At 35.3% G+C, this 72,089-nt stretch overlaps 3 protein-coding genes across 3 annotated transcripts in view; 1 reads left to right on the plus strand and 2 right to left on the minus strand.

Moving 5' to 3' along the window:
- The first annotated feature begins 2,554 nt into the window (after window positions 1-2,554).
- LOC120771577 lies at window positions 2,555-9,402 on the plus strand. Its single transcript, XM_040099646.1, has 2 exons — window positions 2,555-3,744; window positions 9,053-9,402. Exons 1-2 carry the CDS (start codon window positions 2,899-2,901, stop codon window positions 9,260-9,262), a joined length of 1,056 nt encoding a protein of 351 aa, XP_039955580.1. The 5' UTR covers window positions 2,555-2,898; the 3' UTR covers window positions 9,263-9,402.
- A 6,034-nt stretch (window positions 9,403-15,436) lies between these two features.
- LOC120772801 (lysosome membrane protein 2) lies at window positions 15,437-49,082 on the minus strand. The gene is made up of 8 exons (XM_040101584.1): window positions 48,832-49,082; window positions 43,538-43,776; window positions 43,358-43,449; window positions 43,075-43,302; window positions 37,540-37,809; window positions 32,120-32,711; window positions 19,713-19,959; window positions 15,437-15,604 (listed from the first exon to the last, which is right to left on the minus strand). Coding segments are annotated over exons 1-8 (1,674 nt in total). The 5' UTR covers window positions 48,834-49,082; the 3' UTR covers window positions 15,437-15,600.
- Window positions 49,083-63,310: 14,228 nt separating this feature from the next.
- Window positions 63,311-72,089, minus strand: part of LOC120772802 (lysosome membrane protein 2) — an 11,798-nt gene continuing 3,019 nt past the window's right edge. Inside the window, exons 2-8 of the mRNA XM_040101585.1 lie at window positions 72,062-72,089; window positions 68,550-68,802; window positions 67,423-67,596; window positions 67,160-67,352; window positions 66,717-67,095; window positions 66,525-66,646; window positions 63,311-63,682 (exon numbers count right to left, since the gene is read on the minus strand). The exon at window positions 72,062-72,089 is cut by the window's right edge and continues 42 nt beyond it. Coding sequence (XP_039957519.1) covers window positions 63,314-63,682; window positions 66,525-66,646; window positions 66,717-67,095; window positions 67,160-67,352; window positions 67,423-67,596; window positions 68,550-68,802; window positions 72,062-72,089 — 1,518 coding nt within the window. The 3' untranslated portion in view covers window positions 63,311-63,313. The remainder of the gene's footprint in view (window positions 63,683-66,524; window positions 66,647-66,716; window positions 67,096-67,159; window positions 67,353-67,422; window positions 67,597-68,549; window positions 68,803-72,061) is intronic.

Genomic DNA, 72,089 nt, shown 5'->3' on the forward strand with positions numbered 1-72,089 from the left:
TTCGGATAGATTAAAGTTTATTTTATTTTTATAAATTTATTATCGTTACAATTAAAATGATTGTATATATAAAACGGTTCCGAGGGTAACGAAATGATGTGTCAATTGGCATTCCGCCAATGTCTTATTCTCCTTCGGTTTATAAGGTAATTACAGCGAGCGAGATCGGTGACGAAAAAAAAACATATGTTGATATGCGCACAGGATCGGTGTTGATCCTATCGAAATAAATTAGTGTACAGTGCTAACGCGGCGCAGTGCACAAGCGAATGTGTTGTTCGAATTGTGTGTAACGAAGTGTATCTGCTTTTCCCTTGTCCATCATTTTTGTTGAGTGGGTAGGTTTACAGATGTGGTGAGTTGTGTTTTAGTGTCATCAGCTGTGGTGAATTGAGCTGTTTTATTAGGATGCGGCAGTTTTACCGGGTAGAAGTGAATGCTTAACTCATTTAAACATTATTAGTGTTGATACTGGTTCCAAGATAGACGAAATTATCTACAACTTTGAAGTTATAACTGTTAGCAATGATGTGGAAGCCTAGTCTCGAGTGCCACGACTGTTTGTTTGATGACATGAAATATTTCGTCTTGCAGTGTCCCATTTGCTTCGCTAACTTATAAATTCTAGAGAAAGCAGAACTAACGGTGCGGTTATTGAGGCCAATGATATCGATATCATCGGCTTACGCCAGAAGCTGTACACTTTTATAGAAGATTGTACCTTCCTTGTTTAGTACTACATCTTAAATTATTTTCGCCAGCAGTATATTGAAGAAGTCGCACGATAGGGAGTCGCCTTTGCTAAAACCTCGTTTGGAACATAGAAAGAAAGCTAACAACTAATGTTCCTTCAATATTGTTATAGACAGCTAGTGGAAGTCCGAGGATGGAGAGAAGTTAACGCGAATAGCTGCTCCGCAACATGAAAGCTCGCGCGTTGTTTGGGTCAGCGATTTTCCGTTCTTACGCTGACTGACGCAACGGAACGGCGAATGACTTTGATTAAGACACCTAACAAGTGCAGCTCACCCTTAATAAATAAAACAAAGAAGCAAATTAAGAACTAAAACATATTAAGGGTATTCGCTTACTCTTGCAAGATTACAGATTGCAAAAATACTATACCGAAATATACAAGGGCACGAGAGCACCTATTGCAGAATCTAGTGATATATCAACGGCTGATTCGGTCAATTTATTGTGAATGACTATTATGCATGGCTATTGTGAATTGGCGCACCTTCTGCATGAATTTTTAGCAAAAGAAACTGTAACAAATCTTTATAATTTAAATAGGAATTATAAAATCTATTTAAAACTTATCCTCGTCAACAATTTAACGGCGTAATATGTCTTTATGTAAAATGAGAGCTAAAGCAGGGTTGCAATTATATTTTTACGTGTCATTGCACGAAATTAAACGTGGGTTTTGGTCTGACATATTTCACACCCATTGCAAGTAATTTTTTGGGTGTGTTTGTTGGTGTGCCGTTGCACCAAAAGGAAAACTCTGCAATTCGTGCACCGTGCGAGGGTTTTGCAGGAGCAAGAGAATCCCCCTATTGTCTTAAATTTGTCACCTGATAGCAAGCAGATATGATTAATATATAAAAACAACGAGCGACAAAAGAACCCCATCTGAGCTCCGTCTGTGGATGGATGGTTTTTACAGTTGACAGCTCTCAACATGTTTCCGGTTAAGCTCAACCTTGTATTGAGAAAATGGGTCGGCTTTGGAATACCGTCCAGGATTTTGGGAATATATCGGGTTTGGTCGGATATTCAGATCAAGAATATATATTGTTGTAGCTGCAGGAAACTAAGAGTTTTCGAGATACTGATTGAAAATTACCACTCTTTGAAGTACGTATTTTTTCGATTTGTAATTAATTTCACACTTATATTTTCCTTTTTAATGCTCACTTACAATTCACTAATTCGATTTTACACATTAGGGGTATCGTCTTGCTCTTGCAAAACCCTTGCACGGGGCAAGAATTGCATATATTTACCCTTGGTGCACCGGCACAACAAAAAACACACACAAAAAATTATTTGCAATGGCTGTAAAATATGTCAGACCAAAACCCATGTATATTGGAGTGCAATGTCACGCAAAGTATAATTGCAACCCTGTTTTAGCTGTCATTTCACTTAAAGACATATTTCGCCGTTATATTGTTAAGGATGGTAAGTTTTAAGTAGATTTTATATTTTCTACATAAATTATAAGGCTTAGTTACAGTTTTTTGTTAAGAATAATGCAGAAGATGCTCCAATTCACAATAGTCATGTACAATAGTCATTCTCAATAAATTGACAGAATCTTGTCCTTGCATATTTCGGCATATGATTTTTGCATTTTGTGTCATCGTGCAATCTTACAAGAGCAAGAGAATCTCCCTACTGTATATTTTTTTGTTTGGATGCAACTATTGCTATTTGCAATTGTGTAGAAATAGCAGTAGTAGCAGCAACTATGAGTGACATCGTTTGAACACGGCACACGGTAAAAGGTATCGATATATGTGTCTGCTAGGTAAAAAGTTATCGACTGCGAGTCCAAATTGAAAAAGTCTATTATAAAGAATAGCTTCATTTTAAAATGTATACAAATTCTTTGTGTTGCAGTGGATTTGGAATTGTAAACATAATTGACATTCAACTATTTGAATACCGTGTACTTATAACAAATAATATTGGTGAACATCAAGTAATAATATCACGTCAATTGCCAAAATTGGTGACTTTCGAAAAGTGGTGACATAAAAAGGCTGATGAAATTTATAAGAAACTCTGTCCTTGAAGTGCGATATTTAACAATTTTTATGTGGAAATTGAATTACTTGATTTTGCTCAGAATAATAATGTATTGGTTAATTTGGAAGAATTGTTTAAATGATTATTCGTCACATGCTTGAATCAAATAATATATTTTCAGCACACCTATCTTGGGTATATAAAGCTTTTGAGTTTGTGCACCTGAAAAATAAGTCTTCTGTAATTTTTAATACAGTTATTTGCGTGTTTAATGACGTGAAAGCAAACTTATGTGTTAATAATGTGTTAGCATTAAACATTTCAGGAGTAAACTTTTGTAAAAATGTTAATTTAAGCCATAATTTAGATAGAAAAAGTCTTTGCATTTGGTCAAATTGTAATGTATGCAGTTTAAGTACTGTATCTAAGTTAAATTTCATAAAAATGTCGCTAAAATCATTTTCGTTTACCTGTGACACCGTTGCGAATTGTGAAGTGCCTGCACAGAGTGCTATTCGAGTAAATATAAAATCACCGTTCAAACAGCCTGCGGCACAAAACTTGCTTGCCCAACTAATATCCGGCTTTAGCATGCCGATTTGTAAGGATATGAATAAAATTCCTAATAATAAGCCAATGGAAACCGCAACAAGAGAAAATGAAAGAATACCTGAAGACGGTAGCGATAAAGTAAAAGATAGTGCTTTTAATACTCATCCGATAAACCTAGGATGCAGTTACTGGAAACAGCGACAGCGAACTCTGTCTGAACATAGCGATGATGTATACTTTTTAGAAGATGACGCAAGTGACACCCAAAACCCTGAACAATATTCTACCTACTATGACGATGATGATGAAGAGGACTCCGAAGATGATGAATGTTCTTCAAACATCAGTTTTGGATGTAATGCTGAAAAATTAAATGACAGCGTTGAAAGTCTTGGTAGTGACGCACCCAAACCGGCAGAAAGTAGTAAAAGGGTAAGTCGGACAAAAGTTGTACATATACATATATACCAAATCATGTATTGTCTGATTTTACTAAACTTTTCCATCTAAAGTAAGTAACTACCTTAGAAAATTCTACATGAATCTCAAAAAGGCTCTGACAGAATTCTGATTTTTTAGCTACGCGTTGGAAAGAAGAAGTCCTCTTGATTAAAAATTAGTTTACGAGATAATCGACTTTAAAGTTCAAAAACTTGCAACAAGCTATTTCACTACTTTAACACACTTTAAGCACATTTTTCACTTCAAATAATTTAAAATAACTTGTAAACATTTAAACAAATTCACTTTTTACACTTTTTCCAGGTTTTTTAAAAAATAAATCTATATATACTTACATATATGTGACCTGGTCTACGAAAAGGGAGCTAACGTGCGAAAACTAGTTTTTAAAACTAACTAGTTGTTAAAAATAAACAACTCGTTTCATCAGTTTCTCTTTATCTCATTAATTTTGACACCTAAGCCCCCTTTCCGTAGACCAGGTCACATATATATAATAACTGTTTACACTTGTAGTGGATATCATTTATGTGTTGCCATATGATAATAAGCAAATAAGAGCAATTTGCTGAAAATCCTCTTTTTCGTTAAAATTTCTCTTTTTTTAACAATATTAGTTCAGAAAGATGGGCAAAATTCCGATTTCATTGACGCCGCGATCTGAAGGTACCTTTGGAAAGAGGAAGTACTCCTGATTAAAAATTATATCGGGTTATATGTACCGCATATCTTTTGTTTATGGGATATTCGACTTTAAAGATCAATTACAAATCAATTACAAACACGCTATTTCACTACATTTAACACACATTTTAAAAAAATTCACATTTAACACTTTTTGCAGGGTTTTTTGTAAGAAATTGTATGTTCTAACAGTTATGAAGAAATTGGGCGCTGCCATATGATAATAAGCAAATCAGTGCAATTCGCTGAAATTCCTCTTTCAGCTAAAATTCTTCTTTCTTTATTCAGCAATTTTAGTTCTAAAAAAGCAAGTGCTTAAAAAATATATTCCAAATTAAAAGAGTATAAACAACCTTCCCACACATATGAATATTTTCTACTTCTTCTTTATTGGCGTAGACACCGCTTACGCGATTATAGCCGAGTTAACAACAGCGCGCCAGTCGTTTCTTCTTTTCACTTGGTCCTTCCAACGGAGTGGAGGTCTTCCTCTTCCTCTGCTTTCCCCGCCGGGTACTGCGTCGAATACTTTCAGAGCTGGAGTGTTTTCGTCTACCCGGACAAGATGACCTAGCCAGCGTAGCCGCTGTCTTTTAATTCGGTGTACTATGTCAATGCCGTCGTATATCTCGTACAGCTCATCGTTCCATCGAATGCGGTATTCGCCGTGGCCAACGCGCAAACGACCATAAATCTTTCGCAGAACTTTTCTCTCGAAAACTCGCAACGTTGACTCAATGATATCAATATCATCGGAATACGCCAGCAGCTGTACACTCTTGTAAAAGATTGTACTTGTTCGTTTAAGTTCTGCAGCTCGAATTATTTTCTCCAGCAGCAGGTTGAAGAAGTCGCTCGGTAGGGAGTTGCCTTGTCTGAAACCTTGTTTGGTATCTAACACCTCGGAGAGGTCCTTCCCGATCCTGACGGAGCTTTTCGTGTTGCTCAACGTCAGTTTACACAGCCGTATTAGGTTTGCGGGGATACCAAATTCAGACATCGCGGCATAAAGACAGCTCCTTTTCGTTCTGTCAAAAGGAGCTTTGAAATCGACGAAGAGGTGGTGCGTGTCGATTCTCCTTTTTACGGGTGTATTCCAAGATTTGGCGCGTGGTGAATATCTGGTCGGTTGTTGATTTTCCAGGCCTGAAGCTACACTGATAAGGTCCAATCAGTTTGTTGACGGTGGACTTTAATCTTTCAGACAAAATGCTCGATTGAACCTTATATGGGATGTTGAGGAGGATTATCCCACGACAGTTGGCACAGATTGTGGGGTCTCTCTTTTTATGGATTGGGCAGAGCACACTTAAGTCATTGGACAAGCTTTCGTCTGACCATATTTTACAAAGAGGCTAATGCATGCTCCTTATCAGTTTTCTGCCGCTGTGTTTGAATAGCTCGGCCGGCAATCCATCGATCGTTTGGATCGGTAAGAGTTAATCTTTGTTTGTCGTCATTGGAGCAATGCCTTGCAGCAGGGTTGCTCCGTATCCTCATAACTCGTGCTGGCATTGAGTCCAACCCGGGCCCGGAGGAACTTTCTGCTGCGTTTGCGCTAAAAACCTCAATCCAAACACCATTTCGGTCAGGTGTAACACATGTACTGGATGTAGCCATCTTAAGACGTGCTCAAGCCTTAAGACTTATAGGGAGTGGACCTCGAGTTACGTGGCCCCACTCATCCCAAATGGCGAACAGAGGACATCCACGGCCCGCCCCTGCGGGTTCTACAGCTGTAACAAACACCACCTACACGCCACTCCCTCACACCCAGGATCACCCACGGACACCCGCGACAATCCCGCATTCTTCAATTCAACTGCAACGGACTCCAGAGCAAGATCAAGGAGATAGTTGCACTTATAAACCGGGAACGCATATCGATAGAAGTTAAACAGCCGAAGCAGCCGTTTTAGCTAATGAGCGCGACACCTTACGCCAAGCCGATGCCGGGGATGCCCGAATAAAGGATCTCAATTTGGAGATTCGGCGATTTGTAAACCATCATAAGCGGACGAAGTGGATAAAGCACCCGAAGTCCTGCAACCTCTTCACCGGTGTGAGTAAGCTTTGGGCTACTCTCAAGGCTTTGCTTCACCCGAAGAGACATGACGACCGGGTTGAAGTTCAATTCAATGGTCATGCCTCTTCTGACCCGAAGTGCGCGAGCTATTTTAGGCGGTAGTTTACACTGCACCCTTCTGTAGACAAAGTCAAGAGATGTGTTAACCGACGTCTGCGCAAAATGCCAAACGACTGCGCGCCACTTACTTTCACCGATGAGGAGGTTCAGAGTGTCATCAACAAAGCAAAATCCTCAAAATCCATTGGCCCTGATCGAATTAACATGCTAATGCTAAAACATCTAGGCTCGACGAGAGTAAGTTATCTCCCCAAGGTCCTCAACATGTCGCTGACCACTCTTCAACTACCCGATGTGTAGAAAGTCGGCAGAGTGGTCCCACTACTGAAACCTGAGGAAACCCGCCAACAAAGGAGAATCTTATCGTCCGATAACTCTTTTCTCCCCAGTAGTGAAGACACTTGAGGTCTTGCTTCTCCCGATCTTAACTTACCACCTGAGCCTAGGCAGCCACCAGCATGGATTCCGAAAAGTGCACATCACCACCACAACACTTAGCGTCATAAACGCTCAGATTGTTCGTGGTCTCAAACAGAAACCACCCTGTGAGAGAACGATCCCCGTAGTCGAAAGCCTTTGACAAGGTCAACCCCACAACATCAAGAAAACTACGCTTCCTCCAGGACTGAAGAGGTGGACCATAAACTATCTGAGGGGTCGACAATCATCCCTACTATTTCGAGGTGAAACATCTAAACTGAGAACAATTAAACAGGGGGTTCCACAGGGTTGTATCCTCTCTGCGCTATTGTTTAACTTCTACATCTCGAAACTCCCACAGCCATCAGAGGGATTTTGCATAACCTCGTACGCTGGTGATTGCACGATATTGACGTCGAGCAATGAAATCCATGGCACGTGTTCAAAAGTAAACGGCTATCTCACCGACCTTTCTCGTTTCCTCACTGCACGGAACCTAACACTTTCCCCTATCAATTCCACAGCGACCATGTTTACGAACTGGACGAAGGAGTATAGACTTGAGCTTAATATTGCAGTCGATGGCGTCAAAATTCCGACTGTCAATAATCCTAAGATTTTAGGTGTAACTTTTGATAGTCTATGCTCCCTCACTGCTCATACGACCGCGATTATCGTCAAGGTATAGAGCCGCAACAAAATCCTCAAGTCGCTTGCCGGCAGCACATGGGGAAAAGACAAAGTGACGTTTTTGGTAACATACAAGGCAATTGGCCGGCCGGTCCTCAATTACGCCGCACCAGTATGGTCCCTTGGATGCAGTGGTACGCAGATGAGGAAACTTCAAACCTGCCAGAACACTGCACTCGGGACCACGACAGGATGCCTTTTGATGTCTCCCATCGAACCCCACTCTTTTATCTTTGGTCTGACCCCGTCGAAACAGCACGTTTTCTGGGCCTCCCATTAGATGACGTCGACGACAACCTGGATAACCCTTACCATCCTAACGGGGGTTGATAACCGTCAAAACAACAACAACAACATTAAATTCTGTGTTAGAATCGGTAAATCTGCGACAAAGACGTTTGATATGATCAAGCAGGCTTACCCAGATATTGCTTTAGCAAGAAGTGGTGTGTTTCGGTGGCACCATGACTTTTTGGCCGGCCGGGAAGACGTCGCTGATGAAGACCGGAAGAATGAGCAAATCCAAAGTGAAAACGATGCTCATTGTCTTTTTGGACATCAAAGCCATCGTCCACCTTGAATGTTTTCCTGGACAAACCGTCAACGCCAAGTTTTAGGTGGAAGTCCTCAAGAGACACAAACGAAGGTTCAATAGGGTCCGACAAGATATCGCAGTCGATTTGAAGTTCCACCACGACTACGTCACGGCTCACACCGCCTTTTTTGTGAACAGCTACCTAACCAAGGCCGGCATCTCAACCCTTCCGCAGCCGCCCTACATCCCAGATGTGGTCCCCGTATTTTTTTTGTTTCTTGCCTGAAAAGTCCAATGAAAGGCAAGCAAGGGGATCCAAGAAGCATGCACCTCGGGTCTCAAGGCTATTCCGGAGAATGCCTTCCCTGACGTTTTCAATGCTTGGATATCGCGCTGGTAGCGCTGCATCAACGCAGAGGGAGACTATTTTAATATTTTTTAAAGAATTGTAACGATAGGTTCAATATTATTTTTTAAATCGACTCAGGCTTATTACTTTCTGGACAAACCCTGTATGATTGTTTTGACAAAATCTGAATACATTTCTTTATTAAATTATTTAATGTGCTCCGGATCAGCCGCACTTCCCGCAGCGGCTGACAGCGTATATGTACCAAAACTTTGAGGTTCGTTTCCTCGAAACTAACTTTTTTTATCCGGCCGTTAAAATTACAAGCGAATTATTTAACCGATTTATTTGAACTAATGTGTATTTTATAAAGTACATAATTTTTGTAACCAAGTGGTTTACATCATACAAATTTTAAATACTGTTAATAAGAAATCATTTTCTTTTTTCTCAGGTCCGCTTTAATTTAAATCCCGAAATTCATGTGATGTATGCTTGGAGCTACGCTTATAGGTCTGCAAGGAAGGGGCATTGGGAGAGTCTTGCCCGTGATAGAGATCGTTTTCGTAAACGTATTGAAAACACATCTAAATACATAAATCCCATTTTAACTCCTGAACATCGTAGTTTTATCTATAATACGAGGTTTGACAAGAACATGTAGTAAGAAGTTTAAGTAGAATGTATACTATTTGTAACTGTAATAAAAAATAAAGAATAATATGTAGAACTAGAGTGACTAGAAATTATGAATTAAGACTTTTTTCAAAAATAAAAATAATGAGCGCTTTGATGTAAAAAATATATATATATATAGAAAAAGTATTTAAATATATTCAAAATGGTACAAAAATAGATCTCAAAAAATATTCAAACAGCTTTTATGTGCTCGTACATCTGAGAGTTTGCAGCGGATTATTAAGAATGAAAAGTCAAACATTTAATGCCTTTTTGTTATTTTTAAAAGACTTAAGGTATTTTTGTTTTTTTTTTTTGCATTTTTTTATTTTATATTAATGTACAATATCTTAAGATCATTCTGTGAACATTTGAGAGCAATTAAAGCAAAATTGACGGAGATATACATTTGTAAGTCTTCGCCCTCCGATTTGATTGTGAGCGTCTGTGAAACTTTAAAGCGTTTTTCCCACAACTCACGTTTTCAAAGTCAGTGCCCCTCATAACTTCAAAACTACTGCACCGATCCTTTTGAAATTTTAAACACTATTTCTGTACATATTTTACGAGGCAACGCTGGAGAGTTTTTTTTTTAAGTTCATAATTTTGATTTCGCAATAACAAATTAGCCGATTTTTTCCCAAAAAATTGTGTTTTTCACTTCAAAGTCTTCGAAAAAATTCAATAATTGGAATTTCAAAAAAACCCTAACAACGTTACCTGGGGAAAACTATTATCTAACGAATGAACTTTCATTTCTTGATTTCAAATGATCCAGCAATGAGTTATGAGGGGCACCGCAATTCAACTTTTTTTCGAGACCCGTCCGGACAATTGCTGCCATTGCCGTATTTTTTAATATTTCTTTGTAAAAAATTGATAAGACATTTTTCGAATGTCATACTTCAATGTGCTATTGGTTGGATAAATAAATTTTAACTGTGTCGTCAGGAAAAAATCACAAAAACATGGCTTTTTTCGTATGATTTGACCTTACTCCCCCTTAAAAAAGGTCAATGACTTACCAACAACGTGATGAGTAATAGTCAGATAGGCGGAAACAAGCTGGCTGTTGAGCGATTGTTAGAAAATTTAATATTCAATAATTTGAGGACAGGTCGGAACACTTGTCACTTCACTTCAGATGTTTTGAAAGAAAAAACACTAAGTAAGGAAGATTCAAGTTCGAGCATAACCGAAAATTTTATACTCACGAAAGGTAAAGTGATTAACGGGATATTTTAATTACAACAGGAAGTATTACATCCATTATTTACAGTCAGCTGCAAGAAAATTCATTATTACTATAAAGAGATTATTTTGGAATTTCATTAAGATTTCTTACATATTGACCGAAAGATGCCTTAAACTGCATCAACCGGAAGATCTTATATTAAGTATGGGGGGTTCAGGTAAGTATCCACCCGATTTTACCCATTTTTGGCAGAAGGGCATTTGTTATAACAAAAAATATCTATCTGCATTTCAATACTAGAACTCACAGATTGACCAATATGTTCGGTAAAAAGTCAGACATTTTTGGGAGTGGCTAGAAGCGATTCTTTTATATATGGCACAAGCGGCTCACGAGTGACATTCACACCGGTGGATTAACGTCTAGCGACAATTCTCATCAAAGCGAAGTTTTTCGAGAAGGACGTGCTTGGCGACTTTAACGGCAATGTGGGCAATGAAGGTATCTTTGGCACAACGGTCTGTAAATTCAGAAATTTAGCCTCCACGAAGAAGCATCCCCAAATGGGTTGAGGCTGATTGACTTCGCCGGGGTCCAAAATACGGTTATCTGTAGTTCTAGATATCAGCATAAGAAAATTCATTAAGCTACCTGGCTGCCCACGTCAACAAACACAAGGAAGGTTCGACGTGGAGAAGCTGCAATCACAACAGACAGCCGAACGATTTTCTACTCGGCTTGCACTCCTGCTCTCTGAGAGCACTCGTCAGGAACTCGGTATAAGGGAACTGTGGGACGGCATTTCAAATTCCTTACGTACAGTTGCAACCGAAACCATTGGTTTTCGAAAAAAGCAAAGGAAGAGCTGGTTCGACGAGTGGTGTGTCGCAGCGGAGAGAAAACAGACTGCTTACCTCGCAACGTTATGATCGATCACAACACGTGCGGGATGGGATAGATATAGAGAGTTGAAGAGGGAAGCGAGACGCATTTGCAGACAGAAAAACAGAGAGGCTGAAAGGCGTGAGTATGAAGAGCTTGACAAACTCTAACAGAAGGTTTCACAACCGGAGCATACTCTTGTAGAACCACCAAAGGTGATCTAGGAACCGATGCCCAGAGCATACTAAAATTATAGAGCGAGAACTTCTCCAGCCTGCTGATGGGCCGTGAAAGCATAACACCAGGAGTTGGTGAACCTAATTCCTCAATCGGTGTCGATGGAGCGGACGTACCGGTACTGGATCATGAAGTAGTTCGAATAGCAATTACCTGTCTGAAGAACAGCAAAGCGGCGGGGGCCGATGGATTACCGTCCGAGCTATTCAAATACGGTGCCGAAGAACTGATAAGGAGCATGCATTAGTTTCTTTGTAGAATTCATGGTCGGATGGTTGGAATTTAAGTATGCTCTGTCCACTCTACAAAAAGGGAGACCCCACAACCACGTTCAAATGAAGTGACTGGGCCGTTAATTTCATCGAATGCGAAAAATTCCATATCAGCAAGATCTGCACAACCACCAAGTTATGTTTTGAGCCGTTATCGCCGTTTTTACATATTTTAAGTACCTCGGAGTACATTGGAGTAGGTTGTTTCTTAACATGTTGAGTAGATAGTTTTACTTATGTATACTACGCTCTGAAACACGGGGGTGGTCCAGAGAACGTATATCATAGAGAAGGTTCACGATTTAGATATCGTAACTTTTCGCAGGGGTACTCGGCAGAGATGAGGGAGTTTCACCACAGACAAATTACACAGTACAACAGCTAATCTGAGGGGTGAGAAATTCCAAGTCAGGGTGATGGTGCTAGGTCAGTATAGTAAAACCCTTAAAGGGTCTGGCGTTCGTATGTGTCAGTTTTTTTTTATGGCCTTTTAAATTTTTTCCTTATCTTGATGTTTTTTCGCTTAGTTGTAACATTTTGGCAAAAACGTAGTTTAACATAAAAAAAATAATAGTGATAATTCCAATGTTAAGGAATGTACGCTTACAGATTTGCTTATTTACTATTCGCAAACGACTCTGCATATAATTTATAGATCTGTATACATGTATTTGTTATGAAAGCACATATGTAAGTATTTTTTTTAATTGACTTATTTTATGATGTATTCCCTTAAACCTTCGCAAATACACCCAACTCTTTGTTTACACGGTAGATACGTTCCTCAGAAAACCGTGTAAAAAAGAGGCGTTTCCTATAGTAAACTGGGGGATACGTTCCATGTCATCTGAAAACCGTGTAAGACAAAATAAAGAATTATATATACTTCGAAAAACCGTGTAAAAAAATATGAAAACTATAAAATTTAGATATGCATACAAATTGTATGTTCATATGGCTTTTTATTGAGCATTAAAACTTAAAATGCATAATTCATACTGGTGAAAAATTGGTAGATTAAGCAAAAAACAAAAGAAATCCGTTAATCCGGAATTAAGAACAGAAAAATTTGAAAAGAAATAAAGAAAATTATTTACATAGCTACATAATTGTTCGTCGCTACTTGATAACAAGCGCAATTGTTTGCGACGAACTGGACTAAAGTCGGTATCATCACTGGAAATATCCATTTCAGCAATGTAAATATCATGGGAACAAAATGTATAGGTAAGAGTTATCGAAAAGGGGGATTTCCCAGTTACTACTATGTACATATGTTCATTCCAGCAATGGTGCTAAGTGTGGTAAAAACAAACATTGTAACTTCAAATCTACGTAAAAAACGAGTTGGGTGTATATAATAGAGTAAGATTTCTATTACTACCTAAATATACATTTTATATACATACATACATAGGTTTGATAAGTCATATATTTAAATACATAAATACATTTGTTTTGGTCATTAAAAGTCATGTTACAAGACCAAGCGGTCGCACATTTGCCCATATGTATATAATTATGTGTGCATGTTAAAAAATATAAAAGAATTATACGCAAATTTTTTGTTAATTTGTCTATGTGCAACATACATACAAATGTATGTAAATATGTATACTCAATACTTCAAGCGAAATCTCCGTTGACCCGGACAACCAATGGGGAAGCCCACATTTTGTCAAAAAGTCAATGTGTGGAAGGACCGACGCGACGTCAAAGCGCCACAACATTGTGTTGTTGGCAGAAAATCCGAGCTGAGCCGAAAAAATAAGTGAACGACCCAAAAAAATCGATTTTTTCAGTGAAATGAATACCAGTTGCGTAAAAAGGTTTATTTCGCCAAATCTTTCGTTCAATTATGGCGTTATGATATAAACTAAAGAAATTTTTATTTTATTTGATTGCAGATGAACCATCACTTATAGATATGTGATCATAAGATGATTATAAGAGCCGTTAAAGGTCGACTTGAAGAAGCGTGTCTTGACCCACATGGTTGAAATTTCTCAAGCGAACATCAACATTTATAAATCAAATATGAAAATATGGAGACAGGAATTCGCAATCTTGGTGATACATTCGTTAATTTAATTTTACTTGTTAGCTATAATAATTTTGTTTTTATAGGCGACTTTGGATGCCCGCTTAAACCTTGGCTCCATATAGAATTCTTTCCGAAAACTCTGTTGAAAGTTATTTCAACATATAATTTTCAAAAGGCAGATCCATTATCAAATGTGTATTTTGAGTATTAAAAGCGTTGTTACAATTGCTATTAGGTGATAAAGAACTGATATAAACATTTATTTGAAACTTTAAGATTATTGTACTAAATATAGTGGTCTTTATACAGTTTAATGTCAAGGTGAAAAAAAATAGACCTTCTAATATCAAATCCTTCTAAATTGAAAAAACACATTATAAATCGTAGAAGTGCGGGTGACACACTTTATTCCAAAGTTTGAGAATCTTTCGAGAATTTCCTTTGCAGTAATTTCAATATCATGGAGAGTGTGCCGGAACGCCAGGCCGATCAATCTATCTTGAAGCATGTTCATCCTCAACCACGTTTTCATGCGGCGAAGTGTCGAAAAAGAGCGTTCAGAGCTCGCATTCGTCACCGGAAGTGTACATAATATGCGAAGAAAACTATGAATTATGGGGTATAGTATTTATCGCAGTTCTTAAACGTTTCCAATGCAGTAGTCGGTAACTTGTTATCTTTTGACTTTTGCTTCTACCCCCAACGGCACTGCCAGTGATCAAGTCCACCTTTGAGCTTCAAACGACACATGCCATTATTCAAAAGAAATTTATATATGTATCTAACAAGCAGTCATAAGATTTTCCATTTCTTTGGTTTTCAAAGCACATAATTTTTCTGGAAGCAGCAAACTCAGTTGAAATCCATCCAAAACTTCTCCAGAAAAGCGCGTCTTTAAATCTTCCCCGATTGTCTCTAACAGAGGAATGTACTTTAAACCCTGTAGTATTCCTCGCAAGTTATCACGCAGAAATTTTCGCGTTTTGCTTGTTTTTCGCAGATTCTTGGTTTTTCTTCGTCAACTTTCAGTTCTGCCGCCATTTCGTTTCTGAATATTTGTTTACATATGTAGGTATACATACACATAACTCTATGCATGTGCGGTCGATTGTTCTTTTCTATATAATTTATAAGTCAATTAAGTAATAATACAAACCTTATTTAATCCATAAACCGATTATCTATTCATTATATGTCGTTTGCACATAGTAAATAAGCGAGTCTGTAAGCGTACATTTCTTAACATTAGAATTATCATTATTTAACACTAAAAATGCTCAGTTCTGTTATTTTCGAGTCCGCTGATGCAAAACTGTGGTGAAACACGCTCATTTTGGACGAGTACTCCTGCGATAAGTGATATTGTTTGACGTCGTAAGCCGTGTGAATGATTCACATTCTCTGGTAGAAAATAAACAAAATATTTTGGTGAGTATCGAATTTTTTTATATCTACTACTTAAGGGGCTATATAAGTTGTGTTGCGAAAAAATAAAAGAATATTCGGGAATTTTTTAAGGGATGTAGCGATAATTTTATTGAATATGAGTTATGCGTTTCGAAAGAACATATTGCGAAGTGCAAAAATACATTTAACCATTCAGAAATAATGAAAAATATCGGAGTTAGTGCGCTTTCCTCAAAATGCGATTTTCTTGAAGAGGTTGACGGTGAGCACGATTCCGGTGCAGCAACTCAACTGAAATCATAAAGCACAAAAAATTTCATTAGTACAAAGAAGTGTGGAATTCGTGAACGAAGGGTTTTCCTAAAAAAAAATTTTGTGGAAACGAGGATCATTTTTTCAAAAAGTCATGTTTACCGACTGAAAAAATTTTATTTAAAAAATCTTAACATTGCAATTTAAATTTATATAAAAAAAGGCTTCGTTGACGGACTGCCTACATTAGTTATGCACGAATTAAAAAAAAATAAAGAAAATCGGTGAGATAGATTGTTTGCAATCGTGCTCACGGCAATGGCACTTTTGGAAAAAACCGATTTCCGGACAAACGCCAGGCGAGCAGCATGTAACGCTATAACTTTGGTTCTAATGCACACATTTTTGTGAACATTTGGGAGAACATTCTCTACGACTTATACTTTCTGATGGAGCAATAAAAAAATTATCGATTTTTTGACCGATCGCAACGTATATAACCCCTTAATAACGGTACTATATATAATAGTTTATGTTTTATAGTAGTTTCATTCAACAAAAAGTAAAGTAATAAAAAAATAAAGTAACTAAACACATGAAAATTTAATTTGTTTTTGCTTTTTATTATTGTAAAAGTGTGCAAGTTATATTTGCAAGTGGTATGCAAAATATATCTGTATATATTGTTCATACATATACATAAGATTATACTATTGAATTAAATTTTTAATTTGTACTTTTTTTCATTGAATTCAAATTTAAGAAACAACTGTAAATTTTAAGTAAATATTTTACAAAACATGTTTATTATTCAAGAATCATATTTTCCGTAGGTATTTTGTCTTAAGAGTAAACAGGTTATTTTGACAACTTTGTTTATTTGGGTTTCTTTCTATTAGGTATGTTCTGCAAATCGTTTTCGGGCAAAGTTTTGATATTTTCAAATCGTTTGACGTTTTCTGTAAACTGTTCCTCTTTTATTTTTTTGAACATCAGCAAATCGTTTGCAATTTTAAAATAAGTAACTAAGTTTATTACAATGTAAGTATATGATAAAATAAAATAAAAATAAACAAAGTGGCAGTAGAAGAAAAATGGAAGGAGCTGGCCACATTGCTAAATACAGAAGGGTCACCCCAAAAGAACGTTAACGAATGAGAAAAAAATGTATTTGATCGAATATTAAAAGGAATGAATTTTACTATACATTTGTATGTGTTTTCTTTAATTGTTAAGATAAAGACTGGGAAGGTGCTTTTCCAAAACGGTTGGGCATAACGATTTGGAATCAAGAGCAACAGTCGGTCGATCGTAAAGCATATATTAACGAATAACGAAGAATATGTTGTCAGGATTTGTGAAACTTTCGCGGCCGTTGTGAGCATTTAAGATTTTCGATGTTTTGAGGCAGAAACAAACCCACCCCCACTAGCCGCAAAACGACCACGAGGTTCCGAAAATCAACACTCCCTCCAAACGTGCACGGCAACCAATTCATGATATTAGTGCCAGAAAAAAATTTTACAATATGAACAAGAAAAAGCTCACGATATTCGACAGAGGGATGCTGAAAAACAAAGTAATTCGTTAGCAGAACAAAACCGCCTTAAAGCTCATAGTTTAGAGAAATAGAGAAAGCACCACATCAGAATGGAGTGGTTACAACACTACAAAGATCAAATAAAATTGAGAATGCTTGAAATCGAATTATCACAATAAATACGCACCATTCACATACTTATCAGAGAGCTGCAACGAGTATGATTAAATCAGAACAATGAGTCGTGCCAAAAAGACAATCAAATCAAATCAGTTCATCATAGACAACATTGTTGATCAATTCGAGTACCGACCAGCGACAAATGATTTGATGCAACATGAACAATCTGTTCCTCGGCAATCACAATCGAGTAAACGGTATGGTTGGCTTCGGGTCAAATCGTAGTATGCCAGTTCATAGCGTTGCGACGATTGTTTGAATCGATGTGAAACTGCGAGTAAACTAAATTTTGGTTGGACTGGTTTGAATCATGTGTCGCACAAAATGTATCAGCTTTGAAAATGTGCGCATGTTACAAATTTTCGATGCGTAAAAAATGGAAATTCCATCGAGTACGTACATACATATATACATACATTTGTTGTATGTATGTACTCAATGGAATTTCCATTATATATGTGACATATGTACATACATATATATTAGAAATAGAACAGAAGTGCCTGAGTAAATCAATGTATAGGCGATGATATACAAACCGAACGCTGTCGAATATTTCAATCATTGAAATATGAGTATGCATCATTTACGGGTATTTTCTGCTAATGCGAACGTTCATAAACAATTCATGTATACATAAGCTGTCCTCTAGTGATTCAAGGTTGTTCTCTATCGCTAATGTGAAAACTGACAGAATCAGACAGAGTAACAGACCAATACTCGATTATGAACCAAAATTTATTACTCGTTGCAGTTCTCTGAAACTTATACACATACAATTTTATGTAGCAAAAGTATAATCCTCAAGTAGCCAACACCCTCGATTACCAGGTTCATCCTGTGAGAGACATTATTGTTTTGCACTGCTCATACTGAAAACAAAAGCATCTTGGGTTGCGAAATCACAAATTTTACAGACCTAATAGAAGTCACTCGTCCAATCATCGCATTTATGCTGAAAACACTTTTTCTATTAAAAAAGATGTTCCTTTACAAAGGGTTTCACCAGAGCTGTGTGGGTTTCATCAATGCATCCTATCACTCCTGATATTCCATATTTATGCACAAAGTGTGGTTTTGCTCTTCTTGGATCAACTTCCGACATTTAAAGGTTATTCCACTTAGGACACAAAATTTTAATCATTTTTGATAAAAATGTTTATTATGTTCTTCTATCGAGACTAATATCGGTATCCTTGCTACCAATTTTATTAAAATTGGATGAACATTCCTCTGACTAAAGGTATTATTTCGTTAGGTTTTTTTTAAAAATGCATGTTTACTTAAGAAACTTCAAAAAATCGATTTCTTTTTGCTTAAATCCCTTTAAAAATAATCTAAGAATATGTCCCCAAAGTTATAGATGGGAATTCGAAATATTGTCGAAGCTAGAAGGGAATAAGTGACTGAGCGTCTAGCAGATACATATGTATATGAGCGATTGGGCAGAAAACGTAAACTTTGAAGCGAAAGGATAGCAGGATAGAAAAAAAAATAACCGTCGTATGGAATTGGTACAAAAGGTTTCTCTTTGGCATTAAATTATCTTCTATTTGAACTAAAAAAAAACTAGGAAAAGTCAAGCAGATTATCCAAGATTTCGTATTCAACAAATTTTCGTATGATGTTTAAATATATAACTATAAACCCTAGAAACTTCGCTTTTATCAATCATTTCCTTCCCCCACAAAAAAATCCTCAAAATCGATTTTTTGAAGCCTCTAAAGCAGACCCTCCCCTTAAGCAATAGCTGGAAACAAACCTGAAGCAAACAAGAAACCATCTGAAGTCGACAAACGTTTTTTTCAAAACTCACGTGGTGCAGAAAAGGGATTACAATGGTTCCGTCATTCGATTCTAAATTGTTTGTTCACGTTCGCTCAACACATAAGCGGCCTTAAAAAACATTATTTCTTCAATAAAATATATTTAATTCCAGGTTATCTCATATATTGAACTAACGAATCCTTTTTAATTTGTTTTGTCAAACTGTCACAAAGGAATCAGCTGTTCCGAACATAAATTCTAAGTCAAAAGAAATCGAACGAATTGCAGAACACCTAAAACAAAACCGTATTGTCATTTCGGAACCGTAATATTTAATAAGTAGTTATTGGTAAACTAATTTAAAATGAAGGAGTCATTTTAATGTTTAACTGTCATGAAGAAATATTCCAGTCGTCAGATTGTTTATGTTTTACAATTGAAAATGGTTTGTTTAGTTTCTAGATTTTTTACACCTGCTCAAACCATTTGGGATCGCTAAGCTTAAATATCTGAAAAACGGGACATTATTATATGATAACACACTAAGCACAAGTTTGTAAAAATAGGTTTGATTAACGAGTAATATTTATGTACATATTTACAAAGCTCTTGTTTTGCATTAGTTCTTAATATCTAACATACTTTTCGTTTGCTATTTACGTTTTACTTAGTGCTAGATTAGCGTGCTGTCTTCGTTTCTGAGTTAAATTATAAAATCCTCCAACGATAAGTGCAAACGAAATAATGCAAGCAAATAATGTGCCATATTTCAAAGCATATTGGATGGCATTCAACCCGAAGGTGCTTATATAGAGATTGTCTATTATCTCATCGGTAAAGTCCCCTGATGTTATTTCTATCCATATAAGAGGTAGTATGGTGCCTTCTTTAATTCGATCCAATTTATCTGAAAGAGATATATGTATATGTTGAATATAACATTATTTCATAAGAAAGATTTATAAATAAAATGGGTATAATAACATTTTTGGTAAACACTTGTATCTAACTTTATACCATGTTCAGACCGGCACTTAATCACACGATTTCGGCTGTTGAATGGATTATCCCACTAGTCTTAAAAAATTATCAAGATTTCGCCATACAAAAATGACAGTTCCAAATCACTTCATTGAAATGATTTCGAACTGATCCACGCTAAATCTCTCTGTGCGACTCTGATTTTGCGCAATCTACTTGTCAGCACTGGAAATCTGTTACATTATCACAGCTGATTTAGACACTACAAAGGGGAAAAAATGTAAACAAACTAATTTTTTTTAAAGCAATGAATCTAATTTCACCTGAAAATCGACTTAACAAATAAAAAAAAATGCATCCATTATTTCTATTATATGGAAAATATTAAAAAAAGACGGCTTTTATTTGAAAATACTATATGACAATCTTTCCTTTTGATAAATATTAAGCGATGTGAGTTCTTGAATGAAAATAACAGCTGTTTTTTGATCTTTCTAACGGCAGTGAGAACACTGTTAGGTTATGAAATGCTTAAATGTAATCTAATCTTTTAAATTTTCGGTCTGAACATGGTATTAGATTGTATTTAGAATTTTGCATATCTAATTGTTGTTTGTATGGATATGCAGGTGCATTTACGAACCAGAATAGGCGTAAAACACAAATATCATGAGAATTACAATATAAATTTACCATATGACTTCGGTGTGGAAAATTAAAACGTTATATTTCGCACATATATCTATATTGTTGCATAAATGTACCTTTTTTGAAAGACGCAGTGGAGTCCATAATAGTACCGTTACCGGAATAGTATAGTCTTCAAATAAATCACTAATAAATTAACTTCTTTCCTACGTTTTATTTTAGTTGTGGTTTTTGGCGCTTTCCTAACGTATGTATGTAAGCGATACCGATGAAATTTCTTTGCCTAGTTTTTTTTAAAAGGATCCATGTAACGAACGCATATAAAGATTTTGGATTTTTGGTTAGACTTCATACCCTTGTTATTAGTAAATATGTTTAAGGGGGCATATTTTATTAACCATGAAATCGGTCTAAACTTTCAGTAGAGTCCCCATGCCATAATAATTATTTCCGTCCCTCTAGTTGACTTTACCCTCAATTGTCAAATATATTTTATTTCGTCCCTTAAGTTAAATGTATGCTGTTAAATATCTCATGTGGTTCAGTAATAAAAATTATTCATGTTAAATATAATATGTTAAATATAATTATTTTAATATCATTCATTTATTATATTTGTGAATGTTTTCATATTTTATAGAATGTAGAAGACAGAGATTATGTCAAGTCCATTTATGGTACGGTAAAAACAATGGGTTTGGCTGAAATCTCAACCATAAAATGCTGTTAAGTTGGCACAAGGTATCCAAGAAACCAATTATTAATCAAAATACTGGCTCGAATACCACCTTCTCAATAATGTAGTAGTGGGTGATATCGGATGATAACAACGCACATTCCCTATAACGGTTATGTTGAAAACTACTAAAATGGCGATAGCTCACTAAATGTTAAACTTATTACACACAACTTACAACTTACGAGGTGTGTTCAAAAAGTATCGCGAAAGTTTTGCTGACAGTTTTCTTCGATTGCAGGGGCCTGGTGCATCATGAGTTCTTGTCACAGGGAAAAACGGTCAATAAGGAATATTACCTGCAAGCTATGCGCAATTTGCGCGAAGCAATCCGCCAGAAACGCCCGGATTTGTGGAAGAACAAAAATTGGCTTTTGCACCACGATAACGCCCCTGCTCACACATCGTTGCTGTGCGCGATTTTTTAGCCAAAAACAACACTAATGATGCCGCAGCCACCGTATTCCCCAGATCTGGTCCCTGTAACTTTTTCTTGTTCCCTAAACTGAAAAGGCCCATGAAAGGACGACGTTACGCTTCTCTTGACGAGATAAAGACGGCATCGAAGGAAGAGCTGAAGAAGATAAAAAAAAAGATTTTTTGAAGTACTTCGAAGATTGGAAAAACCGTTGGCACAAGTGTATAATATGGGGATTACTTTGAAGGGGACAAAATAGATATTCATGAATAAATAAATAATTTTTGAAAAAACACAAAATTCGCGATACTTTTTCAACACACCTCGTACATTAAAAGATGGTGCCTAAAAGATTCAATGGAATCGGTGCAAAAATTGGACAATGGGCGTTGCACCGTTCACCCTAAGGTGAAATTCGATATCTCAGCAACCTACTTTCTATATATCACAAATTTTAAATGCATTTAATCCACTAATTTTATAGTTCATAAATCAAGTATCAATAGAGATATTAGAATAAAACTTTTCGCAAATAGTATTCTCAAGAGATGCCATCCTACTTCTAAAAATTGTCGAATCGAATCGTAATTCTTCAAACTACCAGATATACTTATATGGACTATAGTGCTTATGGCGGGTGGGATTTAAAATAGCATCCCCGATTTCGGGGTTAAAATGGGTATGTACCGAAAGAAGAGGTTCTCCAGATTTAGAAAAAAAAACTATGTATATAGTCGCTGACTTATGGTTTTGAGATATTTTCATTTAACGTTCAAAAATTTAGTTATTTATTGTGCGTGTTTCTTTGATGGATAATGAACTTTACACATATATTTTTAATTTTTATATCTACAAACACTTCACCAGTTCGTTCTACTCATTTGTTTTGCATTAAATATGCTAAAATAACCTTAATTCCAAGAAGTTTAAAGGGAAAGAACTGAAAAAAGGCCTGGTGCCACCGAAACACACCACTTCTTGCTAAAGCAACATCTGGGTAAGCCTCCTTGATCATATCAAACTTCTCTGTCGTAGATTTACCGAGTTTCACACAGAATTTAATCCCGTACATCTGCTCTAACAAACGCTGCATTTTCGGCTTGCACCACTCACAGAAACACGTTGCGCGAAAATGTTTGTCCTGACTCTCCAGGTGCTAGGAGACAACTGACCAGCCGCTCGTCCGTTAGCTAGGAACGCCCTCTACCGAATCCCGTCGGTACCAGCACAACCCGATGTAGAATCGCGGCCGAAGGAAATCAGTTCCATTACTTTCTGGACGAACCCTGTATAGCAAATTTAAGTGAACGTATAATATTAGACATACTGTAGTTTAATGACGAAAATGCGTACAACCGATCCACGAATTACCTCAGCTCCCATATACTACTCATACTTATAATAATGAGAGAAAACATGGCATAACATAACAATACTTAAGTTAAAAAGGAGCTGTGAGAACTACAAGCTCGTGGCCAAGCAAACCTTGCTACCTCTTGTTTTGCAGTGCTTTTACTATTACCGCGATTTGACTTATCAAACCTTTCTAAAAATTAAAATATATACAGAATAGGATATAATACTCAATAAATAAGTAGTTTCGTGAGGAAATAATTTTAATTTTTATACTATTTGTTATAAAGAAACTATGATAATAATTTTTTCTTATATTTAAATAAGAATCTTTATTTCTTATTCAAATTTTTTAATATTTGAGTAAAATTACTCTTATTTTTTTGATATGATATATTATTGAATATTTAATCAAAGTGTTTATATGCAGTTGGCGGCTATAGCTGTTTGGACCGGGCAGGCATTGAAACAACCCTGTTTTCAAGGCATTCGGTTGAGATTCCCTGCTCTAACACCTTACTTTGAGCTTAGCCGGTGTTGAGCTACTTTCATTTTCATGGCATGCCAAAGATTTCCAATCGGGTTCAAATTGGGAGAATTTTCTGGTCATGACATATGCGATATCCCAAGGACTGCAAACATTTTCTGAACCTGCAGAAAAGAAATTGTAGGCAGATGACATTTTTCTTAAATATAAACATGAGGATATATCAGTGATTAAACAGCAGATAAAACTTACCGATTTAGCCCGACGGCACGGTGCAATTTTAAGTGAACGTGCGGTGCGGAGTCGTCCTTGAAGATGGTCTTAGAAGTATGCTCATATTGGTCTTCTACGACGAGCACCATAAAATGGGATACAACTTCTTCACACTTCTCAGCGTTCATCATCCCATCAATAAAAAGTAAAGGACCTCGGATGTAAAAAGAAAAGCACGTCCAGACCATTTGGCTTTCAAGATGCTTAACCGTTCTCGTCACACAATTTTCGGCGAAACGTTACCCCCGGAAATCGGCGGACATACGGTAAATGGTCGTTCAGTGCAAATTAAATCTGCTTTTATCCGACCATATTACCGTTTTCCACTGCTCTAAGGACCAGTGACAATGCGTTTTCCCCCATTCAAAACGAGCAAGCCTCATTTTATTGGTGAAAAGCTGCTGGTTTCCGCACATTCAAACCATACTCCTGCAACCTCCTCCGTATTGTTATCGCACTTACTATTGCCACATTGTATTGCTCCTCTAAGCCCCGTCTTACCTCTAAAGAGTTTTTAAAGCGATCCTTTAGAGATAATCTATTGATAGCACCATCTGTTCGAGGAGATGTCTTCCTCCTAGTCCCAAATCTACTGTAACGCTCCAAACGATTTTTTTTTTAATAAATTGATAATTGTTGGATGGCTGCATCCTATTTTTCTCCCTATCTCGCGAACCGACATTCCTTTATTTAACGTACAAGTAATATATTTTTTATTAAGCGTTAATTTGCTTATATTTAGCGCACATTTTGAAAAACGTTCTACTTACTGCTCGATTTCTCTCAAACTATTCGAATATATTTGTCAACATTTCACACTTCAATGTTAAATAACGGTTCTTGCACAGATGACAACAAAAATTTATTCAAATTTCAACACAACCGTTATAATTACAGTTAACATACATATATTCATAATAAAATTGACTGGTAAGGTTTGCGTGGCCACAAGTGTAATTATCCAATTATATGCTCGCTGAATTTAATTACGCTAGTTTAGAGTCATTTTGAGACTGTGATGTTAGAGGCTCTTCAAATTCATTGTCCAATATATGTATCATGCCCCTAGCGTTGTCCCTATCATTTATTGTTAAGTCTGGTTGTTTTTCGATTTCATTGTTTATACATATGTATATTCGCAACATGTTGCACAAAGTATACAAATTTTGTCCACATAAAACTTGTGATGAGTGATACTTCAATGCCGGTAATTTTTTCACTGTGATTAAAAAAAAGTATCGCAACTGCGATCTCATTTTGTATACAGCTGTTCATTTCTATGAATTGCAATTGCCGTAGACGTTCCATCTTGTAAATTGCGATAGCATTGTCTTCCATGGATTGAAATGGCAGGTTGAATTGCGATTTCAACTTCTAAGTGTGACGTACTTATGATTTTTATTAACTTCAAGAAATTTATCAAGGAAAAGGAGTGAAATTTGCAGATGTTTGAAGTGGTACATGAAATATATGCAAAATGTAATATTTGAAGAAACATTTCCAAATAGACATCCGACAGTGGAATTACCAACGCAATATTTTTACCTTTTAAATGTACAAAGTCTTAAGTAGTTGAAAAATCAGCGGCATTTTAATATGTAAGTCTAAATACATAGAATGAACTATTAAGAAATGAATATATCAAAAATTATTCTTTTGGTAGACATTTGAAAAACTGTTTCGAATTTTTATTTTTTACCCTAGAAGTTCCAAGTCATTCGGTGAAGCAGTTTTTGGGATACGGTGGAAGAAATTTTGAAAAATACACTTTTGGGAAAAACGAGTTTTAAGTTTCAAGACCGCAACTCCACGTCAAAGAGCTCCTTCTTCTAACTGCTAGTTTATTAAAACGACTTTGAATTTCAAAAAACTACTTGACCTCCGTATTCTAGACATGTTAAGAAATCAATTTATGAAAAAATCGATTCTTTGAACTCATAATCCCCTTAAGTTGGCCATCACAGTCACTAGAAGTCAGTTAAATAGGGAATTTTTGCAATTTAATGAAAACCAAAATATCAAGAAAACATTTCATGTCAACAAAAGATTTCATTACGCTATTCCAACATACTTGAAGGTCCTGTCAAATGTGTGGAAAATTTAGTTGCAAATCGCCATCAAAAATGTTAGGTTATAATAGACAACGCGGGAGAATGGAGTAAGTAGTGAATGATTGTCACCCACAACAAAACAATTTATTTTTTATACAACAACATTTTTCTCAATAAATGCTACATACACTTCGAAAAACTAAAACGATTTTGTTTGAATTTTGTTTATGCTTGTCTGAAATATTTATATTAGAATCAAGCGAATTAGCCCAAATGTGATATAAACTCATCCTAGGAGGCTTAATTAAATATATGTATATGAGGTATAAGGAGAAAACATCAACCATAGAATCGAAAATCATTAGTTTTCAACATTCCCGTTATAGAGAGTGTCGATGGGGTTATAGGATCTCACCAATTTTCACAGTATCGGAGGAGATGCCGATATTTGTCTCGAGTAAATTTGGTTGACATAGTGCAGAAGCCTTTCAAAATGTTGAAAAACATAGAAATTCATAATAGGATGAAACTTATCGGAAACGAAAGATAGATTAACAAAACTTTAAGGCAAAATAATTTACTGGCGATGTGAGGTGGTGTGAGGTCGTAGCTAAATATTTAAGGGTAGAGAATGGTTTATTCTAATTTCTAGCAAAACTATAAAAAAAAGTTATGTGCCGATAATGTAAGTAATGAAAAGGTCTATAACGTTTGTAGTTATAAAGACGTTTTTCACATAACCTCAAAATGCATGTGAAAAATTCGCATATCCCAATTTTTAAGTTTTTTTATCTTGTACAAACAATTTTTTTCTTTCGAAATTTTGTGTAAACTTACCTTAATAAAATTTTTTAGTACTCGATTAGAGGAGATATATTATCCGAATCAGAACAGTTTGTGTCAAGCTTTTTCCTAAAACTCAATACATACATACATATTTCACAAACTCAACAAAATTTGTTAGAGTAGATTTCCCTTCACCAAATCCAGGCTAAGGACAAAAAATTTATGGAGAAATGAAGAGAATTAGTACAGTAATGTCACGTATACAAAACCATAAAATTAATTTGGATTGCGTACGATATTTTGTTTACCATATTTATCTTCTTTTGTTAGGTTAGAATACTGTCGTCGCAATATAGAATAATTAGAATAGTCGACAAGTAACCAAATTTTTTTTTAAAAGATAAAATAATAAATAAAATCGAGTCTAATACATTCAAATTGAAAGAGGTCTGTATCGGGAATGAGGACATATCAATAAGGCAAGTAGAATACCTATTCCGATTCTGTTCAGCCGATGATATTCTCAGTTTAAATTCTCATTATCAGAAATGTGAGGCTTTACTAATGCATATTTCATGTAATTGGTTTTACAGATCAATTAATTTTGTATTAATATCTCTAACAATTTGATAATAAATACTCAAAGAATTTCCATTACTCAGTATTTCATTTCGGTGGTTGCTTTCAGTATTTTAGCAATTTTAACCTCAATAGAATTGCTGAGTTTGAAACGCCTTATTATAATAGGTTCACCTAACTTTGCAGATATCTTACATATTGACCCATATATGCGGTATAAAGTTAGCCGAAAATTTTAAACTCCTATTTAAGGTTCATATATAGGAATGTATTGAGTTTTGGTATTAATTAGCATTACCTGAAATCGAAGCTGTTTGAGTTTCAATAATAGAGAGATTGACCAATATATAAACGATATAAAGTCAAGCGGATGTTCGAAAATCCTTATATAATATTAGTTATGGGAGGAACAATTTTCACGATTTTACCAATTTTAGGCACAAGTTGCATTGTTATTAGAAATAGTTTTTTTTTCAATTTCATTAAGGTATCATAAATATATAGTGACCGATTTATACGCTATTTAGGCAACCGGAAGTTCGAAAATATTTATATTAGGTATATGAGGACTAAGGGAAGTATTGTGCCGATTTTACCCCTTCTTACCAAAAGGGAATGCTGTTATCATTGACCGTTAAACCGTTTATGTTCCTTTTCTTCTGTTTTTCACTTCTTAAAAAAATAGCATAGTTTATCGCTGAATATACATTAGATAAATTATCAAGGAACTTCTCTTGAGCATTTCCTGATATTCACAGTTTCACCTTCCGCAATAAGGGTTAATGGTATTCGATAATATACACAATTGTCTGTGGTCCGTTTTTTAAATCTGTTGTTTCAATATTCTCAAAATGAAAAAGAAAATTGGTTTTTAAAACTTCAGTTTGGAAATAAATTAAATGGTTTTATTTGAAAACGGCAGGCTGAATTGCTTCTTGTCTAGAGAAGAAGAAATTTTCAATCGAAGAACGGAGCATAGCGCAATTGTGCATGCGTCAGAGGACTATGAATGGCTATGGCTATGAAACGAGGGTGCATCGTAGCACAACTGGTTTGCTATAAAACTATGTACAACTGCGATCAAATTCTTAGTAGGGTGCAAACGTAGAGGGGGAAAAAGTATGCGAAATCTCTTTTATACATAAAAATTATTTTAAACCATAAAGGCTCCAACAGTAAGAGCACAAATCACAAAAAAACTCATTGTTTAACTTATTTCAAGGAATTATAAGTGTGTATATCAAAAAAATTTATGAGGGATTTCGCCGGTCAAAAACTTAGTAGTGTAACAAATTAAACCCGAAATTTCGACAAAAAGTAGAAAAATATTTTTTTCATTTTTTTTTTTTAATTGGAAATTGTGTTTTTATGAAATTAGCATTTAGTTGCGTGACCTTTATTTGTTAATATTGCAGCGCAGAGTTGTTATATTAAGTCAACCAGTTTTTGGCATTTTTCGATGAAAATAGACTCCCCTGCGTTCTTTACCGCCTGTCATAGTTGCGTGGTCGTTGTCGGCTTATATCGGGCTACTGAATCTTTAATATAATGACCAAACTTTAATATTATAACCAAAAATCTCAATTAAATAAATGTATCTTACCGTTATCTTTGAATTTTCACAAAAATTTTCAAATAATTTAAATTTTTCAAACACTTCATTCACGCACAACGAAGATTTTGACTCACCAAAAACCTTTGTAAATAAAAACTCCCGCCAACACAAAAGCAACAAGCTAAGCGAAACAAGTCCTTGCATGTTTTCATGTCGACATCTGAAGCTAACGGATTTTAAAGTGAATCCCAAAAAAATATGTAATAAAAAAGTATAATCACAAAGACTACAAAGAATTTGACCTGAAACTGTATATACATATACAAGTATATATCAAAACAAGTAAGAAAAGGCCACGTCCGGGTGCACTCGAACATTTTATACTCTTGCACCCTGTTAGAATCAAAGCCAGGGAAATATCTTACAATGTAAAACGTCCACCAGAGGATCGGAATCTAAGCAATTTTATATATGACTTAACTTATACACTGACCTTTTCTTCTTTACTGGCGTAGACACCGCTTACGCGATTATAGCCGAGTTCACAACAGCGCGCCAGTCGTTTCTTCTTTTCGCTACGTGGCGCCAATTGGATATTCCAAGCCAAGCCAGGTCCTTCTCCACCTGGTCCTTCCAACAGAGTGGAGGTCTTCCTTTTCCTCTCTTTCGTCTATTCGGACAACATGACTTAATTCGCCGAACTATTTCAATATCGTCGTATAACTCATACAGGTCATCGTTCCATCGAATGCGATATTTGCCGTGGCCAACGCGTAAAGGTCCATAAATCTTTCGCAGAACCTTTTTTTCGAAAACTCTTAAGGCCGACTCATCAGATGTTGTCATAGTCCAAGCCTGTGCACTATAGAACAGGACGGGAATTATGAGTGACTTATAGAGTTTGATTTTTGTTCGTCGAGAAAGGACTTTGCTTCTCAATTGCCTACTCACTCCGAAGTAGCACCTGTTGGCAAGAGTTATTCTGCGTTGGAGTTCCAGGCTGACATTGTTGGTGGTGTTTACACTGGTTCCAAGATAGACGAAATTACCTACGACTTCAAAGTTATGACTGTCAACAGTGAAGTGAGAGCCAAGTCGTGAGTGCGACGACTGTTTGTTTGATGACAGGAGATATTTCGTCTTGCCCTCGTTCACTGCCAGACCCATTTGTTTTGCTTATTTGTCCAGTCTGGAGAAAGTAGAACTAACGGCGCGGGTGTTGAGACCGATGACATCAATGTCATCGGCATACGCCAGCAGCTGTAAATTCTTATAAAAGATTGTAGCTGCTCGATTAAGTTCTGCAGCTCGAATTATCCCTTACACAGGGTTGTGCGCTGGGTTTGGGTCCCACCACGTAAAAAACAGTAGCAATGAAAAAGATTCAGTTAAATACATATATATTCGCCATACGATTTGTTGGAAAAACCAACATTATTATATGTAGTAATTATACAAAATCAGACGGATGTTCAAAAATCCTGGTAATGGTCATATGGGGCCTAGGCACAGTGATGTGCTATTATGAGTCAAATACGTTCTGAAATTTTCATTGAGATAACTCAAATATTGGCCGATATATCCAGAATAAAGTCACCAGGAAGCTCGAAAATCTTTATATTAAATCAGGGAAGGACTCGATTCCACCCATTTTGGATACACAGAATTACTACTGCAGAAGAATCATTGTATCTGAATTTCTATTGCATATATCACACATTGACCGATATTTTCAAACAAAAGTCAACTTTAGGTACTGGGATCCAAACATTCGGTACCTAGGGGCTTGAACAGCTTTTGTTAGATTTGAACACTTTTAAGGCATTATTCGTGCAATGTTTAATCCCGTTATATTAATTGCTTCTTGATTTCTGTACTGGAAAGTAAAAGAATCAAGTGGAAAAGAATGTCACGGTCCAAATGTTATCGAAATCGGTCAGTCGGGTCCCAGATATAGGATTTCACCAAACAGTCTGTGGTGCCACGCCCATCGACCAATTTTTACCACGGTTTCTATAAAACTTATCATACCATACCGACGGATAATTTTTACGTTTTTGGGGCATTTAGTAATCAATTTATCGCGTTTTTAGTAGTTTTCAACAGTGTCGTTATATGGGGAGTGAGCGGGGTTTTCATTCGATTTCATCCATTTTCACACCATCGGTTGTCTTGTAATATTCGTGCTAGGCGAATTGGGTTGTTATAGCTTTAGTGGTTTAAGAGATATGCACATTAAACTTATTAGAGGGCGGAGCCACGGCCACTTTTTCAAAATTTGTTATCCACAGGTGCCCCTTGCTACTGCGATCCCCTATGCCAATTACATTTGTATATCTTAATTTAGTGCTTAGTTATGGTACTTTATATGTTTTCGGTTAATGGCGATTTGTGCTGGTGGCAGTGGTCCGATTACGCCCATCTACGAACTCGAATTTTTTTTGTCCTAAGGAACCCACATACCAAGTTTCATCAAGATTTCTCAATTTTTACTCAAGTTACAGTTTGCACAGACGGACGCACGGACAGACAGACAGTCAACCGGATTTTAACTTCTTTCGTCACCCTGATCATTTATATACATATGTATTTATAATCTTATATCTGTCTCGTTTAGTTTTAGGTGATACGTACAAGCTTTAGGTGAACAAAACTATAATACTCTGTAGCAATTGGTTGAAAGAGTATAATGATAAGAATGAGATTTTCTTATTGTAATAGTTCCCGCAGATATACGACGACATTGACGTAGTTCAGCGAATTAAAAGACAGCGGCTGCGCTGGCTAGTTCATGTTGTCCGAATGAACGAAAACACTCCAGCTCTGAAAGTATTCGACGCAGTACCCGCCGGGGGAAGCAGAGGAAGAGGAAGAGCTCCACTCGGTTGGAAGGGCCAGGTGGAGAAGGACCTGGCTACGCTTGGAATATCTATTTGGCGCCACGTTGCGAAAAGAACAAGCGACTGGCGTGCTGTTGTGAACTCGGCTATAATCGCGTAAGCGGTGTCTACGCCAGTAAAGAAGAAGAGAGAAGAAGAAGAATAGTTCCCCTAAACACACTTTGTTACTTCCCTTGATTTTGGCAAAATTCAGATGTATAATTTTAATCTGTATCCGAGCTCATATTCCTTTTTAAAGGGTTAATATAAAAATTTGAGTTGTGTAGATTATTTTACATATTTTATTTTTACTGTACTTACTTTTCAAAATTGAACCTTTATGGACCGCAATATTGATTTGTATTCGCGAAGCACCACTTATGGGAAATGCAAATCTTGGGTGAATATCAGCATAAGTTTGATGTAATTCCCTCGAAGGCTTGATTCCATCGAAATCTTTGTAAATTTTTGGATCTCCGGAGAAAAAATGTGGAAAGGACGGAAATATAGGAGCTCCGTTATAGCATTTAGTGGCATTTATGACTCCACTGGGCAAGCACACTTGAGTATTGTGACAGTAGCATTCATTTTCTGGATTATTTTCTGGGCTAGAGAAAACATTCAATGGCGTTCGGTAACGAAAAGCGTCAATATTATTAAGGATTGTAACTTCTTTTTCAAAAGAAAGAGGAATTTTTCTGCAAAGTACTTGCAAAAAAACTTGCAAGTCTTCTCTGGTATTTAAAATATGAGGCGGAAACATTGATGCATCTGAACCATCAACACGATTGCATTTCTGATCTGACCAGAAGTCCAGAAGAGGTTGACCATTGAACTGTGTTATTATACTAAATTTTCGAATATCGTCTTCGCCTGTATTTATTTGAAGAGAGTCCACACTAGTTCCATTTCGCTGATAAATATTTGTATAAGAAAAAAAATGAAAACAAACTTTAATTAAATTATTTTGATATATTTGTGTATAATTGAGTTTGATAGGTTAAATAAAAATTACTTAAGAAGGTTGTACATAAAAGTTAATTAATTTTATCAAACAAACAAATAAATAAATACAAAACAAAGTATAGTTAACTAACTACATAGATTGAGGATGCATTCGAGCTACATAATAATTGCAGCAATACAGCAATTTGGAGGATGGAGTCATGTGTAGAAGTTGACGCAAGTGAGGAAAGTTCTCTGATCGCCATTCACTTGGGAGTGGCCAGAAACAACTCTTTTATATATGGCTCAAGTAGCTCACGACTTCCGGTCTTTGACCAAGTATCCTGGTTAATTTCCGCGTACATGCCTCCCTTACTGTTGAGAAAGACCTTGGCTGAAGCATCTCGGAATGGTACCGGCGTCGTCATCGATTTCGACGCCAACACGCGACACCCAATCTGGAGTAGCTCCGATACCAATAATAGAGGTGAGTCGCTTTTTGATTTTATTGTTAGCGAAAATCTTTGCATCTGTAATAGCGGACACTCTACTACTTTTGTGACTGTAGGCATGTAGGATGTTCTTGAACTCACCCTAGCCTCACACGGGATTGCCCCGCTGATCTCAAACTGGAGGGTCCTCGATGATCACTCCTTTTCTGGTCACAGGTATATCGGGTTTAGTCTAGTTGGAGAAGGTCCGCCTAGAAAATCCTAGGAATACAGACAGGGAAGGATACCATAGGAGGTTTCGGCAACCTCTCCCACACGCACTGGGGGTGGACGCGTTGGCCACAACCGATGTGGCAGTCAGGTGGGTCGAAGTCTTCAGCTCGGCGTGCAATACGACACTGGAAGCTCCTGTCCAATGAAAACACCGAAGGGCAGAGGGAAACCTCTCTGGTGGACTATGGAACTCGCGCATATCAGGGCGTCCTGCAGACATTTATTTAACAGGGCTGGGCGTTGTATAAAACAGGACTTGCAATATGCAAATCCAAGTTAAGAAACGCTAAGAGGACCTCGGGGAAGAGCTTCTGCGAAAAAGTGGAGGGCTGTCACGAGACCTCTAGGTTTAGACGTATGCTCGCAAAAAACCCAGACTCCCCGGGTTATCTCAAACAAGCGGGAAGGGGCCCTGAGCAGTGAAGAAATACTTCAGAAGCTCCTTTCCGAGCAACACGTCCTCTGTGGGGGTATCTATCGGAGTGTTGCCTGTTGACTGCACGACCTTTGCTGACTTTCTGGATGAGCGACACTTGACATAGGCGATCAGTACGCTCAAACCGTTTAGTCCCCGAGATCGGACGGCATCATATCAGCGCAGCTGCAGCAGTCTGTTAATGTGTCACGCAGCTGGTTGGCACCTATCTATGCGAACAGCATCATACTAGGCTACATCCCGGCGGCCTGGAGATGAGTCAGAGTTACGTTTATCCCGAAGGCTGGTAAGGGCTCCCATGTTACGGCTTGCTTTTTGCCTAAAACTGTGGAGAGACTGATGGATTGGTACATAAGCAGGCGCATTCCGAGAGACTATCGATCTAAGGATTACGCTGTTGGGACCTTCCTTGATATCAAGGGAGCATTCAACAATGTCTTGCTGGAGGCAGTCGTAACTGCTCTTGACGGTCTTGGGGTTGAATCAAACCCCAAACACCTCATCGATCGAAACGGAATGAGGCAACGGGCGCGCGCGGCGAAATGTGAGCATTTCTTTCTGCTCTTCTATGGATCTTGGCCGTTAACGACCTGCTCGAAAACCTCGAGGAGCGTGGCTATCGGGTGATTGCCTATGCAGTCGATGTAGCAATGTAGCACTTATGGTCAAAGGAAAGTTCCTTAGCACCGTGTACGAGTTGACGCAGGGTATCTCAGCGTTGTAACAAAATGAGAGGTCGGAAGTGGTCTCGCCATCAATCCAAATAGAACCGAAATGGTAGAAGATATAAGATCCCGGTGGCACCGCTGCCGCAAATGTGAGGCCTCTCACCGAAAGTGGTACTCGGGCTCTATAACACCATAGTCAAGTCCATTATGTTCTATGGAAGCCGTTGAAGGAGAGAGGCAGTAAGGTTCTTTACGGATGGGTCAAATCTGGGGGGGAAGGTTGGTGGAGGAGTTTACTGTCGGGAGCTCTTTATCAACTCCAGTTTCAGACACCCTGACTATTGCAGTGACTTTCAGGCAGAGGTTGCAGTCATCAAGGTAGCAGCAGATTTTCTGCGCCGGAGTGCGTCCTCCTTTAGAGAAGTAACCATTCACTCAGATAGCAGAGCGGCGATACGAGAAAAGAATTGAAATTCTCCATCATAATTTCAGTCGACGAAGGAAAAAAGAATATTTGAAAGACCTTCACAAGAGGGCATGGCGGGAATTAGTTGAAAGATCCAACTTTGACGCCTATTTGTCAAGATGGATGACTATTTTTTAGAAGTAATTTTCGGAAGAGCAGTGGAGTATAATCCTTGAGATGATAAATCAAAATTTCATTGAGTTATCGAAAAATATGTAGCACGTGCGCAACAACAAAACACAGCGCCCTCTTTTTGGAAACAGCCCAATTATATGGAGGGTTATGAAAAAGTTCTGTCAACTAATTTTTCTCCCCTGGCATTAAGCGGGAGCAGTTTAAAGAATTTTTCATTCATCGATACGAAAGCGAAGCCAGCCGCCATTTATTGACTGTCGGCCATTCAGTTTTTTATGAGTTGTTTGGTGATGACAGTAACAACGAACACTTCAAAGAGGGGTGTTATCTAGACTTCTCTGAATCTTAATGAATATAATGTTGTTAGATCCATAAAAGTATGAGGGTTCATCTTGTGTCTTACGCTGATGATGCGTCGATTTCGGTAAGAGGAAATTCACGAATACTCTCGCTATCATTATGCAAACGATATTAAATGACATATATCGTGCGGACTAAACTTATAAGCTAGCAAAACAGAGCTATTAATATTCTCTAGGAAACGCAGAACTCCGGAAGTTATGTCGTCATTATTAAATGGTATCAACCTAACAACGGGAGATAAGGCTATTTGGGACAAAGAAGATGTCATGGAAGCCAAATTTAGACGCTAGTCTAAGAAAAGCAGCTAAATCACTTAGCACCTGTAAAAGGATGGCGAGTCTTAAATAGGGATTAAAGCTTCGGGTGACTCATTGGCTTCGTACAGGAGTTGTAACGCTGATTATGACTTACGATATATTGTTAAGGTGGCCATTAACGGAAAAGAAATATGCGGTAAGATGAATGGAAGCTTTGTATACATTCCATTCAGCTTGTATATGCATTACTGGAGCGCTTAGAACAACGCCAAGTCAGGCACTAATCGTCATTGCCAACAGACTTGTTCCGTAAACAACGGACAGCGCAAGTCTGAGAGAATTATCCTTATTAGTCAAAAGTAACAAGATGCATTCTATGATACCGCTTCTACCTAATATCACGAATTTTCGAATTCTTTTAAAATTTAATTTAAATTTGATTCATAATATCGCTTTCTCTTTCAGAAAAAAGTGGGAAAGCGAGCGAGGTGGACAAGGGCTCAGGGATAAACATGTGTCCTATTTCACGATAAACCTGCAATGGGTTCCAAGTCATAGTGAACTGCTCTGGTAACTGTGAAGCAGATGAACTAGCAAGAATAGGCAGTAACCAACAAGTAGACTCCGGAAAAGAGCGAATTTATATATGTACCTCTGGCTACTTGTAGACATTTAATCGGCAAACCATTATAAGTATAGCTGAGCCTCGGTTGAGTCAATCCCGGACTAGCTCAACAAACAGCCAAAGTGGCATGAATGGAACATGGAAAGTGCTAATAGGTCACTGTCTAAATATCAGATATTCCAGCAGACCAGAAACACCATATAATGACTACTGTAGAAATTTTCAAGAGGTAGATAAAGATAAAAAATAAAACATCTTGTATATGAATCGATTTGTATAGGTTAAATCCCATCTGTTGGTCGAAGGTTTCTTAACGACGTTTCGGAGGTTACACAGATGAAACTTTTCGTACGGATGAACTCCGCAACAGCACGGGTGGCTCAGAGTGGAAGCAATGGAGTAAGGAGACTTTAATCTCTTAGTGAGCCTCCGAAAGGTGTCGTTAGACAGCCACACTACCTATCTACTTATGGTCTCCGACTTCCCCTTCTGGGTGCTACAGACTCCGTGGCAAGTGTTTTTTAAGAGACGTATCAGATGACTAACTTTTATGGGAAAAGTTGTTGTTGCGTTGGGTCACTTCACTAGGGTCTAAGATTTATAGTAAATTTTGTATGATTTGTCTTGTTTTTCAGTGCAAAAAACTAAAATTTGTCAATTTTTTTAAAACGTGTGTGTCTCTGTGGAAAATTTTTAAAATTTCTAAAGGACATGTGCACATGATTTCGTACTCAAGTAAAACGTAAGAAAGCATATGTTGTCTTGTAAGGTGATCAACTCTGAAAGCTATAGCAACAAATCATGCAATTATACATGTTAATTGTAGCAACATGTTCGTCGATTATTTTTTTAGAAGGAAGATAAAGGAAATTCTAATCCTAAGAAACCTCAGTGCACTATTCCAGAGAACATGGTTAAATTTAAATGATTTTTTTTAAGTCACGACTTTTTAAAGTGCAACTATCCGAGGGTTAGTGGATTTACAAATCAATGTGTTTAAAGTACTTTATTTTAACATTGATAAAGTCAGTATGAGTTTGCTAGACAGACTATATACATCTAAGTTGTCAGAATTTATATGTTGCATAAATATTGAATTTACTGTAGTTAGATGTACTTACATTCATTAATAAGCCGAAGTGAGTTGACCCGGTTCCAATATCCAGTGATACAATTCGATCACGGTATCCCCACAAAAATTCATGTGCCGTAAGAGTCTTAAATGCACCTTCGTCATATGCATTAATTAAATTTATGGCCATAATTTTCTTGAAAATGTTAATTTTTTCAATTTTAGTAGAAGCGCTTATTAGGGGCACGTTAGGAAGCACAAATATATCGCGTTCTTCACAGTTAGATTTCTCGGGTAGAAACTGGTAAGTTCTATGATCCTAGATATCACAAATAAGAAATAAAAAATATAATAACAAGGTGCATATAATAATACCAGTGTTAAAGTTGAAAAATACATATTAGGTTGTCAAAAAAGTCTTGCGATATTTTCGCTAGTTGGCGCTGAAAGCGCGTAGTTCTAGTTTTATTCGTCGCATCGGGTCATGCTATACCTATTTGGAAAGCTCATTTCACGCGCTAACACGTGTTTGATTGATTGTCGTTTCTTTTAAGTCGTTCGTGAGTTATAGCGTCGCAAACATGAAGCAAATTAAAGAGAAAATACGGCATATTTTACAGTACTACTACGATAAAGGCAAAAATGCATCTCAAGCCGCCAATAAAATTTGTGCAGTTTATGGACCCGATACGGTTTCTATTTCCACCGTACAACGATGGTTTCAACGTTTTCCTTCTGGTGTAGAGGTGGTCGAAAATGCGCCACGCTTCGGAAGGCCTGTCGTCGAAAATTGCGATAAAATCGCTGAATTGGTCGAAAGAGACCGGCATAGTAGCAGCCGTAGGATCGGTCAAGAGCTAGGCATGAGTCATCAAAAATTCATTTCAGTTTCAATAAAAAAAAATCAATAAAAATACCGCAAGACTTTTTTGACAACCCATTATTTATAAAGAAGTATTAGAGAAAATGAGTACCCCACATTTTTACGAGTTTAGTAAACACACTAACGCTAAATGCGCACAATACAAACAAATTAGATAAAATTTCAGATATGGTAAAATGTCTTTGGGAATATTCTAGATGACCAGAACAGATAGCTCTCTGAGAAAGAGTGTAGATTGAATTGTCAAAACGTATGATGGGCTTAAGAATACCCCAAAATACTTTCCTTTTTTACTCACGGTGAAACACAAAATATTCGGCGACATTTGTCATGATCTAATGAGAATGAATAACTCATAAAGGGATACAATTCTCAGCACAATTATTAGAGGATAGAACGGCGATTTACACTTTATTATCAGCATTCCCGAATCGGCAACCTTCCCTCATGCTCTACACCAAGAGTTGCACAATATGTTCTTCAGAACAATCACATTACAAGATGTTTTCCAAAGTAATCACGACTTTTTGAATCTAGCGCCCCCTGGTGGCGCCATCTTTATCTTTATCGATTGTCTAGTGAGAATATAATGACATTTCATAGATTGAAAGTGAAATTATTGCATTTTAGGTGTCAGTATGTTTGTGTTATCGGTGCGAAAATGAGCTTCGAACAGAAAGCCAACATTAAATTTTGTTTTAAAATTGATAAAACTTTTACCGAAACATTTCAACTGATGAAACAAGTTTATGGCGATGATTGCCTATCCCGTAGCAGAGTGCACGAGTGGTTTCAACGTTTTCAAAGTGGTCGTGAGGACATAAATGGCGATCAACATTTGGGCTAATCAAAATCAGAGATCACCGGAAATTCCATTGAAACTGTGCGTGAATTCATCAAAACTCAGCCGAAATGATAATTGAAATTCAGGGAAATGGAATTGAAGATCTCCAAAACATCGATTTATCGCATTTTGACCGAACATTTGGGCTCACGAAAAGTGTGTGCACGGTTTGTTCCGCACAAATTGACTGACGACCAAAAATTGCTCTGAATCCAACATTCGAAGGACATCATTAAAGAGGTTTATTTGACCAAAAACCACATTTTAACCATTAACCACACCCCGCATTCACCTGATATGCTACCGTGAGACTCTTCATTTTTGGAAAAATGCTAAAACGAGCTAAAACACTCGTTCGGCATGCTTTTGGACCGTGCAAAAAGCTGTATTGAAGCAGAAGGACACTATTTTGAATAAAATAAATTGATTCTGCCGAAAAAACCATTTGTTCTGTTTTTTTTTTAAGTCATATACACATAATTAAAACAATCAGTCATCGCCACGAACTACACCAAGTAACACCCCCATCCTCGTTGTAGTAACAAATTTAGTAACAACAGATCTTTTTATCCCAAGCTTACATATTCTAACTTTCCTACATAAATCAGCTGCCAATATGCATCCACCCGCTTACGGAGCTCAATGAACTACCGTTCCCCGTAATAATTATAGTAACACGCAAAATTATTGGGATATTATGACGGTGTTGGACACTTCATTACATTCAGCACAAGTTAATTACCAAAATATCATAGACTTGTCACCATCCAAAACAATTGTTCACCGAAACAAACACTCTCCACAAGACCAGTTCATCCTCCAAATAAAGTACAATGAAGCCTTTTTACTAACTGGCATCAAAAATTCCCGAATGAAATTTATTGTGAGATTTCTTATTTAGCAATTAAAGCGCAACTAATCAAATTAATTCACATCCCCAAGAATATTACGATATCCGAATTTAGAACATTTCGCTGCAAAAAGTAAAGCAAATAATCTTATTAAGTGCAAACATTTTTGCCAATCTCGACGACACCTAAACTACTGTCGTTAAATAGTATGATATCTGGACAATAACCATTAAAAGACGCCAAATGGAAGAACTTTTTGCTAAAGGAATAATAAGAAGATAGAAATCGCCACATAATTTATTATCCGTAAAGAATGAAAAATTCCAATTTTTTTTAGGGTAATAGCTTTCGATATTAAAATCCTCCATTAGCATTTCACAGTGAACTAAATGACATTGTCAACATATGAGAATAAAATGAAATGCCTAGAAAATGCGAATAAGGAAAACCAACTAAATAAATAGGTATTTGCAAAAAATGAAGTTGATTTCTTGGGATAAAAAATAAATCCAAATTAGACGGGAATGAGTAGGTCCGGGTGTAACCGACCATTTTATACTTTTGCCATTTTGCAAGGATCAAAGCCAAGAAAATTCAAGTTTTTCAAAAACTTTATATTAAAAAATATTGCGTAAAAATTCATTTTTATTATTCTTACATGTATTAATGGTCATTGACTCACTTAATGGTATTACTACATTTTGCTTCATATTCAAGCTCTCGGTGGTAAAATTTAATGTCTCTAGATTATTTAGTTATTGATTTGTCACGCTTTTAGGAGTTTTTAACAGTACCGTTATATGGGGAGTGAGCGGGGTTATCCCCCGTTTTCATCCATTTTCACACTATCGGTAGAAGTTCTTATAAGATTTCTCTTAGCAAATTTGGTTGTTGTAGCTTAAGTAGTTTAGGAGATATGTTCATTAAACTTGTTAGAGGGCGGGATCCGGGTATAGTTCGAGGGGTATAGTACTAGGGTAAGATCTGCAGATTAAACATATTAGAGGGTGGGGACTCCACCTTTTTTTGCTTTTAAACCAAAGATACCACTCCCTACGGCAGTTCTGTGTACCCAATTACGTTTTGCATTTTAATTTGTGCACTTTCTAAGTTTTAGCCTAACGTCTTTCAGTGAATCGAATTTGACAATCTTCCAATGGAATCACCTACATATATCTACATTGTAGATAATTAATTAGATGGGAAGAAACATTATTTTATGTGAAATTTTGGGTTTTATAATTTCTATATTTGTGTTTATATAAATAGGCGAATTAATCAGAATAGCTTTCAGTTTCGAAACATTGCTTTAATTCTTAGAAAACTATTTCAATATAAGTACATATAAGTAATATGGCTAGTATTTTGGAACTCTTATCTTTTTTAAAGCTACTGGACATTTAATAAAGCTAAAGAATTGCTTTCTATCAACAATGTTAATTGGCAGCAATATATCAAACAGGTGATGTACAGAACTTCGTTGTGCCATTCTGAAACTTTTCATTTAAATGAAATTTAAATATTTTGTTCGAGAAATTTTGTGTGCAAAAAACAAGTAAATAGGTCGGTTTATTTGCTTCGTTTGGTAAAATGGTGTTAGACTTGTAAGAGCTTTGAATAAATTTACTTTTCATACATATATTTGTAGCAACACTAAAGCTGCCTAATGTCTTTTGCCGACGACAATAATAAAAACTAAAAATACGCTAAAGAATTGCTTTCATCAATAACGGTGCCCATAAGAACGGGTATATTTGACAGATGCTGCCCTAACACTTGAGGCCATTCATGTGTTTGATGTACATATATAACCGTTCTGTAGCAACACAGAGAACGTGTGTTATAGAGCATGTTCATACGGACAGCATATTATTAGCGGAGTTTCACCAATATTTAGGGGGTCGAAAATAGCAGAAGCTAAAGAATTGCTTTCTATCAACAATGTTAATTGGCAGCGATATATCAAACAGATGATGTACAGAACTTCGTTGTGCCATTCTGAAACTTTTCATTTGAATGAAATTTAAATATTTTGTTCGAGAAATTTTGCGTGAAAAAAACAAATAAATTGGTCGATTTATTTGCTTCGTTTGGTAAAATGGTGTTAGACTTGTAAGAGCTTTGAATAAATTTACATTTGTCTAATCATGAAAACTTACTGGCAATAAATTTATTAGACAACAGTGTGGATGTTAGGCGCTTAAAACGAACTCACATTTTGGATCTTCCATATAGATTTTAAGTAGTTTTGAGAAGCTTAAGTAAATAAAATAATTTAAGAATATATTGATTAGTCTCAATGGAGAACAATGAATCCTGTCACTATTAATGTATTTAAAAAAATTGCTGATTGTCAATTGATGGATTGCAAATAAATATATATTTGTAGCAACACTAAAGCTGCCTAATGTCTTTTGCCGACGACAATAATAATGGGTTGTCAAAAAAGTCTTGCGGTATTTTTATTGTTTTAATTTAGCGACAGCGACAACTGCAAGAGCTGCAGCCGTGAAGTTACAGTATTGTCTAAATAACGGTGCCCATAAGGACAGGTATTTTTGTATTTGGCAGATGCTACCTAACACTTGAGGCCGTTCATGTGTTTGATGTATATAACCGTTCTGTAGCAACACAGAGAACGTGTATTATAGATCAGGTTCATACACACAACATATTATTAGCGAATTTCACCAACATTAACATTTAGGGGGTCGAAAATAGCTGAATTGAACATTTTCAGTGTTTAATGAGAAAAATGATGCTAATTTCAATGTATTAGTAAATGTACGCTTACAGATTCGCATATGCCCCACAATGCGCAAACGGCTATGGATATAATTTATAAATATTCTTCATATACATATTTCATATCAAAGCACTAAAATATATATGTATTTATGTTGCAATTTGACCTATTTAATGATTAATTCCATTAAATCTGTTGAAATGTATAATAATTCATATTTAAAATTTCAGAAACTGTTAATAAAATATATGCGAACTTACCCTAAATGTTACAGTGTAATTTTTATTAAACGAAACGTTTACTTTTGTTGTATGTTCCTTATATGTTAGTGGACCAATGTCCTCAACTTTAATTTTATCGTCGACTCCAGCGAAATATTTGTCAATGTTTGTGTAGTTGAATATGTGTACTTTAAGTAGAGTGTCATATTTTGGATTTGGATTCATCCAATTTCTTGTGCTTTCGGAATCATTTTTTAAAATTATTTGCTGAAATTAAAAGATGCGTTAAAGTTTTTGCAAAAATATTTTTAGTAACCATTACCGAAAGCATCGTGTCGTTATAATATTCTGTAAACCACATGATAAAAAATCCTGTGATACTTATTATGAAAAGTAACAACATTACGCCCAATACTAAAGAAAGAAACACAAGTAATTAATATACGCTTATGAGTATTAAATTTAGGAACTTGAATGAATTTACTCAATGTTAAGAACTTACGTATTAACGTTCCGAATTCCTTGGACCCTTCCTTTTCTTGAATTCCAGTTAGTTCAAAAACGGTAGCGACTAAATGTTGTTTTTGCACTACATTTTCTTTACTAGAGTTTCTACTTACATTTAAAGAACTTTTCCTACTTAGAGATCTCGTTTGACTGTTATTACAGTTTATTAAATGTTCTTTAACGGTTTCATCATTAGCGAGGATATCGTGACTTTCTTGGTGATCTATTATCTGCCTGAAATTATAAAGTATAGAAATATAAAAATTTAGTCAGCTTATGGTGGAAATTTGTTGATAGCTTTTTTATGTTGTAAGGAGATTTTTACAGATGTTGAAGGTGATTCTTCTGAAGTTTGAAGTATCTTTTACTGGTTTGTACTCATTAAAATAATATTTTAGTTAGTTAGAAAATATAATTTAATTATATTGAAAACATGTCTGTAACATGTTTGATAGGTGACTGGAAAGAACATGTTTGATGTCACTAAGTCGTTCATCATAATATTTCAGGGGTGACGTTTGTAACCAATGTGTGGGGAATGGAGAACCCTAAAGCAAGAAAAAGTTGAAAATATCCATATTAAAAGCATCTTAAAATACCGTTATGCGGAAATGTTGAGTAGAAAAGAGAACGGTACCAACATTTTCAATCAAAAATGGCCAATATTTGTTTGTTAAATAAAAATTATTTTATTCTGTTGTTTTATAGAATTAAAAGCAAGCAAAGAAAAAAGCAATCTAAAAAGAAAGAAATCATTTCATATCATAGAAATTCTGATGCGTTAATATTGGTATACTGGTAAAAAGTCAAGTATATTGCGTAATACCTTTCGATATTGTACATAAATATGGTCATTGTAATTAATAGGAAAAACATATGTAATTATGTACTTGTGTATCTACAATTTATGCTTTGCTATATGAAAAATAATTTGCACAACTTTCAACAAATTTATTTTAACTTCCTTATACATATTTATATTATAGGTGGAAGGCAAAGTTGACATTTGGTAAACATCAGCAGCTTGACATTTTATTAACACATTCATATTTCTAGTATAGCTAATTTTTTATAATATTCTATAATTACAAATATATATTTTTATCGTTAATAATTCATTGTAATTTGATTGCATGAATATTACATATTAATTATATTTTTAAGATATTAATTAAGTTTAATATCTAGTTTAAATAAGTTCATTTTTTATTTAAATAAAAGATATGCAACGAAAAAATTGGAGAGTTGACTTTTAACTCCGTAAATAGTCACAGTAGCAGCTTGAATGTTATCAGTTGCAAGTTTTTCTTCCTCGAAATGTTTAATCGTATTTTTAATCGTATTTTTAATCAATATTGCACTTCCGCCGCGGTCGCAATTGCTAGGATGAATTGTATGGCAAGTTTCATAGTTTTTAATTTTAAAATAGGTTTGTGAAATAAAATGTGCCTCCGATATCGTACAAACGTCAACATTATCCGATTTCAATGCAATTTCGATTTCATTCTCATGTTTGATTAACTCATTTGAAGTCTACAAAGTCTGTCGCAAAAGAAACAGGACTGTTAAAAAAAAACAACTAAAAATTAATATTTTTCAAAAGTTATATTTTTTTATTCAAAGTAGTTTCCTTGTGCTTCGATACAGCGTTTAGCCCGGTCAATTAGCATTTCAAATGAGTGTTTAAGGTCATTTTTCGGAATGCTCTTGAGAATATCGGTCGTCGCCTTTGGGCTAGCTGAAATGTCCTGAAACCAGTGTCCTTTCATGGGCAAAGGAAGTTTTCCAAATAGGTAAAAATCACAGGGTGCCTGATCAGGTGAGTAGGGTGAGTGATTAATGGTTAATATGGAGTTTTTTTGTCAAAAAATCAGTGACAAGCGTCGACCGATGACACTGCGCATTATCGTGCAACTGGCGCCAGGACCCTGCCTCACGGCGAATGCGTGACAAAAGACGCTTCATAGCACCAAGGTAAAACACAGCATTAATCGTTTGCCCAGGTGGGACGAACTCTAGGTGTACAATAACCTCGGAATCATAAAAACAAATCAGCATTGTCTTTATTTTTGACTTCTGAAGACGACCGACCTCTGCTCGTCACAGAGGTCCTCACGACCTTCTTGGAATCGCTTAAACCACTCATGCACATTACTACGGGATAGGCGCTGATCACCATAAACATTTTTCATCATTTGAAATGTTTCAGTAAACGTTTTCCCAAGTTTAAAACAAAATTTAATATTTACTCTTTGCATTCTACGACCGATGACCAAAAGCTGCTGACGCTGCTGTCACTTTTTGATCGATAACATCGATTGTAGTTATCCAATTGTCTTACAATTTTTACGAAATGTCAACAAGAGATCAACACCAGATTTTTATTTCATATACCCACCAATAGGTGGCGCCACCAGAAACAGTTATATTTAATAAGTTCTGTTTCTTTTGCGACAGACCTTGTATAGGCAAATTTTAATTGATTTAGACATCTTTGGTATTAAAAAGATATGTTTCAAGCTTGTATAAGCGAGTTGAATTCGTTTTGTTTGCTGAGTTTCTGTAAGATCTGTGATAAAATGCTGTCATTGGATATATTATCATTATTACTTGCTTTTTAAACGTTAGCAAAAGTAGATTTTTGATGTTTCAGCTATAATTTTAGGAACTTGTTGATGAGGTCAATTGTTTTTTGTTCTGAAATCTACAGGGCCTTCTACCTTTTGGGCTAGACCATCACCATTTTTGTGGCCAATTGTTTTTTTTTATAATCCTTTGGCAACAAGGCACTCCCGATAGTTGGCTGGATGTGCTTCGCCACAGGTACAGCTGTTTCTCTGGTTTTGAACATTCAGATGTCATGCTTATGCTTATCGGCGCACTTAACGCATCTTGGTTGTTTGACACAATAGTTTTGTGTGTGGCCAAATGACTGGCAATGTTTGCATTGTGTCTTAGGCAGTTTTACCGGTTCAATGGAAACAATTAAATTTGTTATAGTTTTGGTTCGTAAATCTTTTTTATGTTCTCCATGGAATCGAACATTACCAAAAACATGTCGAGCAGAGTTTTAGTTGTCCATTGAAGCCGATTGGCAGCTATCAGTACATTTAATCCTTGTTCTTTTAGGTCATTAATAATCGAAATTTTTTGCAAAAACTCTAATTGGGCGTGTTTGCTTATTTTCAAATGTACCAAGATATTCCTACCCGAAAGTGCTTTTGATAGGCATCTGTAGTCCTTCTATGTAGAAAGTGTTTACCTTGTGTATCTTATTAAATTTATTTAAAAGTTCAAAATTATTTTTTGCTTCCGGGTAAGCAGTTTTAATATGGCTTCATCAGTTTTTTTTAGGAAGATCAAGAGAATACTCCGCTTTTCGTTTTTTAGCTTGTGTGCGTGAAAAAGTGTTTTTGAGGAAAGTTGTTCTTCTTTACTTTAATATGTAGAAAACATATGTCGGAAGTCATCGTAGTTGGTGGAAGTTTATGGTGAACATGCTCTAACTGACAAATGTTTGAATATTAAGAGTTGGAAGTATTTCTCAGCTATTTCAAAATGCTTAAAGGCAGACTCAAGGAAATTGGGTGTCATATGAATTGAAGCAAATAGACGTTGAAATGCTGCTACAACGCCACAAAAAAAGAGTCGTTTTTGCATCGGATTTTAACAAGCATAAATGCAAAAAATACAGAACCACTTAAATATGTTTGACATCAGCACAAAGTATCAAAAATTGTCTTAATCATTCTTGGTCGCTGAGTCGGCCCAATTCTTATGGAGGGAAATCCACAAATTTCCAGAAACGTAATAAAAACCTAACGTACTAAGAGCACATGAACAACTTATTGTTGCGAAACAAGCAAAATTAGAACATTTGTTTACAAATAAATTAGAAAACAAAACACTAAAGATTTTATTGAGTTTTGTTGTATTTTCGTATTTTTGTGAAGGTTTAAAACAAAATGTAGAAACATTTTCTCGGTACTGAAAATATTATTCCAGAATATTTCTCACTTATATATATATACGAGGGCTGCTATATATATTCTGGCCTAGGGCAACACAAAGTGTTGCCAGGTGCGATCTAACATTTCCATTGGAAAGTTTGACATTTTTTAGCATAACATCACTCAGAACGTTTTGTCATTTAATCGTGAACTGTTTTATTTACAGGGAATTAAAAAATTTCATCTCGGCCAAAAAATGGAATTAACTCGTGAACATTTTCGTGCGATCATTTTTCACAACTTTCGACGTGGATTATCATGACAAGAGTGCATCGATGAATTAAAATCTTTATATGGCTATGAAGCACCATCCTATAGCACTGTGAAAAACCGGTACAACGAATTCAATCGTGGCCGACGCTCGCTCAAAGACGAATTCTGTGAAGGTCGTCTAAATGCAAGACCGTCATGTAACATACCTTCAGATAGAGGCATGCCTATGCATTTCTCCCACCAGCATATATTCGATATTGCATGAACACCTGGCAGTAAAAAAGGTTTGTTCCCGTTGGATCCCGCACAATTTGACAATCGTTCAAAAAAGGCTCGTATGGATTGGTGTAAAGAAATGCTGAAAAAATACGATCGCTTTGTTTGTAAGATCATCACAGGTGACGAATCATGGATCTATGCGTATGAGCCCGAAACAAAACAGCAATCGACAAAACAAAAAAAAAAATTAAAAAAAAGAAAAATAAAACAAAAAAAAACATTTTCGTTGATAAATATGCCTATTTACATTATTAGGCCAGAAATATATATAGCAACCTACGTATATGTAATATAAATAGCATATTAATCCTTTTCGGGTGAAGACGGTTTTTTATTTATCGGAACGAAGAAAATCGGTTATTATGTTTGTTTATATAATTTTTTTTAAGGGAGAGTTCGCAAAGAGCGTCACTCTAATATGTTATTATATATTTCAATGATTCAATTATATTTATATAATGTTTGGTTAGTAGAAAACGTGCTTCATCATACGGAAATATTTTTAATCGTTAATGTCAAATTATTTGTTTTTATGTTTTTCTCTAATTTTCTCATTTACTTTTTGATGATTTTGGTCTTTTCGTAATCTATTCGTATTCAGTTGTCACTCAAAAACACATTGCACACCAAGCCAGAGCAAAACAGTTGTTTTTGACGTTATTGATAAAAATATTTTTGACATTTTGCTCTTTTGGTGCTAACGACGTAACCTTATATAACTGTTTCGTGATTTTACTTATAAGCTTTTAAAAAGTGTTTACATAATTTTTAGTTAACTTTTACTTACATACTTTAACTTTAGCAAAATATATATACAAAGAGCTTTTCACAGATATCGGTTTTATTAATAGGTTGGAATACTATTAAAGTTCACTAATAAATAATCCCTCTTCCTTTTGAAGACTTTTAAGCATTATTAAGTTATACGTGAGATATTATTTATGCAATTAATTTTATATTATTATATCAACCAAATATGTAGATAAGGTCACTAAGAATTTCAAGTTGTTTGCCTTATTTGAACCGTGCTTAGTAACTGCTAAGATTCGAACGACAACTGACTAAAGACATGACACTGGATTAAGATTAAGCCCAAAGTTTAGCGAGCTGATAACGCAGCTCATTTTTGTGCACACACATACAAATGTTTGAATGAAGTGTGTATGAACTATATATGTATATATACATGGCTGTGCAAGTATTCATTCTTATTTTTATACATGCGTATGTATATTTCCAACCCATAACAGAATACTTGTTCAGTTCGTAGATAAGGTGAAAAAGGAAGTAATATTTATTTTGAAGTATTAAATACGAATGTGAACACACATCTTTCTTTGTGAAATGTATGCCTAAAATAGATTTTTTTTTATAAATTTAAAATATTCAGTTATATCTTATAGATGTCATTGCGGTTTGAACAGTGGCGAAAAATTAAATGTTAACTATCCTGCAAAACTTGACATCTTGAAGCTCTAAAGCAAGAAAATATTGTTTCAAAACAGATTTTACATTTATAAAAGAACATCAAATCGAACAGTCAAACTTCGTTCAAACAGTTTCTACAAGCCTAACTAGTCAGCCAACTATAACTTTTTCCACATAAAATACCAGTGCGGTGAAGTCCTACGAAACAATGACACAAGGTACAAATCGTGACATATTTGACAGTTATACGAACACATACATATAACTGTTTGACGTTCTAGGTTATGCAGAAAAGCCACTGGTAAAGTCATCATTTATGCGTTAAATGAAAAGCTAATAAAAACAGTGTCTGTGGAAATATTCTTAAGTGCAATTCACAATCTAAAACTTTAGTTAAATATTTATATTATTAAACCTAAAGCTATTTGAATATCGTCCATTTTTAATATTCTTTTACAGAAGTCATGAAGGCATCACTTTGAACAAATAGAATAAAGTCTAATAAACGCGGGACTTTAACGAGCCTTCATTTACATGTAACATAATATTTTTATGCTCTCGCAACATGTTGCACAAATTATAATAGATTGTTCAACTAACTGTTGTTTGTAACAACTAAAATTAATCGAGATAGATATTGAGTTATCACGAAATAAGCGTTAACTTGTGTAAAAATTTAAATATTTTGATGAAACTTACTATTTGTATTATTCATTAGAGATGGTACGGAAAAAATGCATGTCATATGGTAAAGAATGGGTGTCGCAACACTTCGTTTTACGTCAAATCCAATATTCCAGCAACTACTCAACTACTTTCCAATTTCTAGCATGTATCGGAATAAAAGATTGCACAGCACCTCCACTCCCAATTAAAAATGGTCCACAATTCATCCGACAGCTATAATTAACATTGGCGGTAATTATTCAAGGTACATACATATATACATACTTCTTGTAACTTTAGAATACAATTTTCCGTCTGACGAACTCGTATTTACCTATTAACTTACTACATACGTGTCCTGCTGGGTAACTATTATGAACATATATTACTATTAAATATTATGCACACACATATGTTTGTAGATATGTATATTGTATACTGTTTCGGATTCATGTTATTGAACCCAGCTCAAAAGAGTTTCTTATCATCGAGACCTATTTGAAAAGTGCTATAGTCTTGAACACAGCACTGATATAAAAATACATGTCGTATGAAATTACAACTAAAATCAATTTTGATTAGTATCTTTGAATAATTAATTCCAATAAATTTTTTTGTTTTCAACAAGTTGCATAAAAATACTAACGGATTATTTGAGCAGGTTGGCAAAGAGCGTTAGTATATTAAGTTTGGTCTGTCTGTTATTTGCTGTGGTCGAATATAACAATTACATTGTGCATGTGGTAGGCGTCTATATGTTTTTGGGTGCGATAGCATTGATGAACTTAAATATAGTATATAATATTTTTTAAATATGTACATACAGATGTACTGCACATGAGTGACTTTTTACTTGGGGATTACTTTGAAGGGGACAAAATAGATATTCATGAATAAATAAATAATTTTTGAAAAAACACAAAATTCGCGATACTTTTTCGGCACACCTCGTATGTACATGTATATAAATGATCAGAATGACGAGACGAGTGCAAGCGATAATTTGAGTAAAAATTGAGATATTTTGATGAAACTTGGTACGTGTTTCTTACAAAAACGGCCATAACTAAGCACTAAATTAGTCAAAGTGTTTTCGTTATTGTCATGTGGTTGTTGTATGGCTCCTGAGTTAAATTTTTTGAGCTCGTCTGATCTAGGTGACCTCCTTTTTTGAACTATTTTTTTTTAATTTTTGAACTTTTAAGAGATTACGAACGAGCTGGTGAAACTACTGAAACGGCTGTGTTTACTAACTAGTATATTTCTGACCTCGCTAGTTAAAAATCTCATTCTTATACCATTTGATTAATTTGATTAATATACCCATAGATCTATTTAAGTTTTATGTTATACAATTGGCAAAAGTTAGAAAGTTGTAGCCAAAATAAAGCTTTAAGTCGTTCTACAAGGTGTATTCCAAAGTAAACAGGACTTTGGCGCCATCTATATGTCGACTAGTGCGTTAGAATCTACCATTTTTCGATTGTCGAGTGAGAATTTTATGACATTTCATTGATTGGAAGTGAAGATATTGCGTTTTAGGCGACAGTATGTTTGTGTAATCGGTGCGAAAATGAGCTTCGAACAAAAAGCCAACATTAAATTTTGTTTTAAGACTGGTAAAACTTTTACCGAAACGTTTCGATTGATGAAACAAGTTTATGGCGATGATTGCCTAACCCGTAGCAGAGTGCACGAGTAGTTTCAACGTTTTCAAAGCGGTCGTGAGGACATAAATGACGAAAAACATGTGGGCCATCGAAACTTGTCGAAACTTACGAAAAGTGTGTGCACGGTTTGTTCCGCACAAGTTGACTAACGACCCAAAATTGCTCAGGATCCAACATTCGATGGACATCATTGTGACCGATTATTTGAACAAAAATCACATTTTAACCATTAACCACTCCCCGTATTCACCCGATATGGCACCGTGCGACTTCTTTCTTTTCGGAAAAATGCATTTGCCCATGAAAGGAAAACGTTATGCAGACATAAAGGCCTTTCAAAGGCTTGCACCGGCATACTGTTAAACAATTAAGGGGGTGTTCTCATGTAATCACTTCGAAAAATCGATTTTTTTTTATTTTGACAGTAAAACCTATTGAAAACATGCTGTGAAAAATTCAGACCGAAATTCATAGTATTTGATAAGTTACAGCTCATAGTCGCCGACGTGTCGTAAGCGACTGTCTACCAGGCGCCATGACACTTGAAACTTTAAACGCATTTTTCTCGAATCATCATTTTCTGAAACTGTCATGGTCCTAAAAAAAAGTATTCAACCGATTGCTTTAAAATTTACATATGTTCTTCCACTCATTTATAGTTATCGTCCCTAACAGAATTGTTTATTTTCGAAAATATTTTCATATTTTTTTAAACGATTTTTAACGAAAGAAAACAAGATGTTCGTGACTTTTTTTTGAAGTTCCACATGTTTTTTTTTAATGAAATGGATTATATTTGGTAGGGACGATAGCCGCAGAACTACTGAATAATAATCCATTAGATTTTTTTTTATTTCAGACAACATGAACAGCCGCTATCACCATGACCAGTGAACTACTTTTTTTTGTTGGGGGTACTACCTAATTTGATTTAAAAAAAAATATTTTAAAAGTGTAAAAAAGAAACAAAAAAATTTTTTGTAAATTTCAAAATACATATAAAAATATATTAAAAAATTAAAATGATTGAATTTTGTTGTCGCATAAAAACAGTTTTCCTAAAAAGTGGTAAAATGTATGTGCGTTCACATGAGAGTACTCCCTTAATTTCCAATTTAAACTCTCGCACCTTCAGGTGTTGACAAAACTTTGTATTGCGCCAGAATTCCACATTCATTATTCGACGAAAATATGAAGGAATTACAATAATGTTGGTATCTTATTAAATTATATTTTAGGTCATAGACTCTCTTACCCTCTGTATTATATTTTACTATACATACAAATCCGGAATATTGATATTAAAATCAACCCAGTTAATAAATTTAATATATTGGGTATACAGTAGAGGAGCGCTAATCCGGACATGGCCTAATCCGGATTCCACTGTAATCCGGACAGGGATAAAAAAACTCAAAATTTCTATTATGTCCCTTGTAATCCGGACCGTCATTCTCTATCCGTATTCTCTAATCCGGATCACATGTTTATTATTCACTACATTCGCTTTTATGCTTTATTGGTTTAAGGTTTTTTTTGTTTTTTTGAAACATGTGTATTATTTGTTATAATAAACAAACCGAAATTTATAAATATTTTTTCATAATACATAGTTCTGATATGTCTTTGGTAATCCGGATTTCCTTATGTTCCGAATAGGGGCCGGTTTTAATTGATCCGGATTAGCGGGCCCCTACTGTATGAGGAAAAACCGACCAGTCATTATACGAAGCTTGCTTTTTGTATTTCGAGTTTTGGCAACCATAATTTTGCAAGCTGACAACTCACAACTTTATAGTAAAGCTTGAAATATTCATCTAGATCAAATAATTTAATTATATCTAGAACCTTTCGTGAAATAGTGACAACTATAGGCATTAGTGAGACTAGCATACATTCAGCATTAACATTTGATGGTAGAAAAAAATGTTGGACCCCCACTATTTGTCGTTCGCTCAAAAAATAGGCTCTCCTCGATTGGTCGACATAAATTGTAAAAAATGCGATAACGGTGCTTCGAAACATGTCTATGACAACGTGATAGGGGATGAATCGTGGGTTTATACGTATAAGCCCGAAAGTAAGTAACCAGTGATATTTTGAGGTGCTCTCACACTGGAATAAGGTGTCCCTGTAAGTAACAGTCGACTGTGTGGGTATTTCAAAATGAGCCGCACTCAACAGTTAATTCTGAGCGGTACACAAACACTTTTCTGACAGTCGTCTTTCAAGAAATCAAGAAAACCCACCACCAAAGACGGATCACTCTTTACCACGACAATGCCAGCTCATACACATCGACTGAAACAACTGCATTTTCTATACTCGATCGATAAGTAATACACCGTAAAGTGCTGACTTGGCAACAAAGTACTTCTTTTTATTCTCGTACGAAAGAAATAGATGAAGAGGTCAATGATTGCGCTAACTTGTCACATTTCTTAAGCATATTCAGAAGCATATTCAGAAGCATGTTTACACGCAATATTATGATGCGTTGTCTTCACTATGACCAACATATGCAGCGTACGGCTTATTAAAATAACGAAAAGCAACAAAAAGTTGGTGTAATTCGTTGACCAAGTTAACCCATATATCCATTATTTTACGTTTCGCTTACATACAAGGTCTGTCGCAAAAGAAACAGGACTGTTAAAAAAAACAACAAAAAATTAATATTTTTCAAAAGTTTTATTTTTTTATTCAAAGTAGTTTCCTTGTGCTTCGATGCAGCGGTTAGCCCAGTCAATTAGCATTTCAAAGGAGTGTTTAAGGTAATTTTTCGGAATGCTCTTGAGAATATCGGTCGTCGCCTTTTGGATAGCTGAAATGTGCTGAAACCAGTGTCCTTTCATGGGCAAATGAAGTTTTCCAAATAGGTAAAAACACAGGGTGCCAGACCAGGTGAGTAGGCTGAGTGATTAATGGTTAATATGGAGTTTTTTGTCAAAAAATCAGTGACAAGCGTCGACCGATGACACGGCGCATTATCGTGCAACAGGCGCCAGGACCCTGCCTCACGGTGTTGTGGTCGAGCACGACGAATGCGTGACAAAAGACGCTTCATAACACCAAGGTAAAACATAGCATTAATCGTTTGGCCAGATGGGACGAACTCTCGGTGTACGATACCCTCGGAATCGTAAAAACAAATCAGCATTGTCCTTATTTTTGACTTCTGAAGACGACCGACTTCTGATCGTCACAGAGGTCCTCACGAGCTTCTAGGAATCGCTTAAACCACTCATGCACCTTACTACGGGATAGGCACTGATCACCATAAACTTTTTTCATCATTTGAAATGTTTCAGTAAACGTTTTACCAAGTTTAAAACAAAATTTAATATTTACTCTTTGTTCAAAATTTTACGACCGATGACCAAAAGCTGCTGTCACTTTATGATCGATAACATCGATTGCAGTTATCCGATGGTCTTACAATTTTTACGAAATGTCAACAAGAGATCAAACTTTTTATTTCATATACCCACCAATAGGTGGCGCCACAAGGAACAGTTATATTTAAAAAGTTCTGTTTCTTTTGCGACAGACCTTGTATATATTTATGTTTGGCATAGGGGGATAGGATTAATATTAACCCGATTTTATCTATTCTTGCCATTACTGCATACTATTACCAGTAAAAAATGTTCACTGAATTTCATTGAGAAACTTCGTAAATTAACCGATACAAATAGTTTGACCCGCGTCAGACCAGAAGCAACTTTAGTTACGATTGGACCCTATATAAGGCAGGACATGTTATTTATAAATCCGTGTTAAAGAAAATTAAGAAAGATTCATTGAGAACCTCCTTCGAAAGACTGTCATCCATCCTCAAAGTTTATTGGCATTCTTGTGCAAAATCCTTTATCATTATGGGATCTAAGAAATGATGATGGTGAATGGATCATAGCCAGTGAGGAACCGTTGAAGTTACTCCTGAACTGTACAGATATATTTGACCTTTTGGTCGAACATTACCTTAGGTGGCCGCTGAATTCAATCTTAAATTTGTCAGCCAACCCCCTTTGTTGTAAGTACGATGGACCCTCATTAATTTTTCCCCTGGAATTCTGCCTTGTTGTAAAAGTTAGACGAAATTGTGAGTGTTCTAACTGGACACTGTCTGATAGGTATTCATGTTAGTACAGCCAACTATTTAGCTTCACAATAGTTAGTCAACAATAACTCAGTTACAACAAACTTACGTAGAATTCGTAAGTTTAATCTTGGACACAAGAGAACATGCCTATCTGGAAAATATTCACTCCGAGTTTCAGTAATATGAATTGAGATAATATTTTCGGTGAAACAACTTAGCTGTGGCCACTGGATTCTATATATTCGATATCTGGGAACTTAAAAAGCTATGGTCCGAAATTAACTATTTTTGGACGTGAGCTGACATACGTCATAGCCATATATGCTGATTTAAGTGAAAGATTGTTACAAAATTTAATTTGTTATATGTAAATAAGAAGTATGTGTTTTTGTCGTCCGCAACATAGGAATAATAAAGTAATGCCAGGCTCGTAATTCGGAGGATGGAGTCATGTGTAGAAGTTCACGCAAGCTCCCATATACCTAATAACCTATATGAAATTAAAACTTCCGGTTGAGTATATATCGATCAGTAAGTGAAGTATCTTAGCTAAATGAAGTGATCGTATAATATTTAAAATACTAGAGCTTAATTCTCAAAATGTGTATGTTATATTTCAATGAAATTTAGTAGACTTCTTATTCGAATTAGTTTTGACCTTGGTCTATATCTCATACCCTTAATATTCTTCCAATTATTTGGTTGATTCTATTCTCATATACTTAATTAAATATCAATTTATATGATACGATGTATAGGAATTGGTCCAAATAAAATTGGAACACATATGTAACCAACTCTGTTCGGTACCCTCTCATTACTTGACCCGATAAATGTCAGATATAAATTTAGCAGTTGAAAAAATCTCAAAATGTATACTTGGTGCCTTATCAATAGCATTCTCCCTCCGAAGGGCGAATTCCACCACAGCCAAACCATGGATGAATGGGGAACTAATGAACCTTAGACAGAACTCTTGTAGACCTTTATCATTTCATGAATACAAACACAAACTCAGAAAAGCAAAACGCAACTCGTGGCTTCTGTGGAGAAGTAGACAGCATAAGTGGTCGAAAGACCATATGCAGACCGCATTAAGGGTTGACAGCCAATGGTGCAGGGGACTTAACATGGAGGATTCTATAAAAATATTACGAAATACTCATTTCCCACAGTAACATACGATAGATTTCTAACCTGTCATACCCCCCAGCCAAAATGACGGTCTCGTTTTCTCCCAAGAAATAGTTACCAAAGCACTTAGTTGCTATGTGGCTTATCTTAGCATGTGACTTAATCAGTCCAGCAAGTTCTGTTTAATGTTAAATGAGGTATAGACAAAATTAATTGTGGCGCCCCTTAAGTCTCATTGCGCTAATTTAAGCAAGCACGCTATAACTAAACTCTCAGTAGGTAACTCTACTAACATCATACGGGGACCCGGTCATATACATAGGAATAGAAGGAAATGAAAAGGCAGATGAGCTCTCCCGCTCGGAAGCAGCTGAAAGCACAATTCCCGTGAGCTACCCCAGACCATTCAGCTCCTTCAAGGGTTTTTTGAAGCAATGGACTCTAGAGGAACACCTTAAGTCTTGGAAAACAAGCAACATTGGGCATACCACAAAGTTAATTTGAGGTGGTGTCGATGGTGGATAGACCAAAAAGCTCCTACTTCTAGGTATAATAGAACTTAATAACATTGTAGGGATCATCACAGACTACCTACCCTTAAGACTTTTATAAAATTGGAAAAGTATATTCGCCGGAATGCAGAGCTTGCCCGGATGATGATGATACGCTGGAGCACTACCTTTTCGAATGGCCAGCCTTCAGCCGGATTAGACGGAAAATATTCCATGGCACACAATGCTCCAACTCAGAGATGGGCAAATTTTTAGCCCGCAAAGTTAACAAATTGCGAACGAGGGCTTGATCAGTTTACGGAAGGAAGGGCATAAAAAGTTGCGAAAAAATCAATGACATTCCTCCGAAACTTGATGTTCATCGCAGCATTCAGGCAGGGATAATGCGATGTCCAACTTATTCCAGTGTGAGAGCGCTTGAAAATTTGGGTTTTTTATAACATTTTCCATTACGGCCAGATTAGACAAAATAATACTTTTTGGGCATATAAATTAAAACACCCAACATTTAGTACGAATAAAAATTACTATCTAATGGTTAATTAATATATAGAGAAACTGTTTTAATATTTTTATGGTAGGTTAAAATAACAGACTTTTGACCTTTCAATACCCAATAAAAGGATTTAAGCTTTTTAGCTCTCAATAAATAAATGTTTTTAATAATTGTCCATTGAAAATAATACTATGATGCTTGACATTACAAAACGTTTTATCAAAAGAATTTAAATTTCATAAATTTATTTAATTTTCATTGTTTTACATTTTTTATAAGTGGTCTTGAACAATGCACCAAATCCCTCCGTTTACATACTTATTTTTTTTTTTTTTGTTAAAATTTCAATCTGGCCATCGCTCGTTTCCAATTGCTAATCGTTAAAACCTCCTGAGCTCGATCAGCTATCAAAGTTCAGGAGGTTTTGACGTTAAGCAATTGCTCTCTCACTTCCAATGAGAAATGAATTGGGCATCTCTGATGCAGGGATAATAGGATGCCCAACTTATTTCGGTGTGTTAGCGACTCAAAATAAAATAATAATAATAATTATATTTATAACATTTTCCATTGTGGTCAGATCGAACAAAATAAGAGTTTTTGGGCATTTAAATTAAAACATCCAACATTTATTACGACTGCAAATTATTATATATTGGAGTTTTATCTAAAAGCAATTTTACTTAATAAGCACATCTTAAAATTTCACAATACCACATTGTTGTTCCTATTTTGTTCACACTAATGTATATGTGATAGAACTGTTAACGATGATGATGCCGATTGTAAAATTTCATTTTAGTTACAATTGGGAAATATTTTCTCAAGTTGTGGGCTTTTATATGTACGTACATATGCAAGGCAGTTTTATACACATACATATGTACCTACATATGTGACCTGGTCTACGGAAAGGGGGCTTAGGTGTCAAAAAATCAATTTTCACTTTTTAGTTGATTCGGATGGAAGATGAGATGCTTTTTCACGTGATAGAATCCAAAAAGTCATAACTTGTTTGAAAGTTCCCTAAAAATGTAGAGAAAGAAGAGTAAAAATACGAAAGATATAATCTTTTTGTAATGAACAAAATACATTGAATTATAAGCTTAGTACGCAGCTCGCAAGAAACGTAAAAACTTCATATAAAAAAAAACGCTTAAGAAACGGTCAAGATACTTTCCTGCGACAAACTTACTTGTGCTAGTACGCAGCTCTCAAGAAATCTAGTACTAATTTTTGATACTTTTTTTTCAGTAAAATGTGAATATGACAAACCTGGTTTTGCGAAGAAACATCAAATCAACAATTGTTTCTTTTGAAGGAAATTCGAAGTAATCGTCAAATTCATCCTAAATTAGTTGAAATCATTATTATGAAGTATATTCCATTTTGAAATGTTATATAAAACCTACCAATCATCAACAACATTTCTTAAATCTCAATGAAAATATTTATGTTACCATATACATACACACATACATATTATGCACAAAGTTTGTTTTCTTTGTTTATTCTCTCTTGCTCTTCTAATGTAGATCATTCACAATGCGTAACCAGCTGCACAAAATTACTTGAGAAATAATGTATTTTTTTCCTTGAGCAATTACTTGAGAGCTGCGTACCAACCTATAAGCTATAAAGACATGATTATACACTAGAAAAACGTATTATGGGCCAAAAATAATAATGCTGAGTAGTTTATGTATTTTTCTTTGTTGTCGTTTTCCTTGAGATCTTTTTACGTGTTGATCCTGAGGAAGATGGACCTGGTTCCTCGTCTGGTTTGAGAACATCTTCACTAGTTTTTGCCTTCCGTTTCTTCGATGGCAAATCTTTCGGCAATGGAGCCACAATATCTACTTTAGATATATCCGAAACTAAGCTGCGAAGATTGTGATAGATGTACCACTGACGTTCCAAAGATAAACCGGCTGGTTGTATAACTTTCGGCATTTCAGGATCGATAGGTTTTAACATAAGCTTAAAGGACTGCACTTCTTCACTGTCTGCGAATTGCTTGTTTTTATTTTGTTACCAGCTCCTCCTCCTTTACTTCAACAACAGACAGGTCAATCTAAACAAAAGTTTGTTCGGTATCATCTTCTGCCTGAGATACACATACTTCGTCTTAATCATAATCGCTCTCTTCATTGTTTTCATCATCCTTTGCATGGAAATATTGTCCGTATACGGCACTGAACTCCTCATCAACACTCATGTTTCATTTCATGACGAAATGCGAAGACGATAATCAACAGAAACACTTACACAAATGTGATAAAAAGAACATCCGGAAAGAGAGACGAATGAAATCAAGACAACAGCAGCTGCGCGGTATTAGAGTAAACGTCACTTCTTCAGTGTTACTTTTTTAAATGTTCCACACTAGCAACTTACGCGATGAACTATAATAATATTCCGACCAAAAACAACACTTACTGGACGTCCTTGAAGCCTCTGGGAAGGAGAACAATTAATGAGATAACGAGAAACTGACGAAACGAGTTGTTTATTTTTAACAGCTGTTTCCCAGAAAACTAGTTTTCGCACGTTAGCTCCCTTTTCGTAGACCAGGTCACATATATAAAAAAGAAAAGGTACTTGTGACCATAATATATATTTTCTTTAAATACATTGCAGTTCCATTTAATGAAAATGCTTATAAATATATATGATTTGTGATATTTTTCAGTTTGGTTATTTTACCAAAATATACAAAGAATTTAGGTTTTTTTCTATATTTATTTTATTAAATTTTATAGATCTAAGTTGGCTCTGGAAATGTATTAAAATAATAATACGCACTTTAGAAAGGGAACACATATTTTCAAAAAAATCAAAAGTAATCAAGTAAAAATATATTTGCGCGGTATGAGATTATTAGTAAACATATAACATATGTTTAAAGAAACGGTGGCTCATAAAATGAAGTTATTATAATTTAAATGTGTAGAAACGCTATCAGCGCGTGAGAACAGTGTCCAAATTTTAAAAAGAAAAATTAATTCATTTAATGTGGAATGGGAAGAAAAGTATTTATGTCAGGAATGCTCTGGCAGCAAACAATGTCTGCTATGTAAAAAACATGTTCAGATGAAGAAATACAATATTCAAAGGCAACATGAAGCGCAACACGAAGAATATGATCGGTATAAAGGTGAATCCCGTACCCATTTTTTATGAACTTATGACAACATTAAAGCAGAGGTTTTTAAGTTAATAAGTTGTTCCAAATATGATATTATCTGGATTATTGTACTTTTAGGAGTGTTCTCTTGATAGTAACGGTGCAATCCATATAAGCTATGCAATTGCACTAAAAATAGTTTTGGGTAACCAGTCATTTTTCAATGGAGATTTCATTAAATAATGCATTTTGGAAGCAGCTGGAACTTTAACCAAAGAACATCTTCCGAAAAATTTATTATACTTTCTATTATTTGTCTCACATTTTATAAATTTATAGTTATAAAGAAATTTAAAATTGTTAGGAAATTTTACAATTGTTACCCACAGTGCAACTAACCATACATATATGAGCGCGCTCTCAACCACAAGGAGTGGTAAAATACCTTGCTCTCAATTTCCTCTGCATGTTTGCGCGCGATGATCCCCTCATCTAGCCCTCAAAATGTGCACGCGTGCCCGAACGGTGAGGGTTAATATGCCCACCTCTGCTTCAAATTAAAAAAACATTGGGCAGCTCGATGGAAAATAATTAGGTCTTTTACCACATTCACGGAGTTGCTAGATAAAGCTTAATTTGGTTATCAATTTGGCAGCACAATGAGCGCTCGCCCGCCTCCCACTTTCAATATTATGTATCCGCCAACGGTCCAGTCGTTTCAGAGATTATCAGGAAGAAACAAAGTCAGCAAAATTCAGTGATTTTGGCATATCATAAAAAGCGGATATTTTAATAATACAAACAGATGTCCCAATTTTACTTATATTTATTAATTGGATTGTTGGCGAGCAGTAGCAGAAATTGGAAGTATCTCGAAAACTTTACTTTTGAACAGTTGTTTGACTTATCTCTCTTTTAAATCCAAAGGTAACACCAAGGTGTTTACTTAGTTGTGCGATACATATTACATAATCATTATATATTTTTGTCTAAAAAACAAAAAAAAACAAGAAAATAAAATAAGTTAAACAATATTTATTCTAGTTAAACACAAAGCATAATCCCAAAACAAAATTTACTACAAATATTTAAGACTACCTTTTCAATACACATGAGTAACATTATATTACAAATATAAATATTCAGACACCCGCTTCCTTTTACTGAGTATTATAATATTCTAATACACATATGTACATACTATAAGCCTATATATATATATATATATATTTTTTGTTTATATATATATATATACGTATGTATGTTTATATTTTAATTAATTGGAAAGTTTTTAAGTTGTAGATATACTTGTATATATAATAAACTTTGCAATGTAGCAATTACAATATAATATAATTAAAACCATATAATTCTCTAATTTGGCATGAAATTCTTTTGTGTAGATTTTTATGAAAACAGATTTAATTTATAGATATACGAATATTTGCAAACATATACAGAAATAGAAATGACTACCATTACATTAAACTAACTTAATTCAACTACAGGGAGAACCATTTGATATGTTTTAATCAATTATATTCAATTTACTTATTATATTAAAAAATTAACAATATGGACATCAAATACTTAGGAATGTTCCCTTTGTGTATATTTTTTACCAAAAAGCATTGTTGCGACAAAAAAAAGGTTTCTATTCAGTCTTGAATATTAAAAAATGAGCAGGCCCATTAAATACGAACATTTTCTGTAAAAAAATTGTGTGGTCTTATCTGGTTTTGAAAAGAATCCCTTAATAAAATTCCATCATTAAAATTTTTTTACTATTTTTTTTTCATTTTATTATTCGAAATAAAGAGATGAAAATACAATTTTGAAAACCAATGATTGATTACTCTTGTCTGCTCAATACTTTCGTAAAAAATTCTTCCAAAGCTTTCTTATAAAAAAAAATTATATTAGGGAAACAAAACCCAAAACTATATACATATGTACCAGTAGTATGGTTACATACTTATATGTATGTAAATACATACATATACGTATCAATATTTACACAGGTTAAATATTATAAAAAATATGCAATATTTGCTCCAATGTACTATACATATCCCGCTTCCTTATCTAAGTTTTTAATAATTACATAAAATACGCGTAGTATGGAATATTTTTATTTCGACTCCTTAGCTTTCTTTTTTGTCAAATCGAACTGTGCTGTTGCTAAATAATTAGATCCTTCGAGGTGAAGGGTGCTTTGTCTATTCGAGCTTCTTATTAAGCAGAATAAAGCAAGCGAGAAAAGAAAAGCACCCAATGCAAAAAGGCCAATTATGATACCCAAACGAATTTTTGGCGGCACGGTTGCGGCGAAGCTCATTAAATCGGTTATTTCGTCCGGTAGTTCGTCTATGCCTTCCTCAAACCACAAAATGGGAAAGACAATATCAGGAAAATTAGCCACTTGTTTTATATCGAAAACTTGACTGACAGCTAAATTGATCTGGACACGAGCACGAGCTCTTAAAGTTGTTCCCATCGTCTGAAATAAATTTAAAATTTTATTGTTGAAGTTAGTATTTTATTTATTTAAGCACTTTTGTTTCTAATTAAAAAGTAAAAAACAAGAGAAAAACGTGAATTTCAGCTGAACCGAAGCTATAATACCCTAAACCGGTACATGTCATAAAGCATGAGCGATGAGTTTGTATGGCAGTTATATGCTGTAATGGTCCGATATGGACGATTCCGGCAAATTAGCGGTATCTAATCAGTATCTACTGAGGGACTAGTTCGCATATATACAGATATGACATAATCGACTCAGTTCGTCGAGCTGATCATTGCTATACATATATACAGTGAGGATGGAGTTATGTATAGAAGTTCACGCAAGGGAGGAATGCTCTTTGAGTGCCATTCACTTGGGAGTGGCCAGTTGCGATTCTTTTACATATTGTTCAAGCAGTACACGACTTCCGATCTTAGACCAAATATCCTTTGGGTAGCTAAAAAACTTCCGTTTGAAGTCGAGCTAAAGTGAGAAGGCAAAACAATCCCCTGCACTGGGTTGAGCGCTTGCTTTGGGACCCGCCACGTAAAATCCGCTACCTATGGAAAAAAGAAAACAGCCTCGGATGAGAGACCCCCTTTTGACAACAACCCCTACAAACATGCTAACGAATATGATTTAAGGACCTGGAACTTCCGGTCCTTAATTAAAAAGGTGCCTCTGCCCAGCTGGTTAATGTTCTCGTTAAAATAAAGGTTAACATCACCGTCGTCAAAGATGGAGAATGTCTGCTATGAACGCTTAGAGCACACCTATGAGAGCTACCCCCGTCACGGTGCTTGGTGACTTTAAAGCCAGGGCGGTCAAAGAAGGTATCTTTGGCACATCCATGATTGTCAAATGGGTTGAGGCTGATCGACTTCACCGGGGCCCGAAATATGGTTATCTATACTACTAGACTCCGACATAGTAAAATTCATCAAGCTATCTGGCTGTCTCCGGATCAAAAAGCCACCAACCAGATAATTCTAACATAACATTGATTTTGATCTACTTTAATTTGGCCGATCGGTAGTCGGAAAGCATTGTTTCATAGACGTTAACGCGACGATGTGTCGGAATTGAATACATTAGTTATATGAGGTTTAGACCAAGGTATAGACCAATAATACATAATGGAAAGACGAAAATCATTTAATAGGATTTATTGGGGCAGAGAAAGGGGCGGGCTAATTGCATTAATTTTGGCATTGCTTAAGTATACTCTAAAAAATATTTTGAAACAATTTCATATATAAATAATACTCTCTGCCGAATATGCCGGCATAAATCTTCTTAAAATGACGAAAATAATTATAAGTAGTATAAGGGAGTTGGGGGATGGAGTCATGTGCAGAAGATCACGCAAGTGAAGAAAGTATTCTGATCACCATTCACTTGGGAGTGGCCAGAAACGATTCTTTTACATACGGCTCAAGCAAGTTTGATTCGTGGTGGGAGAGAGACTCCGTCGCCGAGTGCTATCATTCACTCCTGTGGATGAACGTCTAGCCACAATCCGGATAAAAACGAAGTTCTTTAACATGTCGTTGATTTGCGCCCACGCCGCGACGGAAGAGAAGGACAATGTGACCATAGATGCCTTCTATGAGCGTCTGAAGCGCACCTATGAGAGCTAGCCCCGTCACGATGTCAAAACCATGTTTAATGACTTTATCGCCATGGTGGGCAAAGAAGGTATCTTTGGCACAACAGTCGGTAAAATCCGCCTCCACAAGAAAACGTCTCCAAATTGGTTGAGGTGATCGACTTCGCCGGAACCCGAAATATGGTTTTCTCTAGATCGTTCATGTTGTGATAGACTGAAGACACGTCTCAAGTGTTTTAGACGTGCATGCACTCCGAGGCCCTAACATCGACTCGGACCACTATTTTGTTACAGCCAAGATAGCAGAAAAAACCACACGTCAACAATCACAACTGGCAGGTTTTGGAAAATGCAAAAGAATAGCTGGTACGACGAGGAGTGACGTGTCGCAGTGGAGAGACTGACGAGAGTTGAACAGGAATGCGAGACGCATTTGCAGACAAAAAGGAGAGAGGCCAAAATGCGTGAGTTCGAAGAGCTTGGCAAGCTGGCCGACAGGCGTGCTGCTCGAAAATTCTATGAAAAGATGCGGCGACTAACAGAAGGTTCCAAGACCGGAGCAAACTCATGCAAAACCCCCAGAGGTGATCTAATGACTGATGCCCAGAGCATACTAGAATTATGGTGGGAATACTTCTCCGACTCCCCACTCAATGCCGTTCTATTGCCCGACCATGAAGAAGTTCGAATAGCAATTACCCGTCTGAAGAACAACAAAGCGGCGGGGACCGATGGATTGCCGATCGAGCTATTCAAACACGGCGGCGAAGAACTGATAAGGAGCATGCATCAGCTTTTTTATAGAATTTATTTCGTGTAATCTTTTGTATGCGGTATGCTTTTAAGTTACAGTGATTATATGTATAAGTTGGGCGGGAGTGTATTATGAAAATAAAATCAATGTTTTTATTTTTCTATCCTTGAATACTGCAAATAAAATTTGCGATTCACCCAGCAATTTAACAACTCGTAGGAAGCAACAATTGGAATAAACTAAATTTTCGTGGAAAGTTGTCGAATACCTTCCCTTTTTTTCAAAATATGTATTAAACTACGTATACAATAAAAAAGAAAGAAAAGAGAGAAATATTTATTATGATATTGAAAAGGGGTACATTAAGAGTTAAATTCTGATAATTCTTAGTACACACTTTCTGTTATTGGATTGTGTTATTATACATAGATATGTATGTATTATACTATGTAAAGAAAATTTTCACTTACCGGATGAACATCAATGAAAAATTTATGCTTCTCCTTATCGGGTGGTGAAATTCCTTCCACTTCAGAGAGAAAACTTTCGTCACCCAAATAAAAGTGGGGAAAACTCAACATAATTGGGGAATCTTAATAAATTAATATAAAAAATTTAATTAATACTTTATACAATAGTATTGAGTTTTTAAATGTTAGTACCATATTGACAAAGGGAAACATTGAATAGCCCATTTGGTGAACAAGAAGGTTGTCCTGCTGGACAGAAACACATATTTTCGGGATTCCTTTCAACGTCTGAAAATACATTTTCGGGTGGTGTGAACCTATACCCAACGATGCTTTCTTTGATATGTACTTCTTCTTCAAACACAAGTGGTAAAAGTCTGCACAAATCTTTATCGTATACGTATAGAATGCGATTCTTTTCAATATGTGGCGGGAATATTGAACCATCTGTTCCATTTAATCTATTACAGTCATCATTTAACCAGTGAGGCAGATATGATCTTCCATTATATTTATCGATTATTCCATACTGTGTTATGTCATTTACTCCTGTGAAAATTGTTACACGATCCTGGAAAAGGAATTGTATTATGACCATATATGAAGGAAAATGAAATATTCTATATTGCACTTACGGTAGACGTCCCATTTTTACCGTACATTAACCCAAATTCTTCATATGGCAGCTTTTGCTCCTTAGGTACAACATCTTTAGCTAATTTAAGAAGTGGATCCTCATAGCCCCATAACAGCTGACCAACAGAGACTTGAACAAACGGCTTTATTTTCAAAATATCCATTATACTGGCCATGGCAAGTCGTAAGAATCTGGAAAGCGAATTGTGAATAAAAATGACCTTATTTAAATGAGAATTGAATAAAAATCAAAACCACATACCTAGCTGCGTGTTTGCTCTGAGACGTTGCACTTAACATCGGTATATTAGGAACAATTACAACATCATCCTCCATTCCGAATGACAAATCTTCTCGGAAAATGTAAACTTTTTTCAAATTATAACTTAATGTGCCGTTTTCATTTTCAACAATATTGACTTTCTCCCATGACTCTCTGCAAGGCGTAAAATATTTTTTTTTTTATAAATTTACTTATTGATTATAAACATAAATATTATGTTATTATTAATTTATTGATAAATTTTATTATACAAAAATGATGTTGACTAATAATTAAACTAAGAATATAGACAAAATTGTCTTATCTACTTAATTATAACAATGATTATAATGTTTAGTGTATGTATGCTAATTATGTCACGAACTCCTTTATTTAAAAAAAAATGGCATAAGCCAAAAACCACCAAAATAATAAATTGTTTCTTCCCATGGCAGTTTCTTCTACAGAAACTAGCTATTTACACTCTCAACTTGTGCTTTCGTCTGCTAGTTCCTTGGATTAAGAAACGCTTGTAGCTAGAACGAAACTAATGTTTTGAAATACACAGAATGACGAGGTTTTATCTATTAAGCTAGGTTTTATCTATTAAGCTAGTTAGTATATTTCTACTGAAATTTTTGGTCATAGTTAATATGTACCAAAATAGTTGTTACTTCTATGCAAAAATGGCATCGTCTAGTTGGGATTGTGAGTTTTACTTATTATAAGAAAGTTTGTAAAAAGTTCAGTACTTTTCAAGAAATGTTAATAGATTATTTGAATATTGTAAAATGACGTTAAACGATTCGTAAGTACTAAATTACTTTTAACCTGATCACCAACTTTGACTATGCGAAAAACATATAATTTTTAATGTACTAAAATGTAAATAATGTAAAAATATATTATTTTCTCTTTTATCGTGACAATAAACACCCTGTATTATCACCAACCTTTGATTTTTTAGTAACAACAGTAAATAATTATTAATACCTTAACTTTATTTTAACCAAAGGGGAGAAATAGAAAAATTATTATTTTCGCTCACTCCTCCAAGAATATACAGTATACACATACGTACCTACATATACAAATATAGTTGAAATTGGTATACGTATAAGACTTACGTGTAAACATAAGGGCCCACTTCATCAAGAATTGGTTTGGAAGCATTATTCAAAAACTCGTTTGCATTTGTGACATTATAAACGTAAACGGATATTTTCGGTTCCACAGGTGGCTTAGCCCACCATCCAAATGTTTGGCTTCCCCGGCGAAGAGCAACTTGATAGTTTATTATTATATTAATAAGCGCTGTAAATTCACAAGTAACCAGGATTCCAAGAATAATGAGGCATACTGCGAATGCTATAGTAATCCCTAAAAAAATATGCAACATGTAATATTAATTAAATATGTAAATATACCATAACTATCCGTCATTTTAAAAATGGAGTTTATGGAATTGAATCATTATACTGAGGATATGGAGTTTAGATTCAGTGTTAAACGACATAACAAAAAAAACGGGCCCACTTAATTTCATTAAAATATTTTGACTGATACATAGGGTTTAAAGTTAGATTGGAGCTAGTAGACTAGTGCTTAAAAGCTAAAAAAAATCCACAGCTGCCTTTTATTTCATCCTTACTTTTTTATTTCGTAGTAGCAGATGTAAAAAAGCAGAACTGAATCGTTTAGTGGGATCTTTTTCCGATTTTGAGCAAATTTACCATAATAATTTATATATTTTTAATACCACCTGAAGTAAGAGATTTTAGCAATCATAAAGCCTACTCACATTAAAAAAATCTAGAATTTTGACTTGAGATTTTTTGAGAAACCTTAACTTTCTTTCGATATTAGATATTATAAGAAGAACAAATAAATATTTTCAATAAAAACAGTGTGTTTGGGAACGAACAAAACTGCTTGTACAAGAGAAAAAAATAAAAAAAACGCAACTCTTGGTTATATGAATTTTTTACATAAATTTGGAGGTTATGTGATAGAAGTATCTGTACAAAAGTTATAGATTTTTTCGTACACCACTGCCATATAATTTTTTTAAGGGGGTATTCTACTCTAGAATTTTGAAAAATTCGATTTTTTTCATATATTTAAAGTTTAGACCCTTAAGAACATATCCTCCAAAAGATTTTTAGAAATTAAAATTATTTTAAGAGCTACAGTTACTTTAGTGACACAGTACTTAGCCCGGTTCGGCCGTATCGAATTTTTTAAATGCGTTTTTCTCGAAACTACTTTTTTCCACACGGTACCGGCATTATCTCAAATTCTATACAACCGATTTACTTGAAATTTTGTGTGAACCTTCTTTATATAATCCTTTATCGTTCCTATAAGCACCGTGTCAAAATTTTTGTTTTTAATATTTAAAAAAAAATTCAGGAATTTCAAAAAAAAGCATAAAAAAAGATTTTTATTTTCAAGCAGTCGCCATTTAAAAAAAAAAAAATTTCGTGTTCCCTGAGGTAGGGACTATAACAGCATCCTTACTGATTAAGAATTTCTTTTGATTTTTTTTCCAGACCACCAGGAGAGTCAGGATCAATGTCACCAGGATGCGCCATTTTTTTTAAACCTAAACCTTTTTTTAAACCTAAACCCCTCTAATTATTTTAATTTTTAATATTTTTTTGTAAATTTTTTTTTCTGTATAAAAACATGTATGTAAGAACACCATAAAAAATGAATAGTAAAAATATTAATTGCCTTTTTTCTACGACACTTTAAAAATTACCTGAAATTCATGCTTCTAGAGTAGAATACCCCCTTAATAGAGTAGTTTTGCCGGAAATTAACATAAACCGTTTTTAACCCTTAAAAATTCAACCACGCTCCTCCCCTTCCTTTTCCCCATCACAGATCGCCTTAAATTATTTTCCTTTAAAGACGGCGCACTTAACCTAACCAGCCCCGAGCGCACCAGTTCTCAAAGCTGTATCTCCGAAACTATTACCGGGATCAACTTGAAAATTTAGGACAATATTCTAAAATTCGATTTTTTGAAACCCGTAAGCTCTTAAGATATTAAACTGGGAGTCGGGTATATAACTGAAATCGGGTAGTAGCCAGGCCCTCTCACCACATAACGATTGTGTCGAAATCGAAATTTCCACCCGATAATATGTAGCGCTAAATGTCAGTAGCATTAAATTTCTCGATCAAAATAGTCAGACAGAGTTTCATGGGAACCGGTATTACAATTAAACTACGGGCGTGGCACCGCCCATCCCTAGGTATCTATGGAACTACTGAACTAATTTCAACCAAATGGTACATGACACTAACCTAACATTTTTCTACGTTCCATGTAATAAAATATAAACTTCCATCTAAGTCTTTCGCTGTACGATGTACAAATCAAAAGCTTGATGCTAAGAAATAGTAAGATCGGGTCAATACTTTCAGTAGCCATCGAATACCTAATATAAAGATTTTCAAAGTTCAGGTTGACTTAATATCATATATATGTTGATAATTTCCTTTTAAATAAATTGGTTCAAAACCTCTCATAGTCCACATACTATACAAGTCAGTAGCGTAGCTACAACTTCGGGCGCCCGGGGCCAAGGATGTCCTGCCGCCCCCTTTATCTACCTACCCACAAGTTTCATGAGGTGGTTCGAACAGAAGTGAATTTTTACAAAATATCTTCGATATTAAGTATATAAAATTTTGGAACTAGAAGCCACGCAATTTCTGAAGATCCAAAATTTTCACAATACGGTTTTTGAGGAAATTGATAGTAAATTTACAAGACATCCTATTAAAAGCCATATAAAAAACCTATTTTCGCAATTTGCAGGAATTTATGCCCGAATTGGAGTTTTTAAATATCATTTTTGAAAAAAAGCTAGAAAAGTGCTTCTTTAAGTTCTATCACTATTTTTAAGAAAGATATATGCCAAAACATATAAGACAAATTCAAAGACTGAAGAGTATTCGAGTAAAAATTAAAATTTTTCATTGTTATTCAGATTATTACAATTATTATCACAACTCTTTATCTTTTATAATAAATTTTGTAAAAAAATTTGTTGAAGTATTTTTCTGAATAGTCCACATACTATGCCGGTCTCTATGACTCACTACCTATAAGTGCCTTTTGTAAGATTTTCAAACCTTCAGTTGGCTTTATAGCGTATACGAGTATATCAGCCAATGAGTAAGATATTTTAGCAAATTAAGTGACCGTATAATTTTGGAAATATTGTATGTCGTTCTACATGTACTGATTTTTTGAAACTGATATATAATTTTTGAAAACAAAAAAAATCATACAAGTAGTAGGATGAAATACAGCGGAAAGGAAAGATAAAATGACAAATATTAAACGCGTTTTTCTCGAAAACGGTTGGCACAATTTCTCGAGACCTACTCAACCGATCATCATGAAATTGTGCACAGGTCTTTGACAACCAATTCCTTAAAACTTGGACGAAGTACTTTTTTCGATTATAACTATTTGAAAAAAAAAAAATAAAATGTCGCGAAATTTTCACTGAAATTTTCATTTTTTTTGTATTATCTAACGAATTACGAATCAATTGTAAATATTATGCAAATTTCGTAACTGAAATCAAAAACAAAAGATTAAAAATATGCTACTTACACCATTTTCGTAAATATGTACTGTAGAG

Source organism: Bactrocera tryoni, chromosome 3 (assembly GCF_016617805.1).
Source record: "Bactrocera tryoni isolate S06 chromosome 3, CSIRO_BtryS06_freeze2, whole genome shotgun sequence".
NCBI classification, from domain to species: domain Eukaryota; kingdom Metazoa; phylum Arthropoda; class Insecta; order Diptera; family Tephritidae; genus Bactrocera; species Bactrocera tryoni.

Coding starts and splice junctions, on each gene's coding strand:
- LOC120771577 (XM_040099646.1), top strand. CDS start 2,899: ATGATTATTCGTCACATGCTTGAATCAAATAATATATTTTCAGCACAC. Junction 3,745..9,052: donor CGGCAGAAAGTAGTAAAAGG/GTAAGTCGGACA, acceptor CTTTTTTCTCAG/GTCCGCTTTAATTTAAATCC.
- LOC120772801 (XM_040101584.1), bottom strand. Junction 37,810..43,074: donor ATTACACTGTAACATTTAGG/GTAAGTTCGCAT, acceptor TGTGATATCTAG/GATCATAGAACTTACCAGTT. Junction 32,712..37,539: donor ACTTCGGCTTATTAATGAAT/GTAAGTACATCT, acceptor AATATTTATCAG/CGAAATGGAACTAGTGTGGA.